Below are 72,089 nucleotides of genomic sequence, written 5' to 3'. Positions count from 1 at the left end.
ATAGATGCATGATCATCATTTCTTAGTACATTTGCATCGGTTTAGAAGAACTAGCAACACAACAGAAAAAGATATGGAATTTTAATATAGAGAAAAGAAATAAAAGTAATAATAATAGTAAAAAAAAAACACAAAAAAAACCTATAGCTCAGATGCAGCTTCATTCAGTGTTTTAACATAATTACTTTACAATTAGGTATTATTGTGCTGTCCATTTTTGAGTTTTTGTATCTAGTCCTGTTGCACAGTCTGTATCCCTTCAGCTCCAATTACCCATTATCTTACCCTGTTTCTAACTCCTGGTGGACTCTGTTACCAATGACATATTCCAAGTTTATTCTCGAATGTTCATTCACATCAGTGGGACCGTACAGTATTTGTCCTTTAGTTTTTGGCTAGACTCACTCAGCATAATGTTCTCTAGGTCCATCCATGTTATTACATGCTTCATAAGTTTATCCTGTCTTAAAGCTGCATAATATTCCATCGTATGTATATACCACAGTTTGTTTAGCCACTCTTCTGTTGATGGACATTTTGGCTGTTTCCATCTCTTTGCAATTGTAAATAACGCTGCTATAAACATTGGTGTGCAAATGTCCGTTTGTGTCTTTGCCCTTAAGTCCTTTGAGTAGATACCCAGCAATGGTATTGCTGGGTCGTATGGCAATTCTATATTCGGCTTTTTGAGGAACCGCCAAACTGCCTTCCACAGTGGTTGCACCATTTGACATTCCCACCAACAGTGGATAAGTGTGCCTTTTTCTCTGCATCCTCTCCAGTACTTGTCATTTTCTGTTTTGTTGATAATGGCCATTCTGGTGGGTGTGAGATGATATCTCATTGTGGTTTTGATTTGCATTTCTCTAATGGCCAGGGACATTGAGCATCTCTTCATGTGCCTTTTGGCCATTTGTACTTCCTCTTCTGGTAGGTGTTTGTTCAAGTCTTTTTCCCATTTTGTAATTGGGTTGGCTGTCTTTTTGTTGTTGAGTTGAACAATCTCTTTATAAATTCTGGATACTAGACCTTTATCTGATATATCATTTCCAAATATTGTCTCCCATTGTGTAGGCTGTCTTTCTACTTTCTTGATGAAGTTCTTTGATGCACAAAAGTGTTTAATTTTGAGGAGCTCCCATTTATTTATTTCCTTCTTCAGTGCTCTTGCTTTAGGTTTAACGTCCATAAAACCGCCTCCAATGGTAAGTTTCATAAGATATCTCCCTACATTTTCCTCTAACTGTTTTATGGTCTTGGACCTAATGCTTAGATCTTTGATCCATTTTGAGTTAACTTTTGTATAGGGTGTGAGATACGGGTCTTCTTTCATTCTTTTGCACATGGATATCCAGTTCTGTAGGCACCATTTATTGAAGAGACTGCTCTGTCCCAGGTGAGTTGGCTTGACTGCCTTATCAAAGATCAAATGTCCATAGATGAGAGGGTCTATATCTGAGCACTCTATTTGATTCCATTGGTCGATATATCTATCTTTATGCCAATACCATGCTGTTTTGACCACGGTGACTTCATAATATGCCTTAAAGTCAGGCAGTGCGAGACCTCCAGCTTCGTTTTTTTTCCTCAAGATGTTTTTAGCAATTCAGGGCACCCTGCCCTTCCAGATAAATTTGCTTATTGGTTTTTCTATTTCTGAAAAATAAGTTGTTGGGATTTTGATTGGTATTGTATTGAATCTGTAAATCAATTTAGGTAGGATTGACATCTTAACTATATTTAGTCTTCCAATCCATGAACACGGTATGCCCTTCCATCTATTTAGGTCTTCTGTGATTTCTTTTAACAGTTTTTTGTAGTTTTCTTTATATAGTTTTTTTGTCTCTTTAGTTAAATTTATTCCTAGGTATTTTATTCTTTTAGCTGCAATTGTAAATGGGATTCATTTCTTGATTTCCCCCTCAGCTTGTTCATTACTAGTGTATAGAAAAGCTACAGATTTTTGAATGTTGATCTTGTAACCTGCTACTTTGCTGTACTCATTTATTAGCTCTAGTAGTTTTGTTGTGGATTTCTCCGGGTTTTCGATGTATAGTATCATATCATCTGCAAACAGTGGTAGTTTTACTTCTTCCTTTCCAATTTTGATGCCTTGTATTTCTTTTTCTTGTCTAATTGCTCTGACTAGAACCTCCAACACAATGTTGAATAATAGTGGTGATAGTGGACATCCTTGTCTTGTTCCTGATCTTAGGGGGAAAGTTTTCAATTTTTCCCCATTGAGGATGATATTAGCTGTGGGTTTTTCATATATTCCCTCTATCATTTTAAGGAAGTTCCCTTGTATTCCTATCTTTTGAAGTGTTTTCAACAGGAAAGAATGTTGAATCTTGTCAAATGCCTTCTCTGCATCCATTGAGATGATCATGTGATTTTTCTGCTTTGATTTGTTGATATGGTGTATTACATCAATTGATTTTCTTATGTTGAACCATCCTTGCATACCTGGGATGAATCCTACTTGGTCATGATGTATAATTGTTTTAATGTGTTGTTGGATACGATTTGCTAGAATTTTATTGAGGATTTTTGCATCTATATTCATTAGAGAGATTGGCCTGTAGTTTTCTTTTTTTGTAATATCTTTGCCTGGTTTTGGTATGAGGGTGATGTTGGCTTCATAGAATGAATTAGGTAGCTTTCCCTCCACTTTGATTTTTTTGAAGAATTTGAGGAGAGTTGGTACTAATTCTTTCTGGAATGTTTGATAGAACTCACATGTGAAGCTGTCTGGTCCTGGACATTTCATTTTAGGAAGCTTTTGAATGACTAATTCAATCTCTTTACTTGTGATTGGTTTGTTGAGGTCATCTATTTCCTCTTGAGTCAAAGTTGGTTGTTCATGTCTTTCCAGGAACCCATCCATTTCATCTAAATTGTTGTATTTATTAGCGTAAAGTTGTTCATAGTAACCTGTTATTACCTCCTTTATTTCTGTGAGGTCAGTAGTTATGTCTCCTCTTCCATTTCTGATCTTATTTATTTGCATCCTCTCTCTTCTTCTTTTTGTCAATCTTGCTAAGGGCCCATCAATCTTACTGATTTTCTCATAGAACCAACTTCTGGCCTTATTGATTTTCTCTATTGTTTTCATGTTTTCAATTTCATTTATTTCTGCTCTAATCTTTGTTATTTCTTTCCTTTTGCTTGCTTTGGGATTAGTTTGCTGTTCTTTCTCCAGTTCTTCCCAGTGGACAGTTAATTCCTGCATTTTTGCCTTTTTTTCTTTTCTGATATAGGCATTTAGGGCAATAAATTTCCCTCTTTGCACTGCCTTTGCTGCGTCCCATAAGCTTTGATATGTTGTGTTTTCATTTTCATTCCCCTTGAGGTATTTACTAATTTCTCTTGCAATTTGTTCTTTGACCCACTTGTTGTTTAAGAGTGTGTTGTTGAGCCTCCATGTATTTGTGAATTTTCTGGCACTCCGCCTATTATTGATTTCCAACTTCATTCCTTTTTGATCCGAGAAAGTGTTGTGTACAATTTCAATCTTTTTAAATTTGTTAAGACTTGCTTTGTGACCCAGCATATGATCTATCTTTGAGAATTATCCATGAGCACTTGAGAAAAAGGTGTATGCTGCTGTTATGGGATGTAATGTCCTATAAATGTCTGTTAAGTCTAGCTCATTTATAGTAATATTCAGATTCTCTATTTCTTTATTGATCATCTGTCTAGATGTTCTGTCCATTGATGAGAGTGGTGAATTGAAGTCTCCAACTATTATGGTATATGTGTCTATTTCCCTTTTCAGTGTTTGCAGTGTATTCCTCACGTATTTTGGGGCATTCTGGTTCAGTGCATAAATATTTATGATTGTTATGTCTTATTGTTTAATTGTTCCTTTTATTAGTATATAGTGTCCTTCTTTGTCTCTTTTAACTGTTTTACATTTGAAGTCTAATTTGTTGGATATTAGTATAGCCACTCCTGCTCTTTTCTGGTCGTTATTTGCATGAAATATCTTTTCCCAACCTTTCACTTTCAACCTATGTTTATCTTTGGGTCTAAGATTGTGTTTCCTGTAGACAGCATATAGAAGGATCCCGTTTTTTAATCCATTCTGCCTGTCTATGTCTTTTGATTGGGGAATTCAGTCCATTAACATTTAGTGTTATTACTGTTTGGATAATATTTTCCTCTACCATTTTGCCTTTTGTATTATATGTATCATATCTGACTTTCCTTCTTTCTACACTCTTCTCCATACCTCTCTCTTCTGTCTTTTCCTATCTGACTCTAGTGCTCCCTTTAGTATTTCTTGCAGAGCTGGTCTCTTGGTCACAAATCTCTCAGTGACTTTTTGTCTGAGAATGTTTTAATTTCTCCCTCATTTTTGAAGGACAATTTTGCTGGATATAGGAGTCTTGGTTGGCAGTTTTTCTCTTTTAGTGATTTAAATATATCATCCCACTGTCTTCTAGCTTCGGTGGTTTCTGCTGAGAAATCTACACATAGTCTTATTGGGTTTCCCTTGCATGTGATGGATTGTTTTTCTCTTGCTGCTTTCAAGATCCTCTCTTTCTCTTTGACCTCTGACATTCTGACTAGTAAGTGTCTTGGAGAACGCCTATTTGGGTCTAATCTCTTTGGGGTGCGCTGCACTTCTTGGATCTGTAATTTTAGGTCTTTCATAAGAGTTGGGAAATTTTCAGTGATAATTTCTTCCATTAGTTTTTCTCCTTCTTTTCCCTTCTCTTCTCCTTCTGGGACACCCACAACACGTATATTTGTGCGGTTCATATTGTCCTTGAGTTCCCTGATACCCTGTTCAAATTTTTCCATTCTTTTCCCAATAGTTTCTGTTTCTTTTTGGAATTCAGATGTTCCATCCTCCAAATCACTAATTCTATCTTCTGTCTCTTTAAATCTATCATTGTAGGTTTCCATTGTTTTTTCCATCTTTTCTACTTTATCCTTCACTTCCATAAGCTCTGTGATTTGTTTTTTCAGTTTTTCTATTTCTTCTTTTTGTTCAGCCCATGTCTTCTTCATGTCCTCCCTCAATTTATCGATTTCGTTTTTGAAGAGGTTTTCCATTTCTGTTCATATATTCAGCATTAGTTGTCTCAGCTCCTGTATCTCATTTGAACTATCGGTTTGTTCCTTTGACTGGGCCATATTGTCAATTTTCTGAGCGTGATCCATTATCTTCTGCTGGCATCTGGGCATTTAGTCAGAGTTCCCTGGGTGTTGGACCCAACAGGTTGAAAGCTTTTTCTGTGAAATCTCTGGGTTCTGTTTTTCTTATCCTGCCCAGTAGGTGGTGTTTGTGGCACACGTTTGTCTGTGGGTCCCACCCGTGAAAGGTGTTGTGGGTCCTTTAACTTTGGAAAACTCTCGCCATGGGGGAGGTTCACCAGCCGAAGAGGCTTGGAAGAGAGCCAGCCGGCCTGGGAGTCCGAACATGGGGAGGGTCGCCGTCCGAATTTCCTAGTCAGCCTGGGACACCAAGCATGGCGGGAGGGTGCCAGCCGCCTCAGCCCGGGAGAGTGCACCATTCCCAGCTGGACTGGGGAGTCACGTGTTTGGGAGGGACCCCCCCGGTCACCGTTCTCCGCGGTCTGGGGATTTCCGATCCAATTCTCTCAGTTGGTCCGGGGGGCCTCTCATGGTGGGGCGCCAGCCGCCGCGGCCCAAGGGGACCGCCTGTCCAATTCTACCAGCTGGCCTGGGAAGGAGGAAGGGAGGGACTCCGACCACTTGCCACCCCACCCGGGAAAGCCCGCGCCCCTCGGCGATCTCACCGGAGCTGGTTCTCCCAGACAGTCAGCCGTTCCAGGATGGGGTACTCTCTCCCTTTGATCTCTGTCGTGGCTCTTGGAGCTGTTCTCTATAGTTTCTACTCCCGCAGTAGCTGTTCTGGAGGAGGAAAGGTGAGGATGGCAAGGCTGTCGAGGATGGTGCCGGAGGAGCTGGTGAAGGCGGAAGAGGGCACGGTGGTGGTTGGAGAGCCGCTGGATTAGGAGGAGAAAGGGAAGGATAAGATGGCGGATGGAGAGCTGCCGGAGCAGAAGGGGAAAGAGAAGGGCAAGATGGCGGCAGGAGCACTGCCGGCGGAGAAAGAGGAAGAGGAGGGCTAGAGGGCGGTGGGAGCACCGCCGGCGGAGAAAGAGTACAGAGGTTTCTTCAATAGCCCACAAAAGCATGAAATAAAAAAAGAAAATTGATGAGGTAATCTCATCAAAGTTTATATAAAATTGCTCCTCAAAAATCACTCATAAAAAAGAAAAGGCAAGTCACGTACAGGAAGAACATATTTGTTAAACATATATCTGACAAAAGACTTCTTTCTGGAATATATAAATAGCTGTTACAATTCAGTATAAAGAATATAAGTATCACAATTAATAATGTGTAAAATTTTTGAACCAACAGTTTAGCAAAGAAGGTGGCAAATAAGCACATAAAAACTGCCTGATATCATTCATTAGTCAGTAGAGAAATAAAATTAAAATCACAATGAGATACCACTGCACATCCCCCCAAAAAATCATCAAAACTAGCATGTGTTGGAGAGGATGCACAACACAACAGCTGGAACTCTCATACACTGCTAGAGAGAAAATAAAATGTTACTGTCACTTTTAAAAACAGTTTGTAGCTTATCAAAAGTTTAATCCTGCACTTTATATATGATATAGCCATTCCTCTTCCTAGGAGTTTACCCAAGAGAAATGAAAAAATTGTATAAATAATTATTCATGGAAATTTTACCTATAGTAGTCCCAAACTAGAAATACCCCAAATGTCTATTAAAAAAGACAATAGATAACTAATTGTGGTATATACATATAATGGAATACAGCTCAGAAATTAAAAGTAACATTCATTCATGGATCAGTAAGGATGAATCTCAAAGTAATTATGCTGTGTGAAACAAGCCAGAGAGTCAAAGAGTATATACTGTGTATTTCCATATGTATAAAATTCTGGAAAATGCAAACTAATGTATAGTGACAGAAAGCAGGTCAAGTTTTGCTCAGGGATGGGAGTTGAGAGAGAGTGACCTTTTTGGGGTGAATAAAACATTCATTATCTTGATTTGTGGTGATGGTTTCACAGTCATATCCATACGTCAAAATGTATCAAATTTTAACCTTAAGTATATCTAGTGTTTTGTACTCCCATTATACTTTAATAAAGCTGTAAAAAATGTACCAGTTAGGAATTTATTATAAATTTTCTTTATATTTTAATGTTTACATTATTTTGAAAGAGATTTTTCAAATGCAAAATTTCCCTTTGATTCAAATCAAGGAAAGGTATTAAAGATTCACAAAATTCATATTAAATGACTCAAAAAAACAGTTTGTGGCTTTATCCATCCATGAACTACATTTAATATTTAATTACTATTTTCCATACTACCCTACAATTTCAATAAATTTAAAGCTTGTTTTTGAATAAACAAATATTTTATTTCATCAAGAAATGTTCTCTCAAAATGAACAACCAGGTTATTGCTTGCTAAACAAAGAATTCGGAAGGAGTTTCACCTGTGTATTATTTTTCCCAAAAAGAGGTATCACATACAGTTAATAATTCATCAGGAGGGTTCCTCTTGATTAGGTAATCTCAAAACTCAGCACAGAAAAGAGGGTTTTCAAAGGGAACTAATTCAGTTATTTGAAGGCATTTTTATTCAGTTTTAATTCTCATAGATAAATCTATTTTCTTCATAAATCAGATCTTAATCACTGATAATGAATCTCTCTTTAGGAGAAAACAAAACTGTTTTTACACTCTTAGGAGATTTTGTAGAAAATTACATTTATATTTCTCTTTCATGAACTGCCTGCTCCTGTCTTATTCCTCCATCTCTCTTCCTCCTTTGCTTTTCCTTCCCTTCCTTTCCCTTCCCCCACCCTTTTTCTCCTTCCCCCTCTTTCCTTTCCCCTTCCCTTCTTTGAATATACTACCCCAAAATATTTCTTAAGCATAGGAGAAAAGAGAAGCTAGGCAAAGACTATGATATTGCTGATTGTATATTCTATGATTAGAAAAAGAAAATATTCAGGAAAACCAAATTGATGCTGGTAGACAATGTCAATATGAATGCTGCTGCCAGACAATGTTGATATGCTTTTTTGATCAGCATACAGATCCTTTCATTTAGAAGCTTCAATAGGCATAAATTCTCCCAAGCAAAATGCTAATGATCAGATTACCACGTAGAATAGCTTTAGATAGTGCGTGATAATACTGGAAAGCAATCCAAGTTACAATGTGAGAATAATAATAGTTCATTATACATGTCTGGAAAATTCTTAATCTGTTTCCTGGGAGGAAGTTGAAATGCTGTACTCTTCAGTTAAAAACATAATTGCCAGTCTTATCTTCACTTCTTACTGGATCACATTTGCAGAGGATTTTGATTCTTAGAATTTGAGTTTAAAGGAGCTCTGATGTCATTAACGGACCCCCAGTTCACTACATAAATTTTGCTCACATACTGTTCATAGTTCCTATTTTGCTGTGCAAATGGAATGGTCATCTGCTTTAAACTTTAAACAACATCAGAAAGAACATTGGTCCTATGTGGCTCTTTGAATTTGGTCAGTGTTCATCTGGCATAATTTGTAAATGTGGATAGGTTTCCACATATTGACTATAATACTCATGAAAGCCAACCTGTAGATGATTTTACAGTCTGCAGATGGGAAATCCAGTTATGGCCATCTGTTCCTATCTACAGCACAATTCTTAATGAAATATTTCTCTGAATATTTAAGACCTTTCTTTTACTTTTATTAAATGGTTATTTGTTTTTTTTGTACCGTTATTTTTATTCTAAGAGAAGTCCATTAACATACCAACAAGCATTCTCCCATTTCTGTTATTAGTCAGATACAATTCAAATGTATCTTTTAAAAAGTTACAGCAGCATGTCCTCAGTTTATTTAAAGTTTAGGTGAGAAACCAATGAAAATACAAATGACATCTTTTAATTATTGAGTTCTTGTTGTTAAAGTGAGCTCTGTTTTTATTTTTCAGTTTTGTGAGAGCAATTAATTCATCCAGGATAGCAATTTCAGCAATGAAACTGCAAGTGATAGTAAAATGTTCAATATGGCAGGTCATACTTAATTGCACCAATTTTTTTTCTAAATGTCTTGTAGCAACAGATAAACTAAAGCTTGCTTTAGAATTTCTAGTGACTGGAGAGAGCTTTTTCCTTTTGGTAATTCGCAGAAATAGAAAAGTATCTCAGTTCATGGAATCACAGATTTTAAAGTCTTTATTTTTACAATTGTTAAACCATTTACTATTAAAATAGTGAAATAACCAAAACTTGTGCATGAGAATGTGGGCAACCTACTGTAACTTTACAGCCATTCATTCACCTTGTTTATTTATTTTTTTCAAATTCTCATTTCTGTTTTGATCAGGATCATATCTTTATTCTATGTTTTGCTTTTGGATTGTGGTTTAAGGTTAAAAAAATGAAAATAAAAAAGCAGTTGTCATTTTAATGGAGTTTGAATATTCTAAATATCTTTGTAAATTACTTTGGTGCTGTTTTAAAATGTGTAAGTGTTCCTTCTTAGCCAACACTCTGCCTACTCACCTTGTTGCTATCACTGGAGAGAGAAGGAGGAACATAAACAGAGAGAACACTAACAGCGCCTTCTAAATCTTCGTCCTATGTCCCCTCATGTCATCCCTCTCCAGAAAGCTGTGTTGACTGCCTCCAGACAGGCCAGGGAGGCAAAGCAGGCTTATGAGCATCTTGATTTTGCCTGGGGACTCTTCAAGTAGTGCTGCAGTTCATTTGGCATCCAACACACCCTTACAGCAGTTACACCATTGCATTGTGTATATTCAGGCAGCTGAAAAGGATGCCTTTTGGGAGACTAAAAAACAACATAGTAAGTCACATGTGGTTCTAGTCAATTAAGTGTCCTGAAATCCTTCCATATTGTTTCCTTTTCTGTGAATATATATCGCACTGTCACAAAACACGTAGTACAGTTTCAAATCTCTAAATAATCCTTGAACAAAAGGCAGGGTTCCTTGTTATGAATCACAAAAATGGTTTCTTTTCTAGGAATAGTACTCCTTGTGAGGTAAGGGATGTTGATAAATAATACTGAAACTGTGTGAAAACTAATGATGGAGAAAGTTTGCTATTTGCTATTTTCATGCAGGATGGCTTTTCATTTGTAGGATTATAGGTTTAATGTTGTTCAAGATTTGAATATTTTTATGTAAAAATATAAATTTAGTAATATAACTATAATATTTAACAAAGCGATAGTATAAAAGTTTAGATCATAATAGTATCAAAATAACTGTGCTTCAATATTTGTTACACTTTAAAAAATATACAAAACACAGACTTAAAATATCACATATTTATAATCACATATCAACTTGAAAAGATATGCCATGAGAGAAAATGAACACAAAACTTCCTATCCATTCATTATTTATTTAGTTGCTCATTTACTCTTATTAATTCAGTAAATATTTACAACACATAATGGTGACAGAATTAAAGATTTCAACAAAGCCTTGATAAGGTCATAGCAGTGGGTTTCTAGGCAGGGGAATATATGAATTGTATGATAGCTTACTATGTTTCTTCTTACTTAAAGGTGCTTTCAGGAATCAAGGAGAAACAGCAGATTGACTTAAGATGTGAGCTACTTTTATATAAATTTAAATTGCTCATGTCTGAGAATCTGAGAATGAAATAAAATAGTGAAATAGAAGAAAAATAAAATGATGCCTGTATTGATGACAACAAAACTTTAGTTTTCATCTTGTAAGGATGTTGAAATGTTAGGAAGAATAGATTTAGAGGAATGTAGGATCAGTGGGGGAGATTTTCTAGGCTGCTGATGAATGCTAGTCAATATAGGCAAGCAAATATGATTTTTTTTAACTAAATTTGAAGTCACTTCACATCTTTTTTAACATATTTACTACATATATAAGCTGAAATGGGTCCAGGGCTTTATTCTAGTGCTGATTTGTTTGTGCCACAGGGTTATCTGACCTGCTGGTGCAGATGAGCTTAATGAGCTGTCCAACTTTTACCTTGGCCTACAATAATATAACACATGACACTATATCCCAAACAAGGATGAAAGATCTTTAGTTATTAGTAAATATTAAATTTCTCAATGGATCCAGTTACTATATACATCAAACTGTGGCAACTTAACATAGAAACAAACTTACAGTTTTAAAAATTTCACACGTCTTCTTAAAATTCTAAATCTCAGATGTTACAAGAAAAACTTTAAAAATAAGCCCAAGATATTTTTCACAATTTAAAAAGTCTAATTTGTTAGATCACAATAAAAAAAAGGTAGGAAAAAGTGATTATAAGTTGATTCTTGGATATGGGCACCCAATTCCAAAAAAAACGATCTCCTTGATCCTCAAAGAAAATTGTCTCTTACAGTGTATCTACTTGCTCACTTAACCACAATTATATGTGTGTATATATATATATATATATGTGTAAACACATAAACAAATGTATGTTTGCAAATGATCAAGCATTGTTTTTAAAAGCATATTATGATTAATTAAATTAAAGATTTTCTAGAATCTAGAGAATGTTTTATTTTGCTTTGTTTTTATTTCAAATGTACTATGTTACCCGCTGGGTTTGTGCTAGCAGGGCACTAAGTGTTATGGATCACACTTTCTAGTCAAATGTAGAAAAGCTTTTTTCCAACAAACACATTTTTCACAACATTCTCAGGGCATCTGAGTAAGAGTTGTCAAGCACTATCAAATTGTGTTTCTTCACATCATAATGAAATTTCAATTGCAGAGTAACAGACAATATTTCAAAAGCTAATAATAATGCACAATCTTAAAATTTAGGGGTGAAAATGATGGCTCCTACCACCAAAAATAGACATTAAACATATTCCTATTTAGTTTAATAAGATAAGCATCCCATTTACAGTTGAATTTAAATAATAAAAGATTTGTCTAACTTAGACCAGGAAGCCAAGGTTATAACCACAGAAAGAACAAGAGGCTAGACAGCAATGTGGCGTAATGGATTCAAACGGCATGAAATGTTACAGTAACTCACCTATCCTGTCTGCATTACATGCCCTACCTTGATCTAACCCTTAACAGTATGGACTTGACAAAACACCACTTAGCATCTGCCTTCACTGACCAGATAGTTAATGCTTGTGTAAAAAAAAAAGCCACGCATTGCTGTACTATATGCAATTAACAAGGTTCAATTATGAAAATATTCCATAACTGAATTTCAACAATTCTCAAAAAAAATTCCAAAATTCTCTATGAATTATTGGGAATATATAGTACCTGGCAATCCCCTCTAAAACAGAAATGACCTTTTCTTTGCATTACTGTTGAATATCTGAAATTAAATGTATATAATCTCATAATTGTTAACCTCAAATTTTTACTGAACTACCAATTAAAACTGAAAGGACCACACATATTCCTCGATAATACCAAAATATTTATCTGGGATTATTAAAGAAAGCATAGCACTTTGATAGTCTTTTCAGAAAAATTCCGAAACTCATAAAGGTAAGCATAAGTATGGAGCATTTTACATTGTATCAACTAAATAATAGCAACTTGATAATAAGGTGTAATTACTATAACTTCTTGACCAACTTTATATCTTGAAAGGATTTATTTGCCCCCCACTAGTTACCTTTCCAATACCATAGGGATTCCCCAGTGAGACATGCTGTACAATGACTGCTCTTTTCAAAACATTTCAGACCATTTCCATTTTTCTGAATCATAATTTCTTGATTTTCCACCTTCTGGTTTCTAAATTTCACCCTTTCTCATAAAGGTGAAGCCATTCTTTTTACTGACAAATATACAACACTGCTCCTAAACATTCTGCAAGGTGATCAAATTCTGGCTTATTGGTAATAAGCTCTTCTTTTGTGCGACTGTTTATTCCTGTGAAGTGCAGATATCTAATTTGTGGTGAGGCTTCTCAATGTGCACTTCTTTAGCATCAGATTCTTTGAACAGTTTTATTATGGGAGAGATGATATTGCCTCTCACAGTAGAATCACCTATAAAGAATGATTCTTTTTGCCTATAAAGTTGTCTGACAATATGTCAATTTTTTTTGCAACACCAAGTTGTATTAATTGCATATTTGGCTAAATAAAGGGTCTTCCTTATAGCATTTTTTTACACAGCACTTCCATATATAGAAGTCCACACTTAATTGTACAAACAAGGGCAGCATATGTAGCAGATTCAGGAACAGGGCTGGCCAAATCTGCATCCACAGGTGTTTCAATTGCTAATTGCTGACCACAACAGTATCTTAGCATGTAAACCATTTGGTCTTCAAATACATTATCTGACCTGCAAAATAAACACATTTGAATAAACAAAATGCTGTTTAATTTCCTTCAGACCTTGATATAATATCAAGAGCTTGTACACTATGTCTGGATATTTTCACAATTTTTCCAGGCAAGACTTCACAGTAATATCTTGCACTAATAGATAAAAAGCTACAAGATTCTGAAGATACCACCCATTCTTCCATTTCTGAGAGTTTTTTCCCTTTTTTCATTTAAATTAGATACAAGAACAAGATGACCAATGCATAGAGGCTGATTTCCATAAGGATCTTGGATTGCATAAATACCATCTCTGTGTATGGTAAGCAGGGAGTAAGCTGTAGGTGCCTCTTTCATTAAGTTTTCAATCCTTGCTACCCAATCTGGGGTGTCATCTCATTCCTGAGGAGGGATATATGCCAATAACTGTGTAATCATTTGACTATCAGAACTTGTTGACACAACACTATGATACAGAATCTTTTTTCCTTAGTCAAGCAGCATTTACCAATTCGCTATTATGTGCCACTGCTATTTTCCCATAAAGTGTTTCAGCAACAAAAGGCTGATGATATTCTACTTCACATTTTCCTGTGGTAGTATACGTGGTATGTCCAATTCCAAGATTTGAAGTATATGATTTCTTTAAACTATCTTCATTAAAGACATGATTTACTAGACCAATAAATACCCTTGTGTGTTTTGAATGTGACACTGTATTCTTTTCTCTGGTCACCATACCAGCACTTTCCTGACTCCTGTGCTGCAGTCCTAAGAGTCCCATCACATCTTTTTATCTTCAATAAATAGTTATCACTTTCTTTGAATTCAACTGAAACCAAAATGCCTTTTCATAGATTCATAAAATTTCAAAATTGGAAAAAGAGTCAGTGGAGACTACCTAGTTCACCTTCTTAATTTTAAAGGTAAAGATAATATGAACCAAAGTGGTAGGTGTCTGTCTTGCTCTCATTGCATGACATTTAGTGTCAGAGATGGAAGATAAAGCCAAAACCTCAAGTTAGTACTTTTGGAAACTCAGTTAATTCTAAAATGCAGTACTACAAAGTTCCCTAGAAGAAAAAACATAAATCAAATTGCTTGCTAGAATTATGAAATAAAAGTGGCAAGATAACCTTGAATATAGTTCTAATTTTAGCAAGATCACACCTAAACAAGTCTAGAGACAGTAGTCCCTGCCCCTTTAAAAAGGTATACCAAAAAAATGGAGGTTTCAAAATTTCCAGAACAATCTGCTTTTCAACTCAGAAACACTATTTTCTGGTAAATTTAACCCTAATTTAACTGTTTTATGCTGAAGATTAAAACCCTTTTTTTACCCCTAACATATATAGAAAATAGTCACTTAACAATGTGTAGTTAAAACATTTTAGATTTGAAACAAACCATTTTGTCCTTGATGTAACTGAAAAAATAGATTAAATTTACACATCCAATTTGAACAGAGAGATGGTTGAGTGCACATGTGGTAGTCCATTAATACAATTTTTTTATTCTCTCCTAATGCCTTTCTCTAGAGTGAGTTAAGCAGACAAGAAGGTCAAACACTAACTTTCATCCTACCCTAAAAGCAACAAAACTCATTATTATGCAAAGCAGAACTAAGTAGCTTACATAATATATCACTTCACTTAGCTAACATAATCCTTTAACCGGTACAGAAACCTTTTGAAGCTGTCCCTGGGTTCCTACAGTTCATGTTTAAATATCAGATGGCTCTTTACCAGTATTTGGTTATAGCTGAAAAAATTTATAAAATTTTTCAAAATTTTATAAATTTATAAAATTATATGCTTTATAATTTTATAATTATAATTTTAAAATTATAAAATATATAATTACATATATATACACACATATATATTCTTTAGGACTTCTAATCATTGTACATTATACATTGTACATTATAATGTACATTATACATTGTGCATTATAAAAATCATACTTTTAGAAATGTTTGAAAATTATTTACCTGTCCATGCTACTGGTTCATATGCACTTTGGATTTTATGTGGCCAGTGCCCTATGACTCAATTATGGCAGAAGTAAAAAGCAAATATTATGAAATAATTCCATTGTAATATGTTAAGATGGTAGCTATATTGTTACAGTTTTTTTTATGAACAGCATAAAAATGTTTGTTTGACCTTTATACATTCAGAAAAATATAAATAAAGATGGTTTAAATGGATGTTGGTATACAAATCTATTCAGCACCAATGACTTCTGCTGCTTTTCTGTGGTGGAGCAGTTTGAGAAACTCGGAAGTTTTCTTGGCCAATTGTCTCCAAAATTCTATCTTAAGGCATTTTTGGTTAAGGAGCAAACACTATTCTTTCTCGTTGGACATTCATCTGAAAGGGATTATGTGTACTCTCAAAGGCCAAAATAAGCCTCTTTACGCAATTCCCTTGTTCCTAAGGAGATAAATGCAGGACCATTAGCCATGAAAGGTTATGGAAATTCATGAATTGCTCATAACTGATACCAGAGTATCACTATTGCTGTCCTTGAGACAACGTTAAAAACATTCTAAGACATTTTGAGAAATTCTTTGAATTATTCAAAATAGGCTTGCCTATATCTGCAAAAATGAAGCCCAAACCCTAATGGCTTGGTAAAAGTTTGTTTCACACACCTGTAAAATCTAATGAAGGTTGGCTGGTCCTTATCTACCTTGCAACTAGGTAGGCTATCTGGAACACACAGCCTCCAAGGTCATCCCTAGTTGAGGGACCAGGCAAGGAAATACTCAGGAATGGACCCTGATAGCCCTGTGGCCCAAGGAATATTAAAGATCAGCTACATGAAGGGGTCTTGGCCTGACGTTCAGAAAAAGATCCAGAAAATAGATGGATGGATGGATATACCATTAGAAGAGCTATTGAGAGTCCCAGAAAGTATTGGTGAGAATGAAAGAAGCAGAAGGAGAAGCAGAAAGCTAAAGTCATGAAAAGTACAGTCTACCACATGGTCAAGAAGAGATTAGATAGAGCAGGGAGACAGGCAGAAGCAAGATAGAGAAAGAGTCCGGGCCAGAGGAAATAAAGAAGAGAGGAGGGCTTGGGATTCAGTAAGGTGTTATTATTGTGACAAACCTGGCCATTTTAAAAAGGAGTGCCCAAGTTTAAAGAAAGAAGGTTAGGTGATACACCTGATGAATTTTGAAGATTAGGGAAGTTAGAGGCTCCTTGTCTCAAGAGGCCACTGGGAACCCTTGATAAATCTGAAGGTGAGCTTGTATAAGGAAGATATTATATTCTTGGTAGACACTGGGGCAGCTCAATCTTCTGTGAAGCACATCCCAAAGGGGACTGAATTCTCTGGTAGCTGCCTCACAGTTTCAGGAGTAAAAGGGGAAGGATTTCAAGTCCCCATTTTCAAGCTTACTAATATCTATTGGGAAGGGAACCAAGTTATAAGTTCCCTGTTATACATTCCAGAAGCAAGGAATAATTTGTTAGGAAGAAATCTGATAGAAACCCATGGGACTGGACCTGGAGGTAAGGGATGGCCATATAGAAGTTTTCTTAGCCTTGCTTACCAAGGAAGATACGAAAGCCATCCAAGAAAAAGTATGAGGGTGAGGGAGCGAAATGGGGGAGGGGTTGCAAGTTCACTCTATAAAAATTAAAATGTAAAAGGTAGGGGAGGTGATTTGTCAAGGACAGTATCCCATCCCATTGAAGGGGAGACAAAGACTTCAGCCCATTATTGAAGTTCTCCTTCAAGATGGGCTCTTGGAAATCTGTATGGCCTCTTTCAATACTCCCATTCTTCCCATCCAGAAAGCAGATGGCAGTTGGAGGATGTTACAGGACCTGAGAGACATCAGTCAAATTGTTCAAGTTAGACACCCCATGATCCCTAACCCATATACTTTCCTTAGTAGGAGTACCCAGTATCAAAAGTGGTTCAGTGTCATAAATCTGAAGGATGCCTTTTGGGCCTGCCCTCTTGACCTTTACTCACCCTTGAATGGGAAAATCCATTTACTGGAAGGAGGCAGCAATATAGGTGGAGTTCTACCACAGGGCTTCATGGAGTTCCCCAACCACTTTGGGAAGGAACTGGAAAAAGTGTTGGAAACATTTTTAATCCCATCTGAAATGACCCTTTTACAGTATGTAGATGATGTGTTAATATTGGGTAAAGAAAAACAGGGGGTTCCCCAGATGACAAAGGACCTGTTGAACTTCCTAGGGGACCAAGGACTAAGGGTATCAAAAAATAAAGTATGGTTTGTGGAAAGGGAATTTAAATACTTAGTCCATCTCATAAGTGAAGGAAAGAGGAGAATAAATCCAGAGAGAATTCAGGCCATAGTTAGATTGCTTCTTCCCAGACAAAAAAGTAACTAAGGAATTTCTTGGGATTAGTGGGAAGTGTAGGTTGTGGATAGAGTCTTATGCCTCTTAAGCTAAAGGGTTATACCAAAAACTATTAAAGGAAATGCCTGGCAAACTAAATGGAGGGAGGGGGAAGTAGGAGCCCTGGAAGGGCTCAAACAGGCACTAGTATAGGCTCCTGTTCTAGCTCTCCCCTCCCTTGAGAAGCCTTTCCATCTCTTTGTTACAGTAGATGAAGGAATAGCATTAAGGGTACTAATTCAAACTTGGGGAGGCCAAAGAAGACCTGTAGCCTTCCTTTCTAAACTTTTGGATGCTGTCTCTAAAGGATGGCCCAGGCACATTCAGGCTTTTGCGGCAACCACTCTCCTAGAAGAAAAAAGTAGGAAATTAACCTTTGGAGGGGCATTAGTCATCAGTACCCCTCATCAGGTCATGACCATGTTATCCCAAAAGGCAGGGAGGTGGCTGAGTGATTCCCAAATCCTGAAGTATGAGGCTGTCTTAATGGACAAGGATGACTTGGTTTTGACTCTAGACAATAGCTTGAACCCAGCCTCCTTTCTTTGGAAAGGACCTGGCCAGATGAAAGCATTTGAACATGACTGTTTGGACTTAATTGAGTATCAAAGCCAAGTTCGGCCTAACCTAGGGGATCTCCCCTTACCTTCAGGGGAAAAAGTGTTCATAGATGAGTCTTCTAGGGTCCTGGAGGGAAAAGGACACATTGGTTGTGCAATTGTGGATAGACTAACTTATAAATTAAGGGAAGCTAGTTGATTGCCCAATGATTGGTCAGCTCAAACTTGCAAGTTGTATGCATTAAACCAAGCCCTCAAATTATTAGAAGGAAAAGATGGTACAGTCTACACTGACTCTAAGTATGCCTTTGGGATAGTCCACACTTTTGGAAAAATCTGGAAAGAAAGGAGACTAATTAATAGCAAGGGGAAGGAATTGATCCATGGAGAGCTAATAAAACAAGTGTTAATTAATCTACTCTTACCAAGGGAAATATCAGTGGTGCACATAAATGGACACTAGAAAGGCCATACCTTTGAGGCAAAGGAAGCAGGTTGGCAGATGAAAAGGCTAAGGAAGCTTCCCTTTGCATCCCATTGAAGTTAGTGGTCTTAAAACCTATATTCCCAGAGAATTTGAGGTCCCTGTATTCTCTGAGAAGGAAGTAAAGGAACTGGGCCAATTGGGAGCAAGCCCAAACATTCAGGGGAAATGTGTCCTCACAGATGGCAGGAGATATTGAATAAACAGGTAATAAGGGAAATATTAGCATTCTTACATCAGGGAAGTCACTGAGAGAGTATAGGGCATGTGTGGCCTGGCTCTTAAACATTTTGGGTGTGTGGGTCTCTACATGATAGCTAATCCAAACATGTGACTGGTGCATAATTTGCCAAAAGATCAATAAAAATGTTCTCAGGAAACAGGTACAAGGGGGAAAGAAACGAGGCCCCAGGCCATTTCAAAGCATTCAAGTTAATTACACTGAGATGCCTCCAGTGAAATGGCTAAAATATATTCTGATTCTTGTATACCATCTAACAGGGTATGTAGAGGCATATCCTCTAGTCTCAACTACAGCATTGGGGACTTCCAAAATTATCCTTGAAAAAATTGTTCCCTGCTATGGGTTGGTAGATGTTCTAGTTTGCTAGCTTCAAGAATGCAACACACCAGAGATGGACCAGCTTTTAATAAAAGGGGATTCATTTAGTTGACATATAGTTCTTCAGAGGAAAGGCAGCCAACTTTCATCTCAGGTTCTTTTTACATGCGAAGGGACAAGGTGATCTCTGCTGGCCTTCTTTCCAGGCCTCTAGGTTCCAACAACTTTCCCTGGGGTTGATTCCTTTCTGCATCTCCAAAGGCCTGGGCTGAGCTGCAAGTGGTGAGATGAGGTATGCTGAGCTGCTTTTGCTGTGCTATGTTAGGCTCTCTCATTTAAGCACCAGCCAACTAAATCAAACATAATTCATTGCAGCAGGCATGCCTCTTATCCAACTGCAGATGTAATCAGCAACAGATGAGGTTCACACACCATTGGCTCATGTCCACAGCAATAGATCTAGGCACCTTCACCTGGCCAAGTTGACAGCTGAATCTAACTACCACAGTAGAGAATCTCAATTCTGACATTGGCAGCCATTTTACCTCCCACTGTACATTTTACCTCCATGTGAAGATTGGGCATTGCATGGGATTTTCACACACCCTGGCAACTGCTATCCTTGGGAGGGGTGGAAAGAATGAATCAAACCTTAAAGAAGCACCTTTCTAAACTGGTCTTAGAAACCAAGTTACCTTGGACTAAGTGTCTACCTATAGCTCTGCTAAGAATTAGAACTTTCCCTAGGAAAGAATTATGGACCTCCTCTTATGAAATGCTCTTTGGCTTGCCGTTTCCAGGAAGAACTAGAGATCTCCCTTCCTTAGAATAAAAGGACATCTTCCTTAAGAATTATGTACTGGGGGTGGGCCACGGTGGCTCAGCAGACAAGAATGCTTGCTTGCCATGCCAGAGGACCCAGGTTTGATTCCCGGTGCATGCCCATGTAAAAAAAAAAAAAAAGAATTATGTACTGGCTTTGTCCTCGACTCTGTCATCCCTCAGGCACCATGACTTGCAGGCCCAGACTACACCTCTTGAATTTGCTGTCCTTCCACACTAGTCCAGCAGTTGGGTACTCATCAAATCATGGAAAAAGTCCAAACTCCAGCCATCCTGGGAAGGACCCTATCAAGTTCTGTTGACAACTGACACAGCCATTCAGATGGCAGAGAAGGGCTGGACCCACTATTTCCGAGTGAAAGGAATAGTACCTGAGCCAGATGATAAGTTTGATTCCTGGAAAATGACTCCAACTTCAGACCCTTTAAAAATTACATTAAAGAGACAATAGTTAGGTGATAAAGGGGGTTTTAGGATTTGAGGGTTTTGGAGTATGCATTTTAACTTCAAATTATTAATAGCAACCCTGGTCAAAGGAAGAAGAGGGATCTGAGACTCATTTTAAAAATGAGAGTAATTATACTAGTCATAATGCTCCAAATTCGGGATGCAATAAGGCCTGTCAAGTTGGTGATGAGTTTAGTTGAAAGTTTAGAGCCTCAAACTGTGTAGTTTAATGCTTGCTAGATGGTGGACAACAGAAACTTGATGAATCAGTGATGATCAAGTTGGGAAAATGGGTATTTGTGTCCAGAGCCAGTAAGAAATTACTGGGGGAGAGTCCCTGGGAAAATTCTGGATGCAGGTCCTCTCCCCAACACCAACAATGCCCTTTTCAATTGGCCCTTCAACACCAATAATGCCCTTTTCTATTAACACCCTAGGATACTCAGCTAGGATTAGTTCCCTAATACAGAATGATCCCAAAGTTGTCAGAGTGCACAGGACAGAAAATTTGGAGCAAACCATAAGGGCAGGATGCAGAGATACAAATTCCTGGGTGGAATGGATCAAATAGACAGTCCAAAGTCTAGAAAAAGCAACTGTTATGCTTATGCAACAGGCCAAACCACTGTTCTTATTGTGCCCTCCCCAGTGGGTATGGAGGATCATGAAAAGGAGTTCAAGTACATGGTACTCCTTTTTCAGAATACTACTCCTGGTGAGATTATACTACACTGTCCTCTTTTTCCTCCAGTCAGGAGCAGAAAAGTCAAGGCCATGTTGTCTTCTTGTGTTGGTTCAGAAAACCACTCTGCCTATCTCTCTAGATGGGAAGAAATGGCTCCAGAGTCTTGGGACCATGCCCTTGCATACCCAAGCATGGGATGTGACTGAGAATAGTACTGGCAATTTCTTCAGTTTCACCACCATGAGCAAGTCTTCAGTGGTATTGTGGAAAGGGCATCCTCTGACCAGTTCTGCCCCAAAAGTGGAAGGGGACCTGTACTCTGGTCCAAGTGGCCATCCCATTCACCCTGGCATTTGAAAAGGAGGAGGATCAAGTTAATTTAGGCAGTATAGGGGTGCCAAGGGAAATCCCAGATAAGTTTAAGGCTAAAAGCCAAGTACCTTCAAGATTTAAATCATTCTTATTCTGGTAGATTAGCATCAACAAAAATGTGGATTGGATTAGTCAGCAAAGATTTGTCAATTACATCAAGGTTGCAGTTGATGGAATAGCAGAACAGTTGGATGTTATTAGCCAAATGACCTGGAAGAATAGGATGGCCCAAGACATAATGTTAGCTGAAAAGTGAGGCATTTGCATTATGGTCTGGGGTAGTTGTTAGATATTTATCCCCAATAATACAATTCCAAATGGAACTATTACCAATGCATTACAAGGTCTGAGGACCTCATCTAAAGAATTAGTGAAAAATTCAGACATTGACTCCCTCACGAGATGACTAGAAAACTGGTTTGGGGAATGGAAAAGGGTGACACTGCTCATGCTAGTTTCTCTAACCATCATAGCTGGGGTATCCCAGGTGCCCAAAGGTTAGTTTGATATACTTATCAAGAACCTCCTTAGAAAAGAAGATCCCTATGATGAAAAGTGTGAAAAGACCCTGTAGTAGTTAGATTCAGTTGTCAGCTTGGCCAAGTGAAGATGCCTAGTTATATTGCTGTGGACATAACTAGGCATGTGAACCTCATCTGTTGCTGATTACATCTACAGTCAGCCAGGAGGCATGCTTGCTGCATTGAATGATGTTTGATTTAATTGGCTGGTGCTTAAGTGAGAGGGCTCAACATAGCACAGCCCAAGCAGCTCAGCATACCTTATCTCAGCACTCTCAACTCAGCCCAGGCCTTTGGAGATGCAGAAAGGAATCACCCAGGGGAAAGTTGTTAGAACGCAGAGGCCTGGAGAGAAGGCCAGCAGAGATCACTTTGTGCCTTCCCATGTAAGAAAGAACCTCAGTCAAAAGTTATCTGCCTTTCCTCTGAAGAACTATACATTAACTAAATAAATCCCCCTTTATTGAAAGCCAATCCATCTCTGGTGTGTTGCATTCCAGCACCTAGCAAACTAGAACAGAGATGGTACCAGAACTGGGGTTCGGCTGCAATTTGCAAATACCAGAAATGTTGGAATGTGTTTTTTAGGATGGGTAAGGGGAAGATTTTGGAGGAACTGTGAAGAGAATGATGGAGAAGTTCTGGAGTGCTTGAAGAGACTGTTGGTGTAAACAGAATCACTGCTAATCTGGACAAAGGGGGACACAAAAGGGACAACTTGGAGTTTACAGAGTCAGAACCAAGGAAGTTCAGGTCTGAAGCCAAGAAACCTCAGTCAGGAGAGTGGACCCACCCATATACATGGAGAGGTGAGTTTACCCTGAAAGGCGAGGATGAGTCTCCCACCTTGTTGCAGTGGAAGAGTCATGCAGCCTCAGGCTTTGGAGAAGGTACAGCATGCTCCTTGGGGAACTGGGGAGAGCCTGGTTGCCACCACATGGAGGGGTTGAGTGTGTGCCCTGGAAATGGCAGAGAGTCCAGGAATGGCCCCGGTGTCTGGAGAGAGTGGAGCCGAGAAAAAGGTGATCTCACTGTTCCCCACGGTCAATTCATTAAGAGACGGGCCACTGTATAGGCCCTCGGAAAGGGTGGGACTGCCACTTTCTAAAGCTGAAGCATAAATGAATTTCATTGAAATCCAATGGTGTTTGCCCTGAAGGTTTTTCTTCCAGTTTTTCCCTATGGAAATGAAAATCTGTATCCTGTGAATGTCCCCCTTTGCATATTAGCAGCAGATAACTTGTTTTGAGATTCATAGGTCCACAGCTAGGAGAGAATTTTTTGCACCTTAATATTCTTTAGGTGATGTGTGTAGCTGCCAAGTTGACAAGGGGTGGACATGTGGTAGATTCAGTTGTCAACTTGGCCAGGTGAAGATGCCTAGTTCTATTGCTGTGGACATGAGCCGATGACATGTGAACCTCATCTGTTCCTGATTACATCTGCAGTCAGCTAGGAGATGTGCCTGCTGTAATGAATGATGTTCGAGTTAATTGGCTGGTGCTTAAATGAGAGAGCTCAACATAGCACAGCCCAGCCAGCTCAGAATATCTCATCTTGGCACTCACAGCTCAGCCCAGGCCTTTAGAGATACAGAAAGGAATCACCCCAGGGAAACACACTGGAACTCAGAAGCCTGGAGAGAAGGCCAGCAGAGATGACTTTGTGCCTTCCCACATAAGAAAGAATCTCAGTTGAAAGTTAACTGCCTTTCCTCTGAAGAACTAACCATTAACTAAATAAATCCCCTTTTATTGAAGGCCAATCCGTCTCTATTGTGTTGCATTCCAGCAACTAGCAAACTAGAACAGGCATTTATCAGGTTTGAAAAGAGACTAAAATGTGAGAACTAAAGGTCTGAAAAGAAAGAAGGCTATTTGTAAGAATCAAACTTAGTTTAGCTCTCACAAAGGTGATGCAGGCAAGGAAAGGAGAAGGACTCTGATGCAAGCTTAGTTCTGGCACCAAATCCTTAATGGCCAGGGGCATTAAAAATGTAAAACATAATCAAAGAGGGAACCTTTGGCAGGAAGTTCAAATTAATTAGATTTTCCAGATAGGCTGTAACCTCTAGAATATTCAATCAGTGGAGAAACAGGGGAGGGACTGTGGGTGAGGCACAGGTATAACCTTCTTGGCACTCTATTATTTGGCGCACCAGCCACCATTTTATGTTTGGCTATGTGCCCATTCTTGCAAAATAATGAATACATTTTTTTCTCCCCTACAATCAGATAAACATTTGCTCTCCTTCAGGTACAGCATTCTTTCTAACATTTATTCAGCCACATAAATAAATGTTAGGGCCTTGTTTCTCTTTCCCAAATATAATAATACGCCAGAGTGCAAATATTTGCCTTCCAAACTTGAATTTGATATGATTTATAGAGATAGCAAGAGTTAATCAAAATTGATTTACAACCCTCACATATTAAATTGGTATTTAATCTAATTATCATAGTAATTTATATATAAATTTTCATTTCTTCCCAGATATTGTAAATAATATCAAAGTTAGATTTGTGGAAATTTGAAGAGCTTTGCATTTAAAGAAAATAGTCCACAAATCTTTGAAAGAAAGATGTATAAACTTGCGGGGCTTAAACAGATAGTTCAATTTGGATTTTTCTACTTTGTTCTCAATATCTAGCCTTAACTTCTTGTTCTCTTGAGGTGTTTTGAAATGGATAATGTGTTAAACATGCAGAGAAATTAGAAAGTTGGCTCCAGCAAATAAATTGTCTTCCAGGGTGAAGAAAGTTGTAAAGAGAATATTTTTTGAAATGAGGGAAACAGCACTTAAGGGCAGTGGGAAAAGTAAGCATTTGAGTTCTCATTCCCATGTGAATTTTTATCTTGGTTTGCATGGCCCTCCTATAAGTGTAAGCCCACACTTCATCAAAGACTTGGTTTTCCGAGTCATTACCCTTTTACTGTTGCATGTGGGAATTACCACGGTAAAACACATGATTTTATGTGTCTTCATTGGTTTCTTCACATTAGTGGGACTAGTTTAAAACTTAATATTTCACAAGGGATAGAATGGAAGAAAAGATTTTCAGTTTAAATGATCTCTTAGTTGTCACAGGTACAAGTTTGACTACTAATGAATTTAACGCATAAAATATTTTGGTGAATGATCATTAGGTCAGTGTTTAAAAGAAGACCTAAAAGGATATGGAAAGTCTAGCTAAATCTTTATATTCCTTAGAGGTTAACTTTTCCCAACTACTTTTTATATTTTCTTTTTGTATTTGCCCTTTTCTGACTATTTTTAGTGCTAGTTGAATTAAAAACTAGACCAATTGTCTAGAGCTGTGTTCTTCAACATGCTAGCACTAACAATATGTGTCTATTAAATTTTTAATTATTTAAATTAATATTAAAAATTCAGTTCCCAAGTTGTACTAGCCATATTTCACATGCACCATAATGGACAGTGCAGAATGAACATTTCCATCATCATAGAAAGTTCAATTGGACAGTGCTGGTTTAGATGCCAGATACTGAAGATTAGTTATTTTCCTTCACAGAGAAACATCTGAACAAGTAGAGAACTATTTAATAGTTCTATTCATTACAGAACTGCCTGAATATAATATTAAAAGATATGCTTATTGCAAAATTCTTATTCAATGACATTTACTTTTAGGATTTTAGAAATATTCTCATAGTGCACCATGTTAGTTTAAATGGGTAAACTTTTTTGCTTAATATTTAATTTTTAAAATTTTCTTATAATACCATCCTTTATTTTGAAACAGAAACCTTACTTCATTTGGAATAAAGATCTCCTTTGTGGTATGGCAAATGTTCTTTAAATTCATTGGAAGGGAGATTTACGGAAGTTTACTAGGAAAACTAGTAAATCTTCAGCTCTCTACTCTCATCTCTTTCCCACTTAATAAATTTCCTGCGTAACTAGGAACCACATCGGGATCTCACTGCACTGGGGGTGAATTTAATGATGAATTTATTTCTGTTATTTTATTTCTTCCCCTCTACCTTCAATAGAGAAATTTTTATTCCATTAAGAAACCAACTTAATGTAAAATATCTGTTCATTTCATCAGTTAACTAATACTTTATTTTTCTTCTTCTTACAGCCCTACACTATTTCCTGAGTAGCTGTTAAATATTATACCATGGTATAATAACAATAACTTTACTATTTAACAATATCATGCACACACATAGTGAGCATGATCTGCTCAAATGAAATATCCAAGTTCAAAATCCTGAAGGGGGAATTTAAGGATTTCCATCAAATAACACTACATTATCTCTTCAGCTATATTCTTCACAATTTCCTCCTGAGCAATCCTCTATCCCAGTATTACTGTTCATATTACCAGTCTTTGCTTATTATACTCTAGTCTTATCTGTGCCAAAGACTAGAAGATTGCTACCTGGGACTATGTAAGGGAATACAGGTCATCGAACTCTTTGCTTGCTTACAGTATCATTGTCTATTCTGTGAAGTCTGATGTGCTGCAGCCTTAGTTTGCCATAACTCTCTGGAAGTCACCACAAAAAATCCATTCTGAGTCATAATCAGATTCTAACATCAAGGATAATGAGTTTGGGATTGGGTCCTGGTAGAAGATTGGGTTAGGTATGTGCTATTTGATGAGGAAGTTAGAACATAAAACATACTACCCACTATACTTTTTCTATAAGTCTCATAGATTGATTGCTAGTATTTCAAGAATATATAGAAAAGATAACTCCTTCTTTGACAGTTTTTTCTCTATTGTCCTCTTTTATGTGGATTAAGATATTTCAATGAAAGTATACAGGAAAGAACAGAGAATAATAAAACCAGCCACCATATATTTACCAAACAGCTCTATCAGAACATAATAATGTTGTTCTATGAATCTTTCCCAATACCTTTCCTCTTCATTTCCAGAAATAGACCTTAGTCTGAGTTTGGCATTTTTTAGGTGCAAATTTGCTTTTATTTATTTATTCTGCTTGATGCTGGGAATGTATTTTTTATCTGCTAATCACATACTCATTTTTTTTTTTTTTTGCAAAATTCTCAGGTTTTATCTACCATTTCTTTCAATTTTTTCCTTTGGCACTTATGGGATATGTGTACTTTTGTTTCTTAATTACTTTATTACATAAATATCTTTGTTTCTGTTTCAGTTTGTTAGAGCTGCTGGGATGCAATATACAAGAAATGGAATGAATGGCTTTTAAAAAGGGAATTTATTAAGTTGCAGGTTTACAGTTCTAAGGTCATAGAAATGTCCATATTAAAGCATCCAGAGAAAGATATCTTAACTCCAAAGAAAGGACCGATGAAGTTCGATGTTTCTCTCATAGTTGGAAAAGCACATGGTGATGTTTGTTAACTTCTCTTTCCTATTTCAAAAGTCTTCCCTGGGCATTTTCCTTCTGCATCTCCAAAAGTCTCTGGTTCTGTGGGGTCTGTCAGCAGGAAAGCTTTTTCAAAAATGGTTTTCTCTTAAACAACTCCAGTAAGCAACCCCACCTTGAATGGGTGGAGACACAGCTCCATGGAAACAGTCTAATCAAAAGTTACCATCCACAGTTGGGTGGGTCACATCTCCATGGAAATGATAAAAAAGATCCCACCCAGCAATATTGAATGAAGGTGAAAAGCCATGGCTTTTCTGGGATACATGACAGTTTCAAACCAATACAGCGTCTGTATGAGTTTTGAGTGATTCGCTCAATTCTATTTTCACTTCATAGATTCTTTCTGTGATTGTTCTATATTTATGTTCAAGTTGGGCTTGTTTTCAGGGATTACATTTTTTGAACACTAATACTTCCTTTTTCCACCTTTCTTGTTTCATTTCTACCTATTTTATTTTATATTTCATTATGTATTTTTCCTTTCCTAATTCATAAACTTTCATTTTTCTCTTTGAGCATCCTAAAGTCTTTGCCAGATTGTTGCACAAAGTGAAATTTCTTCTGTAGTGCACACCTATTTTAGTGATGTTTGTTAGCTGTCTTTCTTGGCACTGGGCTTTTTCACTTGCTTTGGAATTCGTAAGTTTTGTGGTTGCCTCACTCCTGCTCTGTGGCAACCAGTATAGAGCAAGTCTCATGATCTGATTCATAAGTTATTTTCTAAGAGCAGAGGAGGGTTCTTAGCTCCATTCCTAATAATGTGGTTTAGTTTTGTCCTTCTGTCTTTGTAATTCTACAGTTTTCTTTCTATCATAGTTATATGCAGCAGAGTAGAAGCAGTTTTGATTAGCTTTTTTCAAAGAATAAATTGGCCCAATCCTGAAACTCCCCCATTTCCTGAGAGTCCATGTCTCTCTTGGAGTAATGTTAATGTCCATTTCTACACCTGAGCCAAATGTGATACAGCCATTGCTATTTCTGGATCTGCAGTCTGGTACATATGTTGCTTCAGTCTCACTTGCCACTTAAGCATTATTTTTTTTTTTAGTGTGCAGAAATATTTGTCTTTTACCCAGTTATAGTATTTTCATTTTCTTTTTATATTTTACCTATCATTGTTTTGTTTTATAGAAAAGAGGTAGCTATCTTAAAGTATGAATTCACTGCCATCTTGACCAGAATATTCCCTTTTAACGTCTTTTCATCATAGCCTCAAAGTAGTCATTTAAAAGTGTTGCAAACTGTGTAACTTAGTGGGAATATGCTCCAGGATGGCTACTTTTCTCTCTTTCCCCAAATTAAGCCACTGTGTTGAGTATGAGAAAGAGTTATATACCTTTAACTCTATCTTCTGGTTACCTAGTAAGCCAAAATAAAGGGACCTACAAGTCACACCAAGTAATTATTGCATTCATTATTAGCAGTGCATGTTTTAGTACATCAAGTTTTTGTGTTACTCTCTCACATAGAAAAACTTTGTATTACAGCTAGTTTTGAATCATCTTGAGGATTTGTTGGAGACTTTTTTTAATCTTCCATCACCTAACTTAGATGTTGGTGCACAAATAAAGTTTTAAAATATTTTTAAATGAGCAGTAACATTTCTGAGGTAAAAATAAATGTAAATATCCTCTAGTTCAAGTTTTCATTTACTGTTGAAGAAATTTGTGCTTGGATATTACGTTAAATGAGTTGCATAAGCCCACATAGACAGAATATCAGACAGAAGTTGTCTTGTTTCCGTGACTAGATTTGGAGCTCCTGAATATTAAAAAACTAAGACTTACACATTTTTGAATACACATCACATTTTGCTTAAGAGTTGTTCATGAAAGTTATTCAACAATTGTTAAGAGATTATGAGCTCATAATCTTTTTCTTTAAATTCAGCAAATTTATTTATTTAAATAGCATTTATATTATGGTTTCTAAATTCTAATAATTTCTTGTATGGGCAGGCACCAGGAATCAAACCTGGGTTTCCGGAATGGCAGGTAGGCGTGAACTCTGCCTGCTGAGCCACGGAGGCCTGCCCTCTTCAATATGTCTCAATACATAGTTTCCAATACTTTAGAGTACAGGTAATTACATTTTAAACAGTTAATTCCATTAGTTATCTTGCCTCTTCTATTTAAAAAAAATATTTTTATTGAGAAATCTTCACACACACACATTCCAACCACTATATACTATCAATGGCTCATGATATCATCACATGGTTGTGTATTCACCACCATGATAATTTTTGCATTTGCATCACTCCAGAACAAGAAATAAAAAGAAAAAAGTCATATATCCGATACTTCTTATTCCTCACACTCATTGACCACTAGTATTTCTCTCTACCCATTTTTTTATCCCTTATACCCTCTATTATTTATGCTAGTATTTTTCCTTATTCTTTTACTCATCTGTTTATACCCTGGATTAAAGGAAGATCAGACACAAAGTTTTCACAATCACACATTCACATTATAAAAGCTATATAGCTATAGAATCGTTTTCAAGAATCAAGACTACTGGAACACTGTTCAACAGTTTCAGGTACTTCCCTCTAACCACTCCAATGTACCACAAACAAAAAGGGATAGCTAAGTAATGCAGAAAATAACCTCAGGATAAACTCTTGACTGTATTTGAAATCTCTCAGTCACTGAAACTTTGTCTCATTTCTCTCTTCCCCTTTTTTGTCAAAAAGGCTTTTTAAATTTCATGATGTAATGTCCTGGCTTATCCTGAGAATCAGGTCCCACATTTCCAGGAATATTTTCACCCCTGGGAGTCATGTCCCATGTAGGAGTGAGGGCAGTGAACTCACCTGCTGAGTTGGCTTAGAGAAAGTGACCACATTTGAGCAAAAAGAGTTTCTCTGGGGGTGACAATTAGGCATCATTATACATAGGCTTAGCTTCTCCTTTGCAAGAAAAGTTTCATAGAGTGGAACCCCAAGATTGTGGGCTCAGCCTACTGAATTGATGTTCCCTACTGCTTGTGAGAATGTCAGGAATTCCCCAGATGGGGAAGCTGAATATTTCCTTCTTTCTGCCAAGTCCCCCAAGAGGACTTTGCAAATATTTTTTTTATTCTCTGTCCAAATTACTTGGGGATATATTGGAGCATCACACTAACTTGTACAAACCAACAGGATCTCATTCCCTGTTCAAGATTCTATGTAATTATGGTGTTCAAATAAATGGACCATCAAGTTAAATTAGATAATGTACTTCTCAAAATATAAATTTTGGACCAAATAAACGTCTTTCCCTTTGGTCTCATGTAGAAGTTGAAGTTGTAAAGTAAGGACCAAATCATTCTTTACCCTGTGTGTAGGTTTGAAGCTATTATGTACCCCCAAAAAGCCATGTCCTTTAATCCTCATTCAGTATTGCTGGGTGGAATCCTTTTGAATTGTTTCCATAGAGATATGACCCACCCAATTGCGGGTGGTAACTGATGATTAATGGTTTCCATGGAGATACGTCTCAACTCACTCAAGGTGGAGTTACTGGAGCCCTTTAAGAGGAAATCATTTTGGAAAAAGTTTTAGAGCAACTGGAACCAACAGAGTCCACACAGCCAGAGACCTTTGAAGATGAAGGAAAATGCCACTGGGGGAGCTTCAGAAAACGAAAAGCTGGGAGAGAAAGCTAGCAGACATTGCCATATTCCCTCCCAGCTGACAGAGAAATCCCAAACTTCTTCAGCTTTTCTTGAGTGAAGGTAACCTCTTGTTGGTGCCTTAATTTGGACATTTTCATGGCCTTAGAACTGTAAACTTGCAACTTAAATAAATTTCCCTTTTTAAAAGCTATTCTGTTTCTGGAATATCACAATTTGGCAGTTTATAGACTAAAACACACTGCATTGTGATTTACCTTAGTCCTGTGAGATCAATTTCATTCATATCTCTAATAAAAGTCTGATCATTTTTTGAACTTTTTAAACATTTGCTATATAGGGTAATGCTGACTTTTATTGCTTCAGAGTTCTAACTCTGAGTCTCAAGTGTCACATAAATACCAGAAGTTTCTGGGAATGACCAGCTTATACACAAATAGCTCAATGTCTCAGAATTTAGAAATAACAGTTACAATTCCTGACTGCTGTAAGAATTTACAATCTGGGGCCCTTTACAGGTGGCCCTAACCAGTAAATCGATGTTCTTGATTTCATTTCTCTGAGTTTGCATATTATACGTAGTTCATATAAGTGAAGCATGATAATGTTTCTCTTTTTGTTTTTGACATTTCATTCATCATACTGCCTTCAATGTTCATTCACTTAGCTGCATGCCTCACAACTTCATTCCTTCATGTATATGCTCAATAATTCATTCTATGTATGCACCACAGATCCCCCTTCCATTCCTCAATCATTGTACTTTTACGCCACCTCCATCCATTGCTAATCATGAACACTGCTGCCATAAACACCAGTGTGAAAATGTCCATTCATGTCCCCGGTCTTAGTTCCTCCAAGTATATAACTAGCAATGGGGTTGCATGATCTTCTGACAACACCAGATCTAGCCTCCTGTGGAAGCACACTGCCCTCTGGAGGGACTGAACCTCTCAACTTCCCTACCAACAATGAATAGGTAAATCTCTCCCCACATTTTCTCTCTTGTTTCACTCTGTTCACTTTTTAAAACTTGTTTTTTTATTGTATAATGTAACATATATACAAAGCAAAGAAATAAAAAAGCAATTGTTTTCAAAACATTCTTCAACAAGTTGTTTCAGGACAGATCCCAGAGGCTGTCATGGGCTACCATATGATCCTCTCAGATTTTTCCTTCTATCCTCCAGAATATAGGAGGCTAAAGGGAATAAGTATTTTTTTAATTATCACGATTGACTTTTCCTTCTTTTGTTTTGTGAAAAGTAACATATGTACAAAAAAGCAGTAAATTTCAAGGCACAGAACCACAATTAGTTGTAGAACAGATTTCAGAGTTTGGCATGGGTTACAATTCCACAATTTTAGGTTTTTACTTTTAGCTGCTCTAAGATACTGGAGACTAAAAGAGATATCAATTTAATTACTTAGCAGTCATATCCATTTGTTAAATCTTATCTGCTCTGTTACTTCCACCATCACCTTTGATCTTACTATTCCTCTCTTTAGGAATATTTAGGCTATGGCCATTCTAACTCTTTCATGTTAGAAGGGGTTGTCAATAATAAACTAGATGGAACTAGCTGATGTTCTGGAGAGGCTGGGCACTCTACCTTTCAGGACTTATCTGGTCCAGAGAACCACCTGGAGACTGTAGGTTTCTGGAAGACAACTCTAGTGGATGGAACTTTTGTTGATTCTTATATATTGCCCTAGGTGTTCTTTAGGATTGACTAGAATGGTTTTGGTTGGAGTTTGGCAAGTTACGCTAGGTAGCAATGTCTAACTGAAGCTTGCATAGGAGCAACCTCCAGAGTAGTCTCTCAACTCTATTTGAACTCTCTCAGCCACTGATACTTTATTGGTTACACTTCTTTTCCCCCTTTTGGTCAAGATGGAATTGTTGATCCCACAGTGCCAGGGTTGTACTCACCCCTGGGAATCATCTCCCTTGCTGCCAGGGAAATTTCACCCCTGAATGTCATGTCCCATGTAGTGGGGAGGGCAATGCTTTCACTTGCAGAGTTGGGCTTAGAGACAGTGAGGCCACATCTGAGCAACAAACTCCAGGTTTGTTGAGGTACTCCAGATGTAACTCTTATGCATACCTATAGGTAGGCTAAGCTACTCCACTGCCTACATAAGCTTCACAAAAGTAAGCCTCAAGATCAGGGGCTTGGCCTATTGATTTGGGTGTCCCTAAAGTTTGACACAGTATCAGGGGATTCCCTGATGGTAAAGTTTAGTAGTCCCATATTTTTTTCTCTCATTCCTCAAGGGACTTTGCCAATACCTTTTGATTATCTGCTTAATATTTTCTAGAATGCATCAAGGCACTACATTAAGCTATACAGGAATAAAGTGACTGAGTGCTGTGCACATGCACAGGTCTATGAGTGCTGTAAACTGATGGACTCTTTCTAATTCCGAGCTCCCTGTGTTTCAGTTTTTCAAATGAGCTATACAAATAGGTTGAGTTAGATTATGTGCTGCCAAAAATTTTGGTTCCAGACCAAATAAAACTTTCTTCCTTTGGTCTCAAAGATTATGTGTGGTTCTAAAATATAAATAATGTCTTCCTCATCCATGTGTTCTGAATTATTTTAACCCTGACCTGATCAGCTTTGTTTTTATCTCTAAACACCAAGTTGTATATATATATATATATCAGCCCCTCAAAATCCAGAAATAATGATTATCACTCCAGACAAAATGTGTCTGCTATAAGAGCTTACAATCTAGGCCCCTGTTTTCTTACAAGCGTTTTCTAAAGCAGGCCATACCACAGTTGTCCTTCTATTTCTGGCTTATTTTACCTCACCAAATGTCCCACAGGTTTATTTACATCATTGCATGCCTTGTGATTATGTTTCTTTTTGTAGCAGCACAGTATTTGATCATATGTATACACCATCGCTTGCCAATCTATTTTTCAGTCAGTGTATCCTTCAGTCACCTGCATTCACTAGGCAGCATGTTTAATGCCCAAAGCCCACAGTCCATCAACACTCTCAATTTTAGATAATTTTTTTGTTCCCAAGGGAAAGCTAACCAATAAACAGACCCTCACCAAATAGGAAATCTCAACCTCCTCTTAACTCTTATCCTTCCCACCATTACTTACCTCTGCTGTTGCTGTGGCAGTGCTGATGTTTTCCTGTTAAACATAACCCTTAGCATGCAATAACAGTTATCCCCCTGTACCCTGGACTTAAACACTGTTTGTACACAAATCATACATTTGAAGTAGTTCTTTCAAGAATGAATTTATATTTCTAGTTTTAATCAGTGGGACACATAGGTCTATACAACTCCTTTCAGTCTTGTTCACCTTCAATCTAGTAATATCATTTATTATCCCACTAGAGAACTGCCTTCCCTTCTATCTATTCACTTACATTTGAGTTCAACCTTATTAGCTAACTGCTCACCCGTCTCTAACATATATGTGTCTCTAAGTCCCCTATATTCTGTACTATAAACCTCTGATTTTACTTTTACCATGGTCATAAAAGTGGAGTCATACTGTATCTATCCTTTTGTGTCTGGTTTATTTCACTCAGCATTATGTCCTCAAGGCTCCTCCATCTTATCATATGCTTCAGGACATCATTTTGCCTTACTGCTGCTTAATATTCCATTGTATGTATATACCACATTTTGTTAATCCACTCATCTGTCAATGGGCATTTGGTTTGTTTCCATTGTTTGGTGATTGTGAATAATGCTGCTATGAACATCGGTGTGTGAATGTCTGTTTGTGTCATTGCTTTCAGCTCTTCTGGGTATATGCCAAGGAGTGTTACTGCTGGAATATAGGGCAACTCAATATTTGGTTTCCTCAGGAACTGCCAAATTGTCTTCCATAGTGGCTGCACCATTATACATTCTCACCAGCAGTGCATAAGTGACCCAATTTCTCTACCTCCTCTCCAACATTTCTAGTTTCCTATTTAATAGCAGCCATTCTTCTAAGTATGAGGTGTGATGTCTCATTGTACTTTTGATCTGCATTTCCCTTATAGCCAATGAAAATGAACAAATCTTCATGTGCTCTTGAACCATCTGTATTTGCTCTGGGTCAGCATTATGCCTGCATAGGCTGGGGGCAGATATGACCTGTCTGCGCAGGTCAGTGCTTTCCCAGAACTGGGGGTATGACTGGGAGCTGTGCACATGCACAGGTCTACGAGTGCTGTAAACTGATGTACCCATGTGCGGAGCTCATGGGTGGGTGGGGTGGGGCTGTGTGACTCTGTGGGGCAGACGTGGATAGCCTAGGTATGGAGGAAAGCATCTGCAGCCTTTATATGCTGGTGACAGCCTGCAGGTAGCAGGGAAGGGGAGATAGTTCTTGGAAGGGGCAAAGGAGAGGTGGGTTGGGTTGCGCTTGGGATGGAGGTGAGGGGCAAGCACACGTACAAGGGGTTGGCTTGCAGGGATGCTTGAAGCATGGGGAATAGGGGTAGGTGAAGGAGTTCAGGCACATGGGGTGTGGGATGAGTCACAGGCCATGGGGCTGTGCTGATGAGGGTAGCACATTTAAGGAATGGGGCTTGGCTTACTTTCTAGTCCCCTGCTCCCCATCCATGAACTCCTGAGGGCTCTGGGCTTACATAGTAGGCTATTTATACCAGCTGAATGGTCTCTGGTTCTCTGTTTCTCAGCTCCTCAGCTTTTGCAACCAGTACCACCCATGTCATTCTAGCCAGCCAGGGGAACTCAGCACCTCCTGTGGGGCAGGGACTGGGCACATGGGCAGGAGGCATGGAGAGCAGAGATGAAGCACAGAGGTTGTGGCACCGGACTCTCTCTGTTTTTAAACAGTTTCATTCACACATAAGCAATCTAACCTAAGTAAATAGTCATGCCTTTGCCACTGGAATCTTTATGAAGACATTTCCTTTGCTTCTGCAAAGGATTCATACTCCTCCCCAAATCCCCCTCTTGTTGACATTTTGGCATAATACATTTGTTACAGTCAGTGGAAGCATGTTATGATATTACTGTTGACTTTAGACCTTACTTACATTGATTGTATTTTTTCCTGTATACCATCCCCTTTTCAACACTTGCAATGTTGACATCCATTTGTTCTCCACCATGAAAAAACATTTTTAGATTTGTACATTTAATCACCATCATTGCCATCTCTATGCATTTCTAAGTTATTCCATTTCAGTCTTTATTCATTCTGGTGTCATATATGCCCCCAGCCCTTCTCCCTCAACCATACTCACATTCAGTTTCATTCAGTGTGCTTATTGTGCTACATTTAGATAGTATTGTGCTATCCATTTCTGAATTATTACAAGCAGTCCAGTTGCACATTCTGTATTCCTTTACCACCAAATACCCAATCTCTATATTCCTTCTATCTTTTAATAAGACGTTTTTAACTTTAACTCTCAAAGTTCACTCATTAATGTTAGTTCATATTGGTGAGACCACACAGTATTTGTTCTCTTGTTTCTGGTTAATTTCACTAAGCATATTGTCTTCAAGGTTCATCCATGTTGTTACATGTTTCATGATTTTATTCTTACACCTGCATAATGTCTCATCATGTATAAACCACAGCTTGCTTAATCACTCATCCATTGATGGGCATTTGGACTGTTTCCATCTCTTGGCAATCATGAATAATGCTGCTATAAACATCAGTGTGCAAATGTCCATTTGTGTCCTTGCCTACAGTTCCTCTGAATATGTACCTAGTAACGGGATTGCTGGATCATATGGCAATTCTATATTTAGCTTCCCAAGGAACCATCAAAATGCCTTCCAGAGCAGTTGCACCATTTTACATTCTCACCAACAGTGGATAAGTGTGCCTCTTTCTCCACATCCTATCCAGCATTTGTTATTTTCTATTTTTCTGATTTTGGCCATTCTGGTGGGTGTAAGATAACATCTCATTGTAAGCCCATAATTTTTTATAAAATTAGTAATAAAAGTATGTTGATTTCAGGCAGGCCATGGTGGCTGAGCAGGCAGAATTCTCGCCTGCCATGCCTGAGACCTAGGTTTGATTCCGGTGCCTGCCCATGTGAAAAAAAAAATATGTTGCTTTGTTACTACTACTTGTATTGTTGATATAATGGCTATTGTTAACTCTTTCATCCACAATGCATGTACCATTTTAGTGGACCTCAAAATGTAGAAAAACTCATTATACATTTTTTCCTCATGTTATTTTTAGATCTTTATCATTTTGGCCCATAAAAATAATTTTCTATCTCTAAAGCTATTTCTGTAGCATTTAGTCATTTTGCAACTTCCATTATCAATAATGATAGTGTAACCAGGACTTAATTTATACTCTTTCTGTAAACAACTAGAAAACTGAACAAAATATGCAAAACAAAGTTTCCAAACATTGGATAGCAGGCAATACAGGACTGTCAACCGAGAGGAAGGAAACATACAAAATAAGTCTTCTGACTATTTCAGTTTACTGATGACAGTTTCTAGGTTTCAGAGCAGGGAAGAAGAACCTAACATCTATTTTGCTATAAACAGACATTTAAAACCAAAATATAGCAGAAGTTTATTTAACTAAAGTAGCATTAATGCAGAACAACAACAAAAAGTTGCTGCTCCAAAGGTGTTTTGGGCAGGCAGCATATGTGGCTGATAGGAATAAATGGGGGGTATGGGAATGGGGAGGGGTGGGATAGTGAGCTACATGAGTTGCTGGGGGCCAGATGTCCTTTGACCATGTTTCATTAATTTTGCAACTTGAACAGGCAGAATGTCTCTGCAGGAGCAAGGCTATCTAGTGAAGATGAGTAAACTTGTTGGTGTCAGCATGACTTGTTTCCTTCCTGCCAGGGCAGAGGTGTTAGTTAGCTTTGTGAAGGATTATTGGTATGTCAGCCTGACTCAGTTGTTTCCTTTTTGTTCTTTGTAGTTTCCTAGATCAAAAGGAAGTTCAGGCATATCAAGTTGATTAATGAAGCTATTAACCATTCCATTTTCACACAGTCTGGTGGTCTCCTTGAATTGAAGAGAAAGAGAACGTGGTTAGGAGATGTCAAAGTGGTTAGAATTTATGGATAGAGGGCCCCAAAAATGGTAGCTAGACAGAGATTCTGGAGATATGTAGAGGGGATCCCTTTTACTCTTTTCCTGAGTACTAACCTTCATGTACTTGTAAGGAAACTACTGAGGCAGGTAAAATATACAACAGAAAGCAGTAGATTGAACAATTTCCACGAGCTTACACAAAGGCGTAAATAGTTCAAACTTCCACCAGCCAGAGAGAAAAACCTTGGAATTGGGCAGAGTTTTCTGAATGGTATCACCTTGGTGAGGGAATAAATTAACTCTAGACTAAAAGCTGCTCTAAACCAGCCTAAGCATACTTAAAAACTGGCCAGATCAACAGATTCCAAATAACTTCGCTGGACAGCAGAACAAATACAAAGTATTTAAAGGCATATCAAAATACTGCAAATAACAATTTAGTATCCAAGAAAAATTATATAAGGTAAAAAGAAAAACTGTCATATGCCTAATGTAAGAACAGTAAGGGGTTGAGATTTTCTCCTGCTTTCAGGCTAACAAATTCACTTACTACAGATTTGTAGATGCTGGTAGAAGACAATACTCCTGCAGCAGAGACAAAGGACTTTACTACTGATGACATGGCAGATAGCAGCAGCTTAGTTTTAATTTTGCATCATTTTCCTTGCCCCCTAAGTCTCACAGATGGTGATGGAGAAGCAGATCTAGATGAATGCTGCTTGCTTAATGGGTTATGTCATAGCTAAGGAACCCAAGGCTTCAGAAATCCCCATGTTATAAGGCATTCCTGGTAAAGCTGACCAATTGTTGTCCCAGAGGGAGATCTTATTATTACACTGGTCAGGAAACAAATCTCCCTTCATCTCTGGAGGCAGACACCATCTATATCTTCCAGGGGTGTTTGCTATACAAACATCCTTAAAAGATAGTCTCAGAAAAGTGTTCATACAAGGCATGAAGAAATGCCATGCATGATTGTCTCTCAACATCTAGCATGTAATAGTAAAAATATTTGAATTCACATAACCGTGATATATAGATATTCCAGTGTTCCTATCTTCTACACACATGCATAGCATTTCTTTAATATGAAACAGTTATACTTTGATTGAAAAAAGGCATTCAGTGAAAGTGATGTAAATTATATATTTACAAAAAACATAACACAGGCAGTTTTATTAATTATCCTATTTGGTATAGATGCTAAGATATGGGATGAGTGGACTATATTAGTGACAGTTCCTGTTAAGGTTCTAGTGGAAATTTGGAAATGTTAACATGGTAAAAATTTGTGATATTCATAATTAGTAGAATAACCAAATAGAGATTTAAAAATGTTGATATACATGTATGAAACATATTTTAAAAATAATTTAAATATTTTCACTAAGAAGAGTATCTCAATAGAAATTACATCATAGGAATCTAGAAAAATTGTTTTGGGAATTGAATCATGCCCTCTTCCCCTCCCCAGATACATGTTCAAGTCCCAACCCCTGGTCCGTGGATGTGAATGCATTGTGAGTAAATCTCTTGAAGGTATTACTTTAGTTAAGGTGTGGTGTAACTGAATCAATTGGGCTTTAATTCACATCAGTAGAGTCCTTTATAAAAAAGAATGATATTAAGGTAGAGAGAGAAAATCCATGGGAAGCATCCGGAAGCTGGAAGTCAGTGAAACCCAGAAGAGAAAGAAAATGTCACCATGTGCATTGCCTTGTGATGGAAAAGCCAAGGAACCCCAAAGATTGTTGTCTAGTCAGAAGACCAACCCTGGGAGGAAGCCAGCCTTTTAGCCTCTGAAACCATAAGCCAATGCATTCCTGTTTTGTTTTGTTTTTTTCATGGGCAAGCACCAGGAAATGAACATACCTATTGTTTAAGTCAATCCATTCTATGGTATTTGTTTTAGTAGGTTTTAGTAGCTGTGGAAATAAAACAGATGGCATCTCTTACTAATTAAGTCTAGATTTTCATGTTGAAATGAATCTGAGGCAAGTTTCCATAGAACTGAAAGTAATAATGGTTGTTATACATAAAAATAGCAATGTCATTTTTATATTTATCATCATTGTAAAAATCTCTGCATTTAAACTTTTTGTGTTTATTGAAAACAACAGAAACAAATGAGAACCTATCCTGCAGCCTTAGAATTAGAATTCTGTAGCTAAATAGCAGAATTATTTAAGAATATTACTAAAAATGCTAATGAAAAAATGAGATATTTAAAAGTGCTTAAAATATTAATTATACAACCTTTGTAGTCATTCTCTGATATAATAGCCAAAATTAGAATTATAGGTTACTAAAGCTCTCAAAAAAATTTGATAATGATGAATGACTATGATGGGATCTAAGAAATTAAAAAAAAAAAATTCCTAATAATTCAAGTATCAGAACATGGCTCATTTGAAAAATGTAGTGCTATGTCAAAAATAGTAGGTCACTATGATACAGTACTTCTGTACTTTGAGACTATATATTAATAATAACAGTACCTACCTACCATATTTATTTTCTTTTGTCCAGGCACTGTGATGAGCATTTATATACCTTTTTAATCTCATTTAATATTCACATAATATTAGCAACATGAAAGATAAAAGCTCCTTTGTACAGATGGATTACAGAATGGTTCCATGACAGACCCAAATTGTATAAAATGCTAGAGTGAACACTTGAATACATGCTGGTCTGACTTCAGTACCATGCTCTTTCCCCTGTGTCATCTGCCTTCTTGTAAGTTAGCAGATTAGTTCATTTACAACAGAGTTTGGCAAACTATAGCCCATGGACTAAACTAGGTCCACCACCAATTTTTGTAAAATGGTTTTATTGTTTCATAGTCAAATCCATTCACGGACATTCATTTACATGTTTTCTTTGGCTGCTTTTGTGTTACAGTGGTACAGCTGAGTACAACTTGTGACAAAGATGAAATGGCCCGCCATGCTGAAAATATTTACTATCTGGCCCTTTATAGAAAAAGATTGCTGATACCAGGTTTAGAATAATTAGTGACCTAAGTCTATGAATCTATGGTAAAGTATATCCATGCCATAATATGAGAATGGCTGTGAATTAAATTTTCTTCTTTATTCCTTAGAGAAGGAAATTCACAAACAAGTTATTTTTGAAAGAAAAAAATCTATGAGTAAATTATTGGAGATTTTTTGCATTGAGATAAACTAAAGAATGGAGCAGCAGCTACCCTTATGAAAGGCAAGATTTTCTGGAATGGCTCAGAATATGGAAAGGTATAAAGAAATCTATCCTAGGGATGGTCTGCAGCACTAGATTCTGAGACCTGGTAAATGCTAACTGATCAAATAAACTCATAGGCTGCTTGGCTGGGAAAAAGGAACTGCTGACAATGGCAGTGGGAAAATATGAAAGTTTAGCCACTTGATAATCTTGGATATAAACTATACTGATTTTGATATCGATTTAGAGAGCATCTGGTTATTTTGAATACATATTTATTTTAGTAATGGATAAGTACTTGTATCAGCTAGAGTTCTCTGAGAAACAGAATCAGCAGAAGATATCTGTAAAAATAAAATTAATAAAAGTGTTTCACATAATCTTGGGGATATAGAGTCCAAAGTCTGTAGCGCAGGCTGCAAGCTGGCAGCTCCAGTGAAGGTCCTCAACGAACTCTCAGGAGATGCTGCCTGGCTGCAGCAGGAAGAGTGATTGTCTCTTCTGAATCCTCCTTAAAATCCTTCTGGTGATTAGAATAAGCATCACTCATTGCAGAATACACTATCCTTAGCTGATTGCAAATGCAGTCAGCTGTGAATGTAGCCAAAGTGATTATGATTTAAGTCCATGAAATGTTCTCATAGCAACAGATAGGCCAGCGTTTGCCCAACCAGGCAACCAGGCACCACCACCTGGCCAGGTTGACATGTGAACCTGGCCATGACAGTACTTAAACCTTTTAAAAATAATGATTGGGTGGTCAATGGTAGCTCAGTGGCAGAGTTCTCACCTGCCAGGTCAGAGACCTGGGTTCGATTCCCAGAGTCTGCCCAGGCAAAAGTAAATAAATAAATAAATAAATAAAAATAACAATCATGAAACTGGCTCAGTGGTAGTCTTTCATTGGCTTCCTCAGAAACTGATTGTCAAGAGGAAAAAACTTCTCTGTGACAGTCTATAAATATATTTGATGTATAAATATTCTCCAGATAGTGTGTCTTACTTGAATGACACAAAATTTGTGCTAAACTTAACTTTTCATCAGCTTTGTAAAATTTGGTATTAAAACCTATAACTACTCTTCCTGCTTTTCAACAGAATAATGGGAAAACTACAGGGAATGTTATCATTGTACCTTATAGTAAGGGAATTTATCTCCCAATTAATTAAAATAGCACATCAAGTCAGAAAGTAATTAAATGATATGTCACCGTTATGCTCTTCTTAACCCTCTACCAAAACAAAATTAACTGAAGATGATAGAATTCTAATTCTTTAGAGCTTTCAAAGAAAGGACAGACTTTCAAATCCATGAAATAGCAAAAAGTAGATTTCATTTTAACAATTCTCATCCTTTTTTCTTGGAGTATTCTCAGTGAATCTTGAAGTACTCTTTTTTAAACATCGAGTAACTTAAATTGCATTTCTATGATTTGGCAAAAGGGGCATTATACTGTAAATGGTGCATAGACAATAGAAAGACTAAAAGATTTCATTCATTCACTCACTCATACATGAAAGATCTTCTAAGAAGGGTGGGGATTGGCTAAGTGGAAAAGGTTGTAAACTAAAAATTGTTAAAGAGTTATAATAACCTTTCCCACTTATCTTGTCCGTATACTTTTTATAAGGTTTTTTAAATTTGTGCTGCTAAAAAAGGCTAGATTTCTATATGTAATAGATAGATGGTGGAGTAAATGAATGAGAAATGAGGAGGATGTAGATTAGCTGACAGTGGAAATCAGATTTTTTTACACAGACAAGTGAGAAAAGAGATCAGAGCAGGTTGCACTGTTGAGTGAGTCTTTAGGGGAATTGTTAAATGAATATTTTTTTAAATAAAGTCTACTGTGTATCTATGGTGTAATTCTTAATTCTAAATAATTTTAGGTTAGAATTTTCATTTAGTTGTATCACCATGGAGAAATATGCTTTGGAGCAACTACAAAAATAAATACAAAATAAATACTGGATTAGAAGGTATAGTAAGTATTAAAAATAATTAAGAACAGGGTATTGTGAGGGCATAATTTCAATGATATAATTGAAGGCATCATTAGGAAATGGAATTTGAGCCCCTCTGAAAGCTGACTAGGAATTATCTGAGTGAAAGATGGGGATGGACAGAAAAGAGCACTGATGCCTTTGGTAAGAACAGTTTTGGTAAAGTGACTCATAGAAGCCAGCTGGGGAGTGGGTGCAAAGTATATGTGGGTTTAGGAGCTAGAGTAGCACGTGTAGAAATTCCTCCCAATAAACTGGTTTGAAAATAATAAGACAATTTTATAGCATTTGGAAGGGGTATGGAATGCAGGGAGAAATGTTTTCCTTTAAATATGGGATGCCAGAAAATGTTTGAGTGCTCAAGACCAAGATCTTACAGAAAGAGAAGATATAACCAGTGGAGCTAAGATTCAGAGATGTTAGAGAATAGAATCCATATAGTACAACCCAATTATTAAATGAATTGCACTTGAATTTAACACTGCGATGCCTAATTTAGAAATAAGATCTCTGAATCTGCTGTCTACTGTTTTCCTATTAGACAATATTATGGTAATGTGAGACATTAAAATCTGTGTTTTATAGCTGAACTGTGTCCCCCAAAAGGATATATTCAAGTCCTAACCTTCAGAACCTGAGAATGTGACCTTTTTTGGGAAATAGGATCTTTGCAGATAAAATCAAGTTAATATGAGATGGTACTTGATTGAATCTAATAACTAGAGTCTTTATAAAGAGAAGGAGATTTAGTGACAGAGATACAGACCAGATGGATACACAGGCAAGAAGGCCATGCAAAGACAGAAGCAGGATTTGGATTGATGTAGCTACAAACCAAAAACACCAAGGATTGGAACCACCAGAACTTAGGAGAGGCAAGGAAGGACTTTTTGTAGAGCCTTCAGAGAGAGCATGACCCAGTCAACACCTTGATTTCAGACTTTAGCCTCTAGAACCATTAGAGAATAAATTTCTGTTGTTTAAGCCACTGAATTTGTGATATTTTGTTATGGCAGTCCTAAAAACTAATACAGAGGCCAACTTTTTATTTTGAATTTTTGAAAATCGTGACACTGATGGACTGCATGAATGAAGCTCCTGACAGATCTGAAAGTAGAATTTATTGCAGTTCTCACTTCCACAATCATTCATAGCCATTTTTCTTTAATATGAAAAGTATCCTTTTTTTATTAGAGATTTTTTTATGTAGTATGTGTAGCATTCTTGATGAATATGAATCATTTACTGTGTTCTAAATTAAAACGGCAAAATTATACTGGTGGACCCAAATCATTGTAATTATACCAAGGAAAGAAAGGAAGCATAATTCTTTAGTTACCTGGAAATATTACCAGAATTGTGTTAAGCATTTTTATTTCCATTCTCTTATTTATTTACTGTAATAACTCTCTTTTATAAGTAATTTTGATAGAGACTCAGATCAGTTATCCAAGTTTGCTAAGCATTAAGACCTCAGATTTGAACCCTGGTTTTGAGATTACAAGCCCAGTATGCTTTCTACTATTTTACATGGAGGTTATATATACATGCACACATACAATATCCTAGATTTTATATCTAGAATTATAGTACATAATAGGCTATACCTTATAAATACATTAACCTGCCTATCTTACCAAATTATTATGAGGATGAACAATACAAAAACTACATAAAGGAATTTCTCATAGAAAGGGAGTATATTGTTAAATTCAAAATTTTGATTGTATTACTGACGAAGTCACATTTGTGAACACCTGCATCCCATTTTTCAAGTCAAATTTGGTAATAATATCCCTGATAATGAAGCTCAAGAATCTCCATATCAACATGCTTTTTAAAGCAGCTGCATAGGAATACTCACACAAGCAAAGCACTTCACACAAGTTAGGCAGGCATGCTTTCAGGACTGAATAAGCAATATAAGGATGTAATTCAGGAATGTTGATAGTATCTGGAAATGTACTGTTTAGCATCAAATTAGTTTTGTGATATTATGAAATAAAAAGGACCCACATATTCCAAGATAACTATAATGAAAGACTTCATTCATGCTTAACTTGGCAGCCACAGTCATATAATAAGCATTACAAAGAATGGAGAAAGAACTACATGATTTTGGATAGCATTTGTTAAAGCAAATATCAAAAAGGAAAAAAAAAGCTCAATTATCTTTTTGGGAGCCATCATTGTCTAATAAATTAAATACTTCCTCTTTTAAGGTTTTCCATAATGTAGTTCAAGCCTCCCTCTCTAACTTTTCTCCTTAAACTGTATGACATCTATCTTGCTAAATTGCTTCTTATTCCTCTAATAGATTTTGTTTTTCATCCCGTCTTATCTAACTAAAACACTCTCTTTAGCTTTCCCCGCCTTGCCTGTCATTCAAGGTCCATTTTAAAATCCCAAACTATTTTCTGTATAGAACTTTCTTGATCAATCTCTAACTGAATATGCTGTCCATTTTCTAAACCTCCCTAAGATCATGGGTCTCTTTCATTATGCCTTTAGTGAATGTTTAGGATCTACAGGAAGGAACTGCAACAAGAATTGTAAGGAAGTTAGCCCATTGAGAGTTGAACTGTAATATCAATGACTATAAAATTAGTGCAGTTAGCAAGGACCCCCAAAGGAGAGGAAATGGTTTCTAGGTTTGAAAAATCTGATCATAATCTGATTTAATGATTAACATATTGAAAGAATGAATGAGCCAAACATATTATATTATACTTGGATTCAATAATGAAGAAAAGTCTCAGGCAAATTTTGACAGTGACCTTGGAAGGAAGTCGAAGAGAAAGGAAGCCTTAGGCTCAGTATTTGCATATTTTAACAAGGAATTGTATCTCCAGGGTGTTTAAGAATTCTGTGAAGCTAAAAGAGCTTAAGTAGTATGAAGCCCCTATTTCAAAATCATCTCCATAGTAAGACTCTTGCAACCAAATACACAAAGGCAGCTGGCATTGCATCCATTCTCTCCTTTTTCTTCCTGCTGCCCTTTTAATAGAGAAAGTGTCTTTTCTATTATCTAAATATCTTTGCATCTATGCTCTGTATCCCATCCCTTTTCCATATTCTCATGCATCATATTCTGTTCATTGTTCCTTAAGTACCTATATCTTAAAGTGTTCAATTACAGAACTCAGAAAAGTAAACCTGATCCTTGAGGTTTCAGATTAGTATCACTCAGAGACAGATTTTTAAATAAGGACTCAGGAGTAATAAATTTATTTTGGGGTTTTGAGGAACACCAGTAGAGGAGCAGAGAAGTGAGGCAGGGTAAGGAAAGCAGCCAGTAAAAGGTAGCATTTAAGTCTACCACCACTGTGGTCAATTGTACCTTAATTCAGAAATGGTTAACACATAATGGTGTAAACACATGCCTTTGAATTATTTTCTTAGAGGAAGGGCTCCTGGCATGACAGCATGAAGAGTTCTGTAGTTCTGTTTCAACAACAAAACATTGGTGAAAATTATTTTAAAAGCAATCATTTAAGTCTGGAAATGTTCTCAGAGGAAACATTTACCGAAGAAAATCTCCTAAAGGTTGGCGAAACAGTGAGAGTGTAGGAAATTTGAACCAAGAACTGGAGATGGAAACTACACTCTATTGGTGTAGCCAATAACATAGGGCTATCTCCCCTACCCGCTCCCAGTTGGAGGGCTATCTTCCCAGGAGAGGCAGTATGTCAGCATTTTTCATCCTGCTCCAGCTACCTGTTGCACTAAGGTCAGGATAAGTGTAGCTGAAAGGTAGAGCTCCCTTCCTTCCCCCACCTCTAATCATGGGACAGAGGCTGATCATCCTTATTCCACTTAGCAAGGAGGTGGTTCCATGCTGGAGATTCCAAACCAAGAAGACCTCAGGCTACTGCTCCCTCCACCTCTGCCCCAGTGCTCAGCTTCTCAGCATCTAAAGTAGGATTGTCATTCTTAGGGAAGCATTCCATGGTTCCTACTCCTCCCTCCAGAATTTAGGATCTGAGATTTTTTTCATTGTTGGGGGTGGGGGGGCATGGTCTGGGAATTGAACGAGGGTCTCCCACATGGAAGGCAAGCATTCTACCACAGTCCACCTGTGCACTCAGGATCAGAGATTTTGCCTGAGAGAAGAAGCAGGATGTAAAACAAAAGCTCCTAATCCCTTTCCAAAGTAATGACTTATTTTGCAACTGAATTTGGAGAAGTTCCATCCTGAGGGTGCTCTCAAAAATGGTAAAGATTGTGACAAAAGGCAAATTTTAGGGAAGGGATAGATATATTGGGCACATAGGCTAAACTGTTGGCCAACTAGTTTGCCCAAGAGAACCTATGAAATAGACAGCTGAGAGGAGCCTGCTGGGTTCAGAACAAATCTTAAACACTGACCTTTGGGACTCCTTCAAAGGAGACCAGTTTTTTTAGTTAATGCTTGGGAACAATTTGTCAGATGACATTGCAAAAATAATAGCACAATCAGCCAGCAATTAGTGAAGCTTAACAGGTAGAGATACTGAGAAAAATAGACATAAAGAGCCCTGACAAAACCACTGTCACTCTTCAATGACTGTGGGCTTTTCCAAGTTTGTACCTTCTGACAAGCAACATCAAAGATTTAACATTGCAGAGGAGAAATGGGTCTCATGAAAATAATCCAAACAGCCACTAAATAAATAAACAAGCAGAAAACAATTGTAAAATGGAAGAGGAAAGTCTCAGCATCCAGAGTTTGCAACATATTATCTAACATTTCCAGTTTCCAATGAAGAATTATGAGACATTCAAAGAAACAAGAATGTATGACCCTCCTTGGAGTTGAGTCATATTAGAGGTAGAAGGTACAGTCTTCCAAAGACTGCCCTTACTTCAGACAATAACCACAAATTTGTGTCACCAGGTGTTATGGTTAGGGACACGTGTCAACTTGGCCAAGTTGTGGTACCTGTTTATCTGATTGGGCAAGCACTGGCCTGTCTGTGGCAATGAGGACATTTCATAGGATTAGGTCATGATCACGTCAGCTGCATCCACAGCTGATTCCATTTGTAATCAGCCAAAGGGGAGTGTCTTCTGCAATTAGTGATGCTAAATCTAATCATGGGAAGCCTTTTAAGGAGGACTCAGAGGAGACAGGTTCCATTCCTGCTTTGGCTGGTGAGCCTCTCCTGCGGAGTTCTCCAGGCCATGCATTGGAGTTGTTGGCTTCACAGCCTGCCCTGTGGATTTTGGACTCTGCATTCCTGAGGTCACATGAGACACTTTTATAAATTTTATATTTGCAAGTGTTCCCTGTTGATTCTGTTTCTCTAGAGAACCCTAACTAATACATCTTGGTACTGAGAGTGGGGTGGTTCTTAAGAAACAGAATCTTAAAAATGGGTTTTTATGAATGGTTTTCTACTCTGACTGGACTCAGAGTCACTAAGGACTCTGATTCCCATAATCAGAATGACACTCCCAATCCATGGAGTGAGTTGGCAAAGGAGATAGTAAAAATATCATCATTCGATTCTCCTAATGCTTCGCTTGTACGAAGCCAGACTCTGGGGGATAATATTTTTGACACCTTTACAGAGTTTTATAGAAATAAAAGTTATAGAGATGTTGGTTGGTTGTTGTTAGATACACTGTCTACGTTAAGGGGTGAAAGGGATGGGCTTAAGGCTTCAAACGAGAAGCTTAAGTGTCGTCTGAAAGATGTAGACGTTTCTATGAGTATCCTGAAGGAAAATCTTATTTCCTGTAGCTGTAGACTTGAGATCTCTGAAAATCAGACTCAGAATCTTATTGTTAGAGTAGCAACTTTACAACGTAAACTGAAATCTCAGTCTTGCATGGTGTGTGCCGTTAAAGTGAGGGCATTGATTGGAAAGGAGTGGGACCCTGAAAAATGGGATGGTGACATATGGATTGATAATGATGTTGGGGGCGAGGTTGAAACCCTATGCCATGCTGAGTTTTCTCTGGATAACCCTGTAATAGTCTGTCCTGAGGACATAGCCACCCCACCTCCAGCCTGCCTTGAGGAATTGGCCACCCAGCCTCCTCCTGAAAGGATTAGCCCTAGACTGATTATTCCTGTTTCACCAGATGAAACTGCAAATGAAGGCCCTGAAGCAAATGGCTTGGAAGATATTTCTAATTCTTTTCATGACCCACCCCCACCACCCCTCATTTCTTCTAGACTTATAACTAGACTAAAGTCCCAACAGGCCCCTAAAGGTGAGGTACAAAGTATCACACATGAGGAGATACGTTATACTCCAAAAGAACTGTGTGAGTTTTCCAATTTATATAGACAGAAATCAGGGGAATATGTGTGGCAATGGATTTTAAGAGTGTGGGATAATGGTGGGAGGAATATAAGGCTGGATCAGGCTGAATTTATTGATATGGGCCCACTAAGCAGAGATTCTGCATTCAATGTTATAGCTCGAGCGGTTAGAAAAGGTGTTAACAGCTTGTTTGGGTGGTTGGTTGAAACATGGATCAAAAGGTGGCCAACATTACCTGAGGTTGAAATGCCAGAACTGCCCTGGTATAATGTAGATGAGGGAATCCAGAGGCTTAGAGAGATTGGAATGTTAGAGTGGATTTATCATGCAAAGCCTGCTCTTACACCCCAGGAATGTCCAGAGGATGCACCTTTTACCAGAACAGTGAGAAATAAATTTGTGAGACTAGCACCATCATCCCTAAAGAGCTCTGTGGTTGCACTTCTCTGTGGGTCAGATGTTACTGTAGGAACTGCTGTCACTGAGCTGGAATCCTTAAACACAATGGGGATGACAAGATCCCGAGTTGGCAGAAGCCAGGTGGCAGCACTTAATCACCAAAGACAGGGCAGACACAGCTATTATAATAGACAGCAAACTCAAAGGAGGCATCAGAATTATATGACACACAGAGATCTGTGGCATTGGCTAGTAAATCATGGGGTACCTAGAAATATAATAGAAGGGCAGTCTACTAAATTCTTGTTGGAGCTGTATAAACAAAAGAGTTCTAGGTCAAGGGAATAGAAGTCTAACCTGAATTACAAAAACACAGAGTCATGGCCCCTTAATCAATTTCCAGACTTGAAACAGTTTATAGACCCTGAGCCCCTTGAATGAAGGGAAGGCTAAGTCCCTATGGAGGAGAAACCTGTTACACTGCCACAAATTTATACTGTTAATCTTCCTCTAAGTCTTCCCCAAGGAGACCAATGGCCTTTTACCAGGGTAACTGTGCATTGGGGAAAAGGAAATGATCAGATATTTCGGAGATTATTAGACACTGGTTCAGAAGTGACATTAATTCCAGGGGACCCAAAACGTCACTCTGGACCACCAGTCAGAGTGGGGGCTTATGGAGGCCAGGTGATCAATGGAGTTTTAGCTCAGGTCCATCTCACAGTGGGTCCATTGGGTCCCCGGACCCATCCTGTAGTTATTTCCCCAGTTCCGGAATGTATAATTGGCATAGACATACTGAGCAACTGGCAGAATCCCCACATTGGTTCTCTAACTCGTGCAGTGAGGGCTATTATGGTGGGAAAGGCCAAGTGGAAGCCACTAGAACTGCCCCTACCAAGCAAAATATAAATCAGAAGCAATACCATATTCCTGGAGGGATTGCAGAGAGTACTCCACTCTTAAGGACTTGAAAGATGCAGGGGTGATGATTCCCACCACATCCCCGTTCAACTCTCCTATTTGACCTGTGCAGAAAACAGATGGGTCTTGGAGAATGACAATGGATTATCGTAAACTCAACCAGGTGGTAACTCCAATTACAGCTGCTGTTCCAGATGTAGTATCATTGCTTGAGCAAATCAATACATCCCCTGGTACCTGGTATGCAGCTATTGATCTGGCAAATGTTTTCTTCTCAATAGCTATTAGTAAGGACCACCAGAAACAGTTTGCTTTCAGCTGGCAAGGTCAGCAATATACTTTCACTGTCCTACCTCAGGGGTATATCAACTCTCCAGCCCTATGTCATAATCTTGTTCGCAGAGACCTTGATTGTCTCTGCCTCCCACAAGACATAACACTGGTCCATTATATTGATGATATCATGTTGATTGGACCTAGTGAGCAAGAAGTAGCAACTACTATAGATTTACTGGTAAGGCATTTGCGTGTCAGAGGATGGGAGATAAATCCAACAATAATACAGGGGCCTTCCACCTCAGTAAAATTTCTAGGTGTCCAGTGGTGTGGGGCATGTCGAGATATCCCTTCTAAGGTGAAGGATAAGTTGCTGCATCTGGCCCCTCCCACAACCAAAAAAGAGGCACAACACCTAGTTGGTCTTTTTAGATTTTGGCAACAACATATTCCTCATTTGGGTGTGCTACTCCGGCCCATTTATCGAGTGACCAGAAAAGCTGCTAATTTTGAGTGGGGACCTGAACAAGAGGAGGCTCTGCAACCGGTCCAGGCTGCTGTACAAGCTGCTCTGCCACTTGAGCCGTATGATCCAGCAGATCCAATGGTGCTGGAAGTGTCAGTGGCAAATAGAGATGCTGTCTGGAGCCTTTGGCAGGCCCCTATAGGAGAATCACAACACAGATCCTGAAGATTTTGGAGCAAAGCCTTACCATCTGCTGCAGATAACTACTCTCCTTTTGAGAAACAGCTTTTGGCCTGCTACTGGGCCGTAGTAGAGACTGAACGCTTAACCATGGGCCACCCAGTTACCATGAGACCTCAGTTGCCTATCATGAATTGGGTGTTGCCTGACCCACCAAGCCATAAAGTTGGGCGTGCACAGCAGCACTCTATTGTAAAATGGAAATGGTATATAGGAGATAGAGCCAGTGCAGGTCCTGAAGGCACAAGTAAGTTACATGAAGAAGTGGCACAAATGCCCATGGTTTCCACTCCTGCTGCCACATTACCTTCTCTTTCCCAGACCAGAGCTATGGCTTCTTGGGGTGTTCCTTACAGTGAATTGACTGAGGAAGAGAAAACTCAGGCCTGGTTTACAGATGGTTCAGCACGATATGCAGGTACCACCCGAAAGTGGACAGCTGCAGCATTACAACTCCTTTCTGGGGTGTCCTTGAAGGACAGTGGTGAGGGGAAATCCTCCCAGTGGGCAGAACTTCGAGCAGTGCACCTGGTTGTTCATTTTGCTTGGAAGGAAAACTGGCCAGAGATGCATTTGTATACTGACTCATGGGCTGTTGCTAATGGTTTGGCTGGATGGTCAGGGACTTGGAAAGACCATAATTGGAAAACTGGTGACAAAGAGGTCTGGGGAAGAAGTATGTGGATAGACCTTTCTGAGTGGGCTAAAAACATGAAGATATTTGTGTCCCATGTGAATGCACACCAGAGGGTGACTTCAGCAGAGGAAGATTTTAATAATCAAGTAGATAAGATGACCCGTTCTGTGGATACAAGTCAGCCTCTTTCCCCAGCAACTCCTGTCATTGCCCAATGGGCTCATGAACAAAGTGGTCATGGTGGTAGAGATGAAGATTATGCATGGGCTCAGCAACATGGACTTCCACTCACCAAGGCTGACCTGGCTGCAGCCACTGCTGAGTGTTCAATCTATCAGCAGCAGAGACCCACATTCAGCCGCCGATATGGCACCATTCCCCGAGGTGAGCAGCCAGCTACATGGTGGCAGGTTGATTACATTGGACCACTCCCTTCATGGAAGGGGCAGCGATTTGTTCTAACTGGAATAGACACATACTCTGGATATGGGTTTGCTTTCCCTGCACGCAATGCTTCTGCCAAAACTACCATCTGTGGGCTTACAGAATGTCTTATCCATTGTCATGGTATTCCACATAGCATTGCTTCAGATCAAGGAACACACTTCACAGCAAATGAAGTGCGGGAATGGGCGCATGCTCATGGAATTCTCTGGTCTTACCATGTTCCCCATCATCCAGAAGCAGCTGGATTGATAGAACAGTGGAATGGCCTTTTGAAAACTCAATTACGGTGCCAACTAGGTGGCAAAAACTTGAAAGGCTGGGGTAATGTTCTCCAGGAAGCTGTGTATGCTCTGAATCAGCGTTCACTGTATAGTGCCGTTTCTCCCATAGCCAGGATCCATGGGTCCAGGAACCAAGGGGTGGAAATGGGCGTAGTACCACTCACTATTACCCCTAGTGATCCACTAGGAAAATTTTTGCTTCCTGTCCCTGCTACCCTGAGTTCTGCTGGTCTACAGGTTTTAGTTCCAAAATGGGGTGTGCTTCCTCCAGGAGAAACAACAGTGATACCACTGAACTGGAAGTTGAGATTGCCACCTGGACACTTTGGACTACTTATGCCTCTGGATCAACAAGCCAAGAAGGGGATTACATTATTGTCTGGGGTAATTGACCCTGACTATCAGAAGGAAGTAGGACTACAACTACATAATGGAGGTAAAGAAAAGTTTTCTTGGAATATAGGAGATCCCCTAGGGCGTCTATTAGTACTACCATGCCCTGTGATTAAAATCAATGGAAAACTGCAACAACACAATCCAGGCAGGACTACTAATGGCTCTGAAACTTCAGGAATGAAGGTTTGGGTCACCCCACCAGGCAAAGAACCACGGCCAGCTGAAGTGCTTGCTGAGGGTAAAGGGAACATGGAATGGGTAGTGGAAGAAGGAAGTGATAAATATGAACTTCGACCATGTGACCAGTTACAGAAACGAGGACTGTAATGCTGTTTTGTTCATGTTATACTATTTAAGTTGCAAGATATCAAGTTTAAGAATGAATGTTGCCCAAGGATTTGCACCCTATTCTGGAGAGATGTAATGTATTTCCAGTTATATGCAGGACAGTTGAGTATTGTCAGGTAAAAGAAAAAATTTGTGCTTATTTGTTTTCATTTGGAAATTATGTATGGTTTAAGGCGATATATATATAGGTACCAAGTTGACAAGGGGTGGACTGTTATGGTTAGGGACACATGTCAACTTGACTAAGTTGTGGTACCTGTTTATCTGATTGGGCAAGCGCTGGCCTGTCTGTGGCAATGAGGACATTTCATAGGATTAGGTCATGAGCACGTCAGCTGCATCCACAGCTGATTCCATTTGTAATCAGCCAAAGGGAAGTGTCTTCTGCAATTAGTGATGCTAAATCTAATCATGGGAAGCCTTTCAAGGAGGACTCAGAGGAGACAGTGTCCATTCCTGCTTTGGCTGGTGAGCCTCTCCTGCGGAGTTCTCCAGGCCATGCATTGGAGTTGTCGGCTTCACAGCCTGCCCTGTGGATTTTGGACTCTGCATTCCTGAGGTCACATGAGACACTTTTATAAATTTTATATTTGCAAGTGTTCCCTGTTGATTCTGTTTCTCTAGAGAGCCCTAACTAATACACCAGGAATCTGTAAGCAGGCTACAAATTTGAGGGACTCTACAGATTCTCTGATATTTGAAAATTTGCCAGAATGACTCACAGAATTTAGGAAAGTACCATACCTACTTTTACAATTTTATTACAGCTGAAGGATACAAATCAGAACCAACCAAATAAAGAGGAGTATAGAGCAAAATCTAGGAGGGTCCCAAACGTGAAGCTTCCATTGTCTTCAGGGATGTACTGCCCTCTAGGCACATCATTGTGTAATAGTACTCAAAGGATATTGCCAGTTGCCAACCAGGGATGCTTACAGAAACTGCTGTGTCCATAGTTTTTATTGAGGATTTATTACTTAGGCATGATTGATTAAAGCACTGCCCACCTGGTTTAATTCTTTAATTAAAAGTTCCAGCTCCCTTCAGGTCATTAGCATAAACTATCTGACGTTGCCAATGGGGCCCACCATATATAATAGAGACACTCCAATAACTCAGGAAATTTCAAGGATTTGGAGGTTAAAACCAAAGAACCAAGGGTGAAGGCCAGATCTCTTTGGCTGAGGCCAAATTATTTATTGTACACACCCATATGTCAGAAAAAAAGCAATCTTGTGAGAGTGACAAGATGTCAAATTTAACAGACAAAGCCTTTAACATACTTACAATAAATATTCTCAAAGAATTGAAGGGAATCATGATTAAATAAGCAAAGGAAACTATGATAAAAATTTCATGTCAGATGAAGAATATTAATAAAGAGATATAATAAAAAGGAAAAAATGGAATATCTGGAGTTAAGAAGTACACAAGTGAAATAAAAACTCATGAGAGGGACTCAACAGATTTGAACTGGGAGTAGAATTAATGAATGTGAAAATGGATTGATATAGAAAGAAAGTTGAAGAGCAGAAAAAAGAATGAAGGAAAAAATGAAGAAAGCTTCAGAGAAATGTGTGACACTATGATGCTCTCTAATCTATGGATATTTGGAGTATCTGAAAAATTTCCAAATTTATCGAAAAATAATTATCCAGACATTTAGGGGTTTAATTAACTCCAAGTAAGAGAAATAGAAAGAAATCCACAAAAAGACACATAGCAGACATGTTGACAGTCAAAACAAAGCTAAAATTTTGAAAGCAGCAAGAGAGAAATGATGCATTGCTTACCAAGGCATCCCAATGAGATTATTAGCTCCCTTCTCAGCAAAAACAATGGGGGCCAACAGGCAGTGTATAACATTTTCAAGTGTTCCAAAAACAACAACAACAACAACAAAAGTCAACTAAGAATGCTCTATCCATCAAAGCCATATTTCAAAATTGAAGTTCCATGCTGTTGGGCTCATGCATAGCCTTTACCTGTACCAACATGGTTACTTTGTACAAGGGTGTATTTTGCAAGCAATGAGACAGCCTGCTGCAGAGCCTCTCTTGCTCTAGGTCCCATGTAAAACTGGCAGCCTTCTGAGGATTAGACTAATGAAATAGAAATAGTATTTCACATAGGTATAGGCTGTTTCCAAAATTTGAAAATGACAAAACAAGCATTGAGCTATTTTCTTAGATAAAGGAGGAACAAGGTCTAAAACCTTTTCCTTTACCTTGGGCTGTCTCATCATTCACCAGTCCACTGGACCTTTAAACACTTTGCTAATGTGAGAGGTCCTTCACACCTTGAAGGGTTGATTTTCCACTCTCTGGAGTGCATACATTACAACAATGCATCAAGATTAATTGTCATTTTCTTCTCCCAGGTGCAATTAACAGAGTGTCTTCATAAACCCATCAGAGAAACTGAGATCTTTTGGTCTGGGACTTTATTGCCTGCTTTCTTAAGGCCCCCACTTTAAGAGGGGTCCATATTGGCAATTTACATCCCCTATATCAGTGTCTTCCCAGAATCCTTATCAAATAACCCTAAAAAATCTGAGAATTCCCCTTTCCCAGTATATAGTTCCTTTGTGGAAGGACTGGGAATATTGCTGCTGTGTTAGTTTGCTAGAAACAAACTAGCTGGAATGCGATATACTGGAACTGGAATGGCTTTTATAGAGAGGAATTCAACAAGTTACAAGTTTATAGTTCTAAGGAAGTGAAAGTATCCAAATTAAGGCACTAACAAGAGGTTACCTTCACTCAAGAAAGGCTGATGTGTCAGGAACCCCTGTGTCAACTGGGAAATCACATGGCTGGCATCTGCTGGTCCCTTGCTCCTGGGCTTCTGTTGCTTTCAGTTTCTGTCTGTATAAGGTTCCTCACTTTGCTTCTCTGGGGCTGGCTTTCATGTCTTGGCTTCCCTTGGCTCCCTCCAGGTTCTGGCTTGCTTAACATCTCATGGTGATGTCTGTTGGGCTCCAAGCATCTCCAAACATTTGTGTCTCTGTTCTCTGAAGCAACTGTTCTCCATGCATCTACATCTGCTCTGTTAGCTATGAGGCTTCTGTTGTTTCTGTCATTTTCATCATTTCTGACTCTTTCCAAAATGCTTCCTCTTTTAAAGGATTCCAGTAAACTAATCAAGACCCACTTGGAATGGGTGGAGTCAAATCTCCACCTAATAAAAAACTCACACCCACAACTGGGCATGCCACATCTCCTTGGAGATGATCTAATCAAGATTTCATACTACAGCATTGAATCAGGATTAAAAGAAACAGCTGCTCTCAAACGATTGAATTAGGATTAAAACATGGCTTTTTTGGGGTACATAATACTTTCAAACCGGCACAGCTACCGTTACATCCTTGCTGCAGCATTGTGGAGCACTTCCTCAAGGGGACATAGCCTCCCTTCAATTAATGGTATCTAAGAGAGCCAACTCAGGTCTAGACTGGAGGGAAGGATTCTGATTTTCAATTGTAGTGGCTAACATCAGTTTTAGGGCCACTTGCTCTTGATTTTTAAGAAACAATCATATATCAATAAATAGTCTCATAAATTGGTTATATATTTTACACCTAGGAATGCCATTGTCTGTTAGGCATGGCCAAAGATTCAGATGGGTTGTAATTCACTGATTGCCGTTCTGGATTTACTTCCCATTATGATAATTATGTTCATCTTTCCTCTAAAGATTACATGCTGCCAAAGAACCCTTGCTATTCAAGAACTTTGACATTCCCAAAGACATTAAATAGTTAATTTCCATTATATTCTTCCCTACTGTCAACCAAGGTCTGTAAAAGGATAGGCATACTTGAGCTTCTCAACTAAGCTAATGCCACCCTCACTAATTCATTTCTTATTAATTTATTGCAGGGAGCATCCTCCAGGGCTTCACAGTGAACATAGTCAACTGTTGGGTTCACTGGTCATATATAATGAATTTACTCTAGCATATTCTCTGTCCTCTTTACCAACACTCCACCAAGACAGTTTTCTCATTTCTACCTCATTTAATGGAAGTCATCATTATTTTGTAATTAAAAAAATAATAATTTAGTTTCATAAGTATTTATAAAAGCAGTATTCAGGATTCCTATGTTCCCCTCACCCAGCTTTCCCAAAAAGATAATATCTTAAATAACCACAGGCCATTATAGAAACCAGAAAATTGACATTAATAAAGTGCTATAAGATGTAGCTTGGACTTTCGAGTCTTTACATGCCTTTATCCCCACATTCTTTTTCATGTTTCAAGGAGCTGTTCCAGAAACATACTATCTATAGGTGTCCTTGCCTGGACATTAAATGCCCAATCAAGGAAGAATACTCCCAGTTCAGCAAACAATTTCTTATTCTGTCTCATATTTGAACTACCTCTCCTTCCCACACTCTCACTCCACTCTATTACCCTCAAAACTGAATTCCTGGATATTTTTCCTTGTTTATGTGTCCCAGGTTCTGCAGTATTTTGTATTTTTGTATTTTCTTTTTTTTTTGGGGGGGGAGGTTCATGGTCTGGGAACTTGGGTCTCCCCCATGAAAGGCAGGCATTCTAACCACTAAACTACCCATGCACCCCCTCTGCAGTATTTTGGCAAACAATTTATTTCTTTCCAAATGGTGGCACACATTTTACAATGGGGCCATCCTAAGACTTGATCCTAGTCACTGGCCTAGAAGCAATGTGTTTTAGTCTGCAAGCCGCCAGAATGCGATATACTAGAACTGGAAAGGCCTTTACGAAAGGGAGTTTAGTAAGTCACAAGTTTACAGTCCTAAGGAAGTGAAAGTGTCCAAATTAAGGCACCAACAAGAGATTTACCTTAATTCAAGGAAGGTCCATGGGTTAGGAATACCTTTGTCAGCTGGGTAGTCACATGGCTGGCATCTGCCTCTCCAGGTTCTGGCTTGCTTACCATCTCATGGCAATGTCTACTGGGCTCCAAGCGTCTCCAAACATCCATGTCTCTGTTATTCATGTTTTTGCATCTGTGCCAGCTCTGCTGTGAAGTTTCTGTCATCTCTGAGGCTTCTGTTCTCTCATTTCTCCAAAATGTTTCCCCTTTTAAAGACTCTAGTAATCGAATCAAGACCCACCTGGAATGGGTGGAGTCTCATCTCCATCTAATCAAAAGTTAATACCCACAATTAGGTATGTCACACCCCCATGGATATAAGCCAATCAAGACCCCAACCTGCAAATGCTGAATAAGGATTAAAAGAAATGACTGCTCCTACAAGATTAGATCAAGATTAGAACATGCTTTTCTATGGTACATAATCTTTTTAAACAGCACATCATGAGAGGAGTTAGGTCACTTCAGAGGAGATGGGGTACTTCTTGAGGATGGAAAATATATTCTCATGAGGCAACTGTCTGGTTGCAGCTTCACCATTATCTCCAGACCATGAGAGACTGCTATCCTCTAGTAAGTAGTATTGGCCACTTGCGTAGTCTCAGAAAGGTTCAGGGAAATCAAGGTGCTGAAGTTTCTCATGTGCAAAACCAGATTTGTATTTAGACTTTAGAACAGGAGAGTTATCAGATCTACTAATTAAAGTTTCTCCGCCACTCTGCCAGTCACAACAGATCCTGTGCCTGTTTTATAGACTGATGAATCCTCTAACGGCAGAAGATGGGAGGTTTCTTTAAACACCGTCACGGAAGAGTTCTGGTTTCCAAACTGTGTTCTCAGGTGATGGTTGGCTAATTTGAGACTATCAATGTCTTCATTCAAGTAATGAATTGTACTTAACAAAAATCAACTAATTTTTATGTTTCCTGGTATTACTATGGCTACTGCGGCCTTCAAATCTAGAGATATTGAATAAACCAGTGCATTCCCTTCAAACTATGTCCCATCCCAGTTCACCATCGCATCTTAGTGATAATAAATCTACAGCATTACAGGGATTATCACCGTTACAGTTAAGAATAAAAAAAAATGGGGTCTTATTGCCGTATGGTGTATGAATAATTCAATCGCAGAATCTTACCCAAAGGAACTGCCTTTTGTGGTCACTGGCAGTACTTGGGATTCCACCAGAAGTGTCTGTAAACAAAGAGCCATTTCAGATGATGTTCAAGATCTCTTACAGTTCTTTAATTCTATCATTTATGACATTATGGAAATTCTAGAACATATTCCTCTCGTAACAATTCCAGTTTGACAGACAATGCATAATGCTCTGTTGGTAAAAGAAGAAGGGTTTATAGATCACTGGGTTTAGCCCATAATCCACAAAGACAAGACGTGGGGTTCAGTAATAGCTGACAATTTGAGCAAAGAATTTAAGGCCAAGAATTGAGCCAAGTATAAGAGAAGAGATTCAGGGCCTGTGAATGTTGCCTAGGAATTAGAGGACAGGAACATGGGAGGCATATGTAATTTTACTTATATTCCCAGAGGGCATTTATTTGATATAGAACATGCTTGTTTCATGGTATTTTAAAGCTGACTTCCCTTTTGCTTATGTATTTGACATTTCATATGGCTTAATTTATATATAACGTTCTTTGCTAAACTCAGAGAATATAAAGCAAATATAGATCCTTTTTCAAAGAATAAATATCTTAGAATTAGAAATATTCTTAGGGTTCTATAACCTAAACTCCTGTTAAGTACAGTAATATTTTATGTAAACAATCCTGCTACTTTTTTTTGATGCCTCAGTGAAGGAAAATTGACTATCATATGAGCAGCTTGCTTTACCATTAAGTAACTCTTCTAGATTGAAATTTCCTGTTTATGTGGCTTCAAAATCTTCTTTCTGTCACTGGTTTGAGTTTTATCCTCTGAGGCCACATCCCTTTTTAATTATCAATTAAAATATGTCCACCTCATAACAGAAAGACTTGCTGTGCATCTGTCCAATATCTAGTTCACTCTTCTCTGCTTGCAATTTGCTTAATCATATATTACTCAAAATTTGGCAGTCTACCTTACATGGATGGTCTGATCAGAAGACAGAACAAGAGTAATTTTATTTTTCCTTCTCTGGACACTGTACCTATATTATTCTAGTTAAGTTATCATTTAAAATAGGTGCATTTGTTTTTCTACACGCTGAAATTTGTGGTAATACATTCTGTAATTAGGTTTAACTTTCAGTTATCTTTGTGGTAAATCTTTGATGTAAATTGCCAGCCTTCTGCCAGGGTCAGGTGGTGTCTGGACCATCTTGCCCTCTGTCAGTTATGTGGTTTTTGAGGAGAGAAAGTCATGCTCACATTAGCCTTCTCAGGACATGGACATTTGATGCAAAAATATAAACTCATAAATTTCAAAGTCGAATATGATTGGTATTTAAATGTTCTCATAATTTCAAACATCTGCAAATGCATTCCTTAATTCCTTCATTGGAATATGCAAATGAGAGCCAACTGTTTGTAATGCAACCTTCTTTTTCAGTACTTAAATTGTCATCTACAAACATTCTATTTGTAGAAGAAATAACAACATTCTCTGGCATCACAACTTTTAAAAGAAATTCTGTAACTGGCAATAAAGCTCTTAGAACACATTTATAACACATTGGTCAGTGTGTGTCCTTGGTTTCTCTTGATCTATTGATTCCGCACAGACAGCTAACTTGTAGATCAGCAGGCAGGGGTGCAAGGGCAGACTATTATGGCAAGGTTCCTTTTTGTCTATAAAGAAGTAAGCTGTTTATATGTTCCTCAAATGTTCTGAGCAACTTGATTTTAGCATTTTGATTTTCTTTTGTGTGTCAGGTAAAACAGCAAGTGGTGCATAATTCACAGAATTGAATGCTGAATAGTTAAATGTACTGTAATTAAAACAAAGGGGAAAAAAACCTTAAAAACTAAAAAACAAAAACCAATTTTTGCTCCAGTTGAATGTGAATATTGATTTTAGAGGACTGGTTAAGCATTGTTTTAAGTTTCATTGCCAAAAGAGAATTTGCTAAAGTTAGGAACACAATCTCACAATTGGAGTAACCAAATTTAGATTATAGAAACTATTTCAGTCTTTGAAAGTGAGTTACTAAGAGAAATTATTCAGAACAAAGAATAACATTGTCCTTTAAAGTCTATATATAACTTTTCTATTCATAGCCTTGACACATGATGCCCCAAAGCATTTAACATTGTAATGAAACAGTTAAAACTGAGAAGGCAACTTCTCAGTATCATAGTATTTTAAATAAAACTAACTGTCACTTAGTTTAAAAACACAATAGAAGGGCAAAATAGAAACAATTCTTTGTAGTTTAAGGTTTTAAATATTTAATATTTAAAGTTCTAGTTTGCTAGCTGCTGGAATGCAATATACCAGAAACAGAATGGCTTTTAAAAGGAGGAATTTATTAAGTTGCAAGTTTATAGTTCTAAGGTGGTGAAAATGTCCCAATTAAAGCAATTCTATAAAAATGTCCAATCTAAGGCATCAGGGAAAGATACCTTGGTTCAAGAAAGTTGTTGAAATTCAGGGTTTCTCTTTCAACTGGAAAGGCACATGGCGAACCTGTTAAAGTCTGCTAACTTTCTCTTCAGGCTTTTTGTTTCATGAAACTCTCCTGGGGCATTTTCCTTCTTCATTTCCAAAGGTCTCTGGCTGCACAGGCTTTAGTGGTTCTTGTGGCTCTGAAGCTTTTTAAAGAATTCCAGTAAACTAATCAAGACTCATCTGAAATGGGTGGAGTCACATCTCCGTGGAGATAAACTACCCAGTTTCCAACCTCCACTGCTGAATAGAGATGAAAAGAAATGGCTGCCTCTACAAAATACATTAGGATTAAAACATGGCTTTTCTAGGACACATAATCCTTTCAGACTGGCACACCATCTCATTCATTATATGATAAGTTTTAGTACTTAATTAAAATAGAATACCAATGTAAGTAAAAATATGATTTTAATTCAAGTGTGCAGATATGCTGACATTTAGGGTGTGATTTTGTTATTTTTGCAAAAGCATGAAGATTTTGAAAGTGCTGGAAGTTCTGATTAATTACCTTGTTGATATCTCCAAATTTGTTGTGGTCTTGCTTGGTGTTAAATAAACGTTGCATGAATTGAAATGTTATGTATGTGAAAATGAAAGATTAGATCAAATTTCCTCATTTTTCCCTTTTACTCTTCATGTTACCAACTGACACAATAAAGCAGAAAAGGAAGGGAATCGGTACAAAACTATGGCCAAATATCTACTGAAATGTTAATATATCTGATTCACACGTGCAAATTGAAAATCTCCCTGACTGACCTGACCAAAAACTCACCTGTTAACAAATATGAAAATAAATAAGTAAACAAAAAAGTCATCACTTTTCTGTATTCAGAATCTCATGTGACATTGTGTCAAGATAAATTTAGACTTTTTAAAATTAAATTAAATTTAATTTAATTTTGCTTTCAGTTGTTTATCTACTATCAGGTATTTAAAATTTATTTTCATAAGAAAGTCTATACAACTATATCACAGAATATTTGAAAATTAGAAAATAGATTATACTAAAACAGCAATTGTTATAATTTTTTTTTCTCTTTCACTCCTATTTCTATAAAAGATTTTCATAATTGTACTCATTGCTGGTAAACTATTACTTCAGTTTATCTCTTAAGGTAAACAATTTTTGTTATTTCATAGATTTATAATTAAAGGTTGTAATAGTTTATAGAGTGGATGTTTCATAATTTACTTAGTAATTGTTCCACCATTGCATTTAATATGAATCCTATTACTGATTAATATAGGTGTTGGAACTGTAGTAGATTCTTAATCTAATTGCTTTCAGTGATCATGTCTAACTGTGTCCACATCATTATTTACTGACACCTTACATGAGACTCTGAGCTTGATCTGCACCATATTTGGCACATGAAACGTATGATACCAGCAAACTTGAAAAATGCTTGAACATTGTTGTTTGCTCTCTTGAAAAGCTGCCAGTGTGGAAAGAAGTCCAGACTAGTCTGCCATAGACATATGGCTCAGTCAACATCCAGCACCAGCCTCTAGACATGTGGATGACAGCATTTTAGATCATCCAGGTGTAGTCACAATAATGTACAGCAGCACAAGTAGCCCATGGATTAGATAGCAGAAGAACCATCCAATTAATAGCAGACAAAATTACTCACCTTCAGAATTACAGATAAAGAAAACAATCGCATGTGAGCCACTATATTTTGGGGCACGTAATAGATACTGATAAAAACAATTGCCTGACAACCTTTCAGGCCAGAGTTAGTAGAAGGGGAAAACTACAGGGTTATTACTGATTTGGTGCAGAGGAATTGGCATGACTCTGGTTGATGGTTTCCGGGAGAACAGCAGTTGATGAGGAAGCCATAGGAAGCAAGAAACAGTCCAAAACATCAAGTCTGCAGGGGCAGGCAAGAACAAGAGCCAGGAATAAAACTAAGGGTATGCAAATGAACTCAGGTATAAGGGAGTTAAAGAATTTGTGCAGGGAAAACTTAGTGATATTCCTTAAGGCCATAAATGAAGTAATGAAGAGTCTTTTCTGGACCACCAGGGCTTTAGCTTGGATGAATCTTTAGATATTAAATAACTATGACTTGTTGCTGCTTTGGAGTTGAGCCCTGGTATTGGGGATTGAATCATGTCCCCCTAAAAGATGTGCTCAAGATTTAAATCAAGTTCCTGTGGGAATGAACCCATTTGTAAAAGGACCTTTTGAATGTGTTATTAATGGTTAAATTGTGGCCAAATTAAATCAAACTAGGCCTTAATCCATATGACTATAGGCTTTATCAAGACAGCAAATTTGGAAGAAGTCAGAAGACAGAGAAGAGAGAGGTTTCTATATGGCAGAGGACTGCCATGACCAGAATGCTTCCTACTCTGGGAGAAAGCATGTCCTTGCTAACATCTTGATTTTGGATTTCTAGCTTTCAAAACTGTGAGATAAATTCTGGTTGTTTGTGCCAACTTTCTTAGTTGCCTGACCTGCTATCAGAAATATCACAAACTGATTTAGACTTAAACAACTATTTCACCATTTCAGAAACTACAAGGTTGCTTCCTCCTGGGAATAATAGCCTTCTGGCTGTCTGGTAATCCTTGAGTTCCTTGGCTTTCCTGTCACATGTTGATGTCCTTTCCTTTATCTTCCATGTTCCCCCTGATTCTGACTTCTGGCTCAGGGTTTTCCAGAGAAATAGGACCAGTAAGACATGCATATGTAAATATTAAGAGATTTATTATAAGAATTGGCTCATGTGACTGTGGAAACTGGTAAGTCCAAATCCCATAGGCTGTCATCAGATGAAAGTTAATTCTTCAGGAGAAGCTGGATGGAAGCAGAGGCATGAATTCTTTCTGATTTCCAGAATATTCACTTCTGGTTTTAAGACTACCAACTGATTGAATGAAGAGACTCTCCTCATTGCTGATGGCAATTTCTTTTGTTGATTATAGATGCAATCAACTAAGTATAGATGCAATTCCATCTATGAAATACCCTCAAAATAACAATCAGACCAGTGCTTGCTTGACCAAACAGCTAGATACCATAACCTAGTCAAGTTGACACATGAAATTAAACGTCAAAGGCTTCTTCCTGTGGCTTTCTCTTTATATGACCTCTCGTAATTTGGATTAAGATCCACCCTCATTTAGTTGGGCCACACCTTAATGAAAGTAACATCTTCAAGAGGTCCTATAGTTGGTTTCGACACATAGGAATATGAATTAAGATTAAGAACATGTCTAAATTAGGGTACATAATTCAAATCACCACAAAATTCATTGTGTTATATTTGTCCTAGTAATCCTGTCAAACTACAGCACAGGATAATGGGATTACAGGGTCAAAAATGAGAAACAGTCATTATTTTTTGATAGGTAATATGGAAATCTTCATTTATTTTTAGATTTTTAAAATTAAAAATATTTATTTCAAATCTATAAAATGAATATATAAACATCTATGAACCTACCATTTACATGTTAATATTTTGACATTGATGTCAGAGCGATCTTTTTTGTTTTTGAAGTAGTAAGTTACCATAGATACAGTTACCATGTATATCGCCTCTTTCCCTTTGTTCACTGTAGAGTTACAAGCAAATTATTGAAGATAATTAAGACCAGTTTATGAAAGACCTATTGAGGCCCTCTGCTTGATCATGGGGACATTTGTGGCATCCTTAAAGGGCTGGGAAAGTAGAGGAAGGAGTTTCAGGGGAGATCAGAGCAGTTGCTACCAGTCAGAAATGCAAATAAATTATTTCAATACTTAAATCTATTTATAACCTTCCCAGTGCGTACTGTTTTAAGATCAGCCTTGATTATAAATATCCTTTCCCAATCTGTGGTTGCCTTTCTACATTGTTAATAGTGCATTTAGTACATTTTCTTTGATTTTTTTGTATATATGTTTTTTCTTTTAATGACATTAAATTTGTTCATCTTCTCCTTTATGATCAGTGCTTTTTCTGTCTTGGTTAAGAAATGTTTTGTTAAAATAATTCCTTCTAAAGTTTATGATAATGCTTTTCTTTCTTTGTTTTTATTTTTTTGCTTGTGCAGGCACCAGGAATCACACCTGGGTCTCCAGCATATTTTTCATTTTAAGATAGTTAATCTATATAAAATTTATTTTTTTATGGTATGGATTAGTTATTTACTTTTATCCTTTACCACATAGATGTACCAACAGAGTTCACTCTTCAAGATAATCAGATGCTTGGACATCAGAAAAAATTACAGAGCATACTAAGAAACAGAAGATATGGCTCAGTCAAGGGAATAAATTAAAACTTCAGAGGACATGCAGAATGCGAACAACTAATCAAAGAAGTTGAAAAACATTCAAATCAATTCAAAGAGATGAAAAAATATACATAAGAAGATAAAGGATATGAATAAGACAATGTGTGAGCATAAAGAAGAATTTAAAAATATAAAAAGAAACAAATCATGGGGATGAAAGGCACAATAGTAGAGATAAAAAATACACTAGAAGCATACAACAGCAGATTTGAACATATAGAAGAACGAATCAGTGAACCAGAAGATAAATAAATCCAAATACTAATTAGGAATGTCATATTAGTGAAATCATACAATATCTGTCCTTTAGTGCCTCTTACTTCACTCAGCATTATGTCCTCAAGATTCATCAATGTTACATGCTTCAGGACATTTTCCCTTCTTATTGCTGCATAATATTCCATTGTAGGTTATGTACCACATTTTTTTTACCCACTCATTTGTTGATGGACACTTGGATTATATCTTTTAGTAATTGTGAGTAATGCCACTATGAACATCAGTGTGCAAATGTATGTTCATGTCCTTGCTTTCAGATCATCTGGGTACATATATACTGAATGGTTGAATTGCCAGGTTGTCTGGCAACTCAATATTTGGTTTTCAGAAGGTCTGCCAAACTGTCTTCCACAGTGACTTACCATTTTATATTCCCACCAGCAGTGGAAGTGTTCTTATTTCACCACAACCTCTCCAACATTTGTAGTTTCCTATTTGTTTAATAACAGCCATTCTTATAGGTGTGAAATAATATATCATTGTGGTTTTGATTTGCATTTCCTTAATAGCTAATGAAAATGAGCATCTTTTCAAGCATTTTTTAGCCAATTGTATTTTCTCTTTGTAAAAATATTTATTTGTATTTTTTTGCCCATTTTATAATTGGGTTGTTTGATCCCTTATTGTTGTAAGATTTCTTTATATATACTGGATATCAACCCCCTGTAAAATGTATGGCTATCAAATAGTCTCTCCCATTGAATTGACTGCCTCTTTCCATTTTTTACAAAGTCCTTTGAAGCACAGAAGTCTTCTATCTTAAGGAGTTCCCGTTTATCTGTTTTTTCTTTTGTTTTTTGTGCTTTGGTGTAAGGTCTAAGAAGCTACTTCCTATCACTAGTTCTTGAAGATGTTTCTCTATATTTTGTTCTAGGAGTTTTATAGTACTGGCTGTTGTATTTAGGTCTTTGATCCACTTTTAGTTAACTTTTGCGTAGGATGTGAGGTAGCGGTCTTCTTTCATTCATTAAATTATAGCTATCCAGTTCTCCCAGCCCCACTTATTGAAAAGACTATTCTGTCCCTGTTCAGTGGACTTGAGGGCCTTGTAAAAAATCAATTGACCATTGATTAAAGGTCTATTTCTGAACTCTCAATTTTATTCCATTGATTAATATGTATATCTTTGTGCCAATACCATACTGTTTTGACTACTGTGCCTTTATAATTAGCTTTAAAGTCAGGAAGTGTAAGTCTTCCAAATTCATTCTTCTTTTTTAGAATGTTTGTGGCTATTCAAGGACCCTTTCCCTTCCAAATGAATTTGATGACTAAATTTTGCAAGTGCACAAAGTAGGTTGATGGGATTTTGAATGGTATACTTTGAATCTGTAGATTAATTGGATAGAATTGGCATCTTAATGACATCCAGTCTTCTTATCCATGGACACGGAATGTCTTTCCAACTATTTAGGTCTCCTTTGATTCCACAATGTTTTGTAGTTTTCTATGTAAGGACCTTTACATCTTTGATTAAGTTTATTCCTAGGTACTTGATTCATTTAGTTGCTATTGTGAATGGAATTTTTTTCTTAAATATCTTTTCAGTTAGGTCATTACTAGTGTATAGAAACATTATTGATTTTTGCACATTAATCTTGTATCCCACCACTTTGCTTAATTTGCTTATTAGCCTTCATAGCTATGTCATAGATTTCTTGGGATCTTCCAATTACAGGATCATGTCATCTGCAAATAATGAGGGTTTTACTTCTTCCTTTCTGAATTGGATGCCTTTTAATTCTTTTTCTTGCCTAAATCTTCTTGCTAGAATTTCTAGCACAATGTTTAATGACAGTGGTGACAGTGGGCATACTTGTCTCATTTCTGATCTTAATGGAAAGATTTTAGTCTCTCACCCTTGAGTACTATATTGTCTGCAGATTTTTCATATTGAGGACGTTTCCTTTGATTTCTGATTTTTGAAGTGTTTTCATCAAGAAAGGATACTGAATTTGTTCAAATGCCTTTTCATCATCAATTGACATGATCATGTGATTTTTCTCTTTTGATTTGTTAAGGTGTCATATTTTATTAATTGATTTTCTTGTCTTGAACCACCCTTGAATTCCTGAAATAAGCCCTACTTGGTTGCCATGTATAATTCTTTAAATGTGCCATTGAATTTGATTTGCAAATATCTTGTTGAGAATTTTTGCTTCTATTTCATTAGGGAGATCTGTCTCTAGTTTTCCTTTCTTGTAGAATCTTTATTAAGTTTTGGTATCAGAGTGATGTTAGTGTCATAGGAAGAGATAGGTAGCATTCCCTTTTGTTCAAAATATTTGAAGAACTTGAGCAGGATTGGTGTTAGTTCTTGGAATGTTTGGTAAAATTCCCCTGTGAGCTATCTGGCGCTGGTCTTTTCTTTGTAGAGAGGATTTTGATGACAGATTGAATCTCTTTACTTGTGACTGGTTTGCTGAGGTCTTCTATTTCTTCTTGAGTGAGTATTACCTGTTATTTGTTTCTAGGAAATTGTCCATTTCATGTTAGTTGTCTAGTTTGTTGGCATACAGTTGTTCAGAGTATCCTCTTATGATTTTTTTAAAATTTCATCTGGATCCATGTTAATGATACCCCTATCATTTCTGATTTTATTTATTTGCATCTTCTCTTTTTTACTTCAGCAATTTAGCTAGGGGGTTGTCAATTTTGTTGATCTTCTCAAAGAACCAACTTTTGGTTTTCTTGATTCTCTCTCTTTTTTCTTCCTCAATTCATTTATTTCCATTTTAATCTTTGTTATTTCTTTTATTCTATTTAGGGGTAGTTTGCTACTCTTTCTCTAATTCTTCAGGTGTTCATTTATGACTTTGATTTTAGCTGTTTCCTCCTTTTTGATATAGGCATTTATAGCTATAAATTTCCCTCTTAGTACCATCTTCATTAAATTCCATTGGTTTTGATATGTAGCATTCTCATTTTCATTCATTTCCAGGTATTTACTGGCTCTCTTGAAATTTCTTCTTTGACCCACTGATTGTTTAAAAGCATGTTGTTTAACCTCTATATGTTTGTGGAAGTTCCAGTTCTTTGATGGTTGTTGATTCCAGCTTCACTCTCTTTGGACCAGAGAAGGTGATTTGAATAATTACAATCTTTTAAAAAAATTATTAAAACCTGTTTTGTGCCTCAGCATATGATCTATACTGGAGAAAATTCCATGAGGACTTGAGAAGAATGTATATCCTGCAGTTTTGGGGTATAATGATCTAGATATGTCTGTTAGGTCTAATTCATTTAAATATTGCTTAGGATTTCTATTTCCTTATTGATCTTCTGTCTGGTTGTTCTGTCTGTTGAAGATAGTAATGTGTTGAAGTCTCCCACCATTACTGTAGAAACACATTTTCCTTCCTCCACTTTTGCCAGTGTTTGCCTCATGTACCTTGGAACATCTTGATTAGGTACATAAATATTTATGATTGTTATTTCTTTTTGGTGAATTGCCTCTTTTATTAGTATATACTGTCCTAACTTGTCTCTTATGACATCTTTGCATTTAATGTCTATTTTTCTGATGTTGGTATAGCTACCCCAGCTTTCTTTTGGTTACCACTTGCATGGTAATTTTATTTTTTCAACCTAGTTGTATATTTTGTAAGATGTGTCTCTTGTAAGTAACAAATAGATGGATCATATTTTTAATCCATCCTGCCAATCTGTGTCTTTTAATTTGGGAAATTTAATCCATTAAAATTCAAAGCCATCACTGCAAAGGCAGTTCTTGATCCAATCATCTTATCCTTTGGTTTTTATTTGTCAGATCTGTTTTTTTCTCTCTCTTCTTTTATTCTTTAAGTTATCTTTATTGATATTCTTCAATTCTGAAGAATTCTTCCCTCCTGTCTGTCTTTTTTCAGCTGATAGAACTCCCTTTAGTATTTCTTGTAGGACAGGTCTCTTGTGACAAATTCTCTCAGCATTTGTTTATGTGTGAACATTTTAAACTCTGCCTCATTTTTGAAGGACAGCTTCACTGGATAAAGTATTCTTGGCTGACAATTTTTCTCTTTAAGAATATTAAATATATCATACTATTGTCTTCTTGCCTCAGTGGTGCTGATGATTAATTAGTCAGTGCTTAGTCTTATGTGCCTTAGCTTGTGTGTGGTGAATTGCTTCTCTCCTGCTGCTTTCAAGACTCTCTCCTCTTCAGCATTTGAGTCTGATTAGTATATATCTTGGAGTAAGTCTATTTGGATTTATTTTATTTGGAGTTAGTTGAGCTTTTTTGATTTGTATATTTATGTCTTTTATAAGGGGGTGGGAAGTTTTCCCCAATTATCTCCTCAACTAATCTTCCTGGCCCTTTACTCTTTTCTTTTTTTCCCTGGGACACCAATGATTCTTATATTTATGTGCTTTGTGTTGTTGCCAATCATTTCCCTGAGATACAATTCAAATTTTATATCTTTTTTACCTTGGTTCTTTTGAGCATTTGATTTCATTGCTGTGTTCTCTAGTTTGCTTATTCTTTCTTCTGCCTCTTCAAATATCCTGCTGTGCTTCTAGTATATTTTTTATTTGATCTACTATATTGTTCATTTCCATAAGATCTGCTGTTGTGTATTTATTCTTCCAAATTCTTCTTTATGCTTTTTAAGTGTCTTCTTGATGTCATTTATCTCTTTACTCAATTTATTGAGGTTCTTAGTACATTTCTTGAGCCCAGAATTAGTTGTTACAAATTCTGTGTCTCCTCTTTTTAATTTAGTCATTTGGCTTAGCCATTTCTTCTTGTTTCTTCATGTGCTTTGTGATTTTTTTTGTTGAATTCTTCATATTTGATTATCTTGACAAGTTTATTATGGAAGTCAGTTTCCCTTCTTTGTCTAAGATTTTATAGTTGCTTGGCTATTAGCAGCTGGCAGAAAAGCAACTTGCCAAATTGT

The 72,089-nt window shown here is 37.5% G+C and overlaps 1 long non-coding RNA gene and 1 pseudogene across 1 annotated transcript; both read right to left on the bottom strand.

Annotated features, from left to right (window-relative positions):
- Window positions 1–12,686: 12,686 nt before the first annotated feature.
- LOC143675814 (amidophosphoribosyltransferase pseudogene) lies at window positions 12,687–14,139 on the bottom strand (annotated as a pseudogene).
- Window positions 14,140–37,829: 23,690 nt separating this feature from the next.
- Window positions 37,830–60,238, bottom strand: LOC143676444 (uncharacterized). Its single transcript, XR_013172088.1, has 3 exons — window positions 60,143–60,238; window positions 40,131–40,183; window positions 37,830–38,228 (listed from the first exon to the last, which is right to left on the bottom strand). It is a non-coding gene; the product is annotated as an uncharacterized LOC143676444 (long non-coding RNA).
- Between the last annotated feature and the right edge of the window lie 11,851 nt (window positions 60,239–72,089).

The sequence above is a fragment of the Tamandua tetradactyla genome, chromosome 3, assembly GCF_023851605.1.
Source record: "Tamandua tetradactyla isolate mTamTet1 chromosome 3, mTamTet1.pri, whole genome shotgun sequence".
NCBI lineage: Eukaryota > Metazoa > Chordata > Mammalia > Pilosa > Myrmecophagidae > Tamandua > Tamandua tetradactyla.
The sequence above is the reverse complement of the archived record's forward strand: the minus strand, read 5'-3'. Positions and strand labels throughout refer to the sequence as shown.